This window comes from Amblyomma americanum, chromosome 2, assembly GCF_052857255.1.
Source record: "Amblyomma americanum isolate KBUSLIRL-KWMA chromosome 2, ASM5285725v1, whole genome shotgun sequence".
In the NCBI taxonomy this organism is placed as follows: domain Eukaryota; kingdom Metazoa; phylum Arthropoda; class Arachnida; order Ixodida; family Ixodidae; genus Amblyomma; species Amblyomma americanum.
In genome coordinates this window covers 58,317,991-58,390,079 of record NC_135498.1, presented here as the reverse complement: position 1 = coordinate 58,390,079, position 72,089 = coordinate 58,317,991, and the positions used below count along the sequence as shown (strand labels likewise).

General features: G+C 44.9%; 2 protein-coding genes across 2 annotated transcripts; one reads left to right on the top strand and one right to left on the bottom strand.

Annotated features, from left to right (window-relative positions):
• Positions 1-23,219: 23,219 nt before the first annotated feature.
• On the bottom strand, positions 23,220-25,336 carry LOC144121306 (uncharacterized). The gene has a single exon (XM_077654452.1). The coding sequence runs from the start codon at positions 25,139-25,141 to the stop codon at positions 23,342-23,344; it is 1,800 nt and encodes a 599-aa protein (XP_077510578.1). The 5' UTR covers positions 25,142-25,336; the 3' UTR covers positions 23,220-23,341.
• Positions 25,337-27,442: 2,106 nt separating this feature from the next.
• On the top strand, positions 27,443-40,329 carry LOC144121305 (uncharacterized). Its single transcript, XM_077654451.1, has 8 exons — positions 27,443-28,011; positions 28,352-28,566; positions 32,950-33,024; positions 33,104-33,253; positions 34,631-34,756; positions 37,219-37,448; positions 39,179-39,338; positions 39,826-40,329. The coding sequence occupies exons 2-8, from the start codon at positions 28,353-28,355 to the stop codon at positions 40,197-40,199; spliced, it is 1,329 nt and encodes a 442-aa protein (XP_077510577.1). The 5' UTR covers positions 27,443-28,011; position 28,352; the 3' UTR covers positions 40,200-40,329.
• The last annotated feature ends 31,760 nt before the right edge of the window (positions 40,330-72,089 follow it).

Genomic DNA, 72,089 nt, shown 5'->3' with positions numbered 1-72,089 from the left:
CCCTCTTCAAAACATGCCAAGTTCCAGCACTTACGAAGATTTGAACACTGGTCTCAATATCCTGTATATACTAACCTCAAAGCCTCCGGCTCCATATTTAAAAGCCGCCTACCTTTGGTAACTGCATGAGGTTACTATGCTTAGCTGTGGGAATACGCCCAATTGCCAAGAGTCAGCATTTCGTGCATTTTGTGATCGAAATCTACATCGAAACTGGGACAGCACACCTGCCCCTAAAACTCAGTATGCTAGAGTGGAGTCTGCTCCCTTTTTACTCCAATGCAAGCCAGTTCATGTTTAGACTCTTCAATGGTGTGGCCAACTGGCATATCATGAATCAGCCACGTGTTATTGGCTTTTCTTAATGCACTATATGGCATAATGTGATGAAGTGGTGAGGAGGAGAGGAGGAGGAAAGGCAGGGATGTTAACCAGACGAATAGCTGCTTTGCTACCCTGCACGGGGGGAAAGGGGTGAGGGGAGAAAAAGATGAAGGAGAAAAGACAGTTGCACGAAAATAAAGTCACTATGTAAAGTCAAAGCGCTCAGTAAAGTAAAGTGGTGAGGGAACCTGCTAAACAAGCCATAGAAAAAAAAAAGATATTTGCTCTTGCCTTTGTAAGCTTGCTGTTGTTTGTAACGGGCGCGAAAACATACCATTTTTTCACCCGCGGCTGGTAAGAGCACTCTGTCACTGCACACGAAGTCGCAGGATTTGATCTCGGCCTTGGCGGTTGCATCTAGGTAGGTTGGAAGTTGGACCTATTTTTTAAAGGTGGCGGAGAGTTTGAATGATGCTTCACTCCCGCCACCGGTTGGCCCGGTATTGCACTACCACCGGGATCGGCCTTGTCTTTAGCGCGTCTTGGCTATCCTGTCGACTTCTATCTGCACGTGGTAGCGATTGTGGCTCGGCTTGAGCCAGTGGGCAGGCCTGTCCACTTTCCTTCCTTTCTTCCTTGCAGCAACAGACAGACAGACAGACAGAGACAGACAGACAGACAGACAGACGACAGACAGACAGACGACAGACGACAGACGACAGACGACAGACGACAGACGACAGACGACAGACGACTGACGACTGACGACTGACGACTGACGGCAGGCAGGCAGGCAGGCGGGCAGAACTCATTATTAGTATTCAGCCCAAATATGTACTACAGAGCAAGGTAAAAACATGCAGAAGGACTCCTGAAACCTTCTTTCTTGAACAAAGTCCTTATAAATGTGCCGAAAGATTAAAACTGCGCAAAATACGAGGACAAAGGCAACCAAGAACGCACAAAACATCACGTGCGCAGTTTGTGGGTCTTTGTTGCGTTTGTCCTCGTCTTTGGCACAATTTTAACATTTCTAGAACCATGATCCAACTATCCCGCAAGAACGTCCTACTAATGAATGTGCAGTTTTTTAAAGTACTGAGTTTTACGTTTTTTGAACAAGAAGGAATAGGTTAGAAAACGACAGCAGTCGCATTGTGATACAGTCTGGGAAAGTGTCAGTTTTCGCCCCTGGACAGAAATTTGCTTCATTCACACGTTTTTGTGGAATGCATATGCCAACAATCCACAGGAAAAATTTCTCTCTCGTTGAACAATCATGCAGTTTATATGGGGTCCTCATATATTCCCGTTACGACTCAAAACATGGTAATTGAGGCGCACAAACAATTTTATGACTTTGGTTTCAACATCTTCAGTTAGAGACGGACAAAATCATTAACAATTGTCGGAAAGCGAACGGTCACGCAACGATCTGGAGGAAACTTTATAATGTGAAAAATCTGCATATGATGTATTAATGTACTGGAACCTTTATATTGCAAACGCTAAGTCACTGGCCTGATAAGATTCAGAATATGAAAGGAGGAACCAGAGAGCCGGCCGGGTAGAGGGAGCTATTACAGTCGGGCACTCACGTTTCTCTTGAACGCGTTCGCATGGAAAGTATTCTACAGATTTCAGTCTACCTATATTGCTACACATTCTCTTTCATTGAGAACAAAAAGAACTAGAATGTGATGGACCGCAAGGCGGCTTTTCCAGTTTTATATATTTGAGAAAATTAAAATGGCACCTAATTTGCTTAATGACTCGAAATACTTTGTTTCCAATTGTTGCTTCTGCTTGACTGCTAAATCTCGGCACTTGCGCTGTCGAGGAATTTAAGCAAAGTACGGAAATCGGGAGCACATAGAAACGAGAGAAGTAGACATTGTGACGATTCTGCCCGGCATATTTCTTTGTGATGCAGATCAGACGCTGGTATGTTTTTTTATTCTACTAAAAATACCTACTACTCGTTATTCGAAACGGAAACAAATTCCCTCTTCAAAACATGCCAAGTTCCAGCACTTAAGAAGATTTGAACACTGGTCTCAATATCCTGTATATACTAACCTCAAAGCCTCCGGCTCCATATTTAAAAGCCGCCTACCTTTGGTAACTGCATGAGGTTACTATGCTTAGCTGTGGGAATACACCCAATTGCCAAGAGTCAGCATTTCGTGCATTTTGTGATCGAAATCTACATCGAAACTGGGACAGCACACCTGCCCCTAAAACTCAGTACGCTAGAGTGGAGTCTGCTCCCTTTTTACTCCAATGCAAGCCATTTCATGTTTAGACTCTTCAATGGTGTGGCCAACTGGCATATCATGAATCAGCCACGTGTTATTGGCTTTTCTTAATGCACTATATGGCATAATGTGATGAAGTGGTGAGGAGGAGGAGGAAAGGGAGGGATGTTAACCAGACGAATAGCTGCTTTGCTACCCTGCACGGGGGGAAAGGGGTGAGGGGAGAAAAAATGAAGGAGAAAAGACAGTTGCACGAAAATAAAGTCACTATGTAAAGTCAAAGCGCTCAGTAAAGTAAAGTGGTGAGGAAACCTGCTAAACAAGCCATAGAAAAAAAAAAGATATTTGCTCTTGCCTTTGTAAGCTTGCTGTTGTTTGTAACGGGCGTGAAAACATACCATTTTTTCACCCGCGGCTGGTAAGAGCACTCTGTCACTGCACACGAAGTCGCAGGATTTGATCTCGGCCTTGGCGGTTGCATCTAGGTAGGTTGGAAGTTGGACCTATTTTTTAAAGGTGGCGGAGAGTTTGAATGATGCTTCACTCCCGCCACCGGTTGGCCCGGTACTGCACTACCACCGGGATCGGCCTTGTCTTTAGCGCGTCTTGGCTATCCTGTCGACTTCTATCTGCACGTGGTAGCGATTGTGGCTCGGCTTGAGCCAGTGGGCAGGCCTGTCCACTTTCCTTCCTTTCTTCCTTGCAGCAACAGACAGACAGACAGACAGACACAGACAGACAGACAGACAGACAGACAGACGACAGACAGACAGACAGACGACTGACGACAGACGACAGACGACAGACGACAGACAGACGACAGACAGACGACTGACGACAGGCGACAGACGACTGACGACTGACGACTGACTACTGACTACTGACGACAGACGACAGACGGTAGACGGCAGACGACAGACGACAGGCAGGCAGGCAGGCAGAACTAAATATTAGTATTCAGCCCAAATATGTACAACAGAGCAAGGTTAAAACAACCGGAAGGACCCCTGAAACCTTCTTTCTTGAAAAAAGTCCTTATGAATGTGCCGAAAGATTAAAACTGCGCAAAATACGAGGACATAGGCAACCAAGAACGCACAAAACATCACGTGCGCAGTTTGTGGATCTTTGTTGCGTTTGTCCTCGTCTTTGGCACAATTTTAACATTTCTAAAACCATGATCCAACTATCCCGCAAGAACGTCCTACTAATGAATGTGCAGTTTTTTAAAGTACTGAGTTTTACGTTTTTTGAACAAGAAGGAATAGGTTAGAAAACGACAGCAGTCTCATTGTTTTACAATCTGGGAAAGTCAGTTTTCGCCCCTGGACAGGAATTTGCCCCATTCACACGTTTTTGTGGAATGCATATGCCAACAGTCCACAGGAAAAATTTCTCTCTCGTTGAACAATCATGCAGTTTATATGGGGTCCTCATATATTCCCGTTATGACTCAAAACATGGTAATTGAGGCGCACAAACAATGTTAGGACTTTGGTTTCAACATCTTCAGTAAGAGACGGACAAAATCATTAACAATTTTCGGAAAGCGAACGGTCACGCAACAATCTGGAGGAAACTTTATAATGTGAAAAATCTGCACATGATGTATTAATGTACTGAACCTTTATATTAAAACGCTAAGTCACTGGCCTGATAAAATTCAGAATATGAAAGGAGGAGCCAGAGAGCCGGCCGGCTAGAGGGAGCTATTACAGTCGGGCACTCACGTTTCTCTTGAACGCGTTCTCATGGAAAGTATTCCACAGATTTCAGTGTACCTATATTGCTACACATTCTCTTTCATTGAGAACAAAAAGAACTGGAATGTGATGGACCGCAAGGCGGCTTTTCCAGTTTTATATATTTGAGAAAATTAAAATGGCACCTAATTTGCTTAATGACTCGAAATACTTTGTTTCCAATTGTTGCTTCTGCTTGACTGCTAAATCTCGGCACTTGCGCTGTCGAGGAATTTAAGCAAAGTAAGGAAATCGGGAGCACATAGAAACGAGAGAAGTAGACATTGTGACGATTCTGCCCGGCATATTTCTTTGTGAACAGATCAGACGCTGGTATGTTTTTTTATTCTACTAAAAATACCGACTACTCGTGATTCGAAACGGAAACAAATTCCCTCTTCAAAACATGCCAAGTTCCAGCACTTACGAAGATTTGAACACTGGTCTCAATATCCTGTATATACTAACCTCAAAGCCTCCGGCTCCATATTTAAAAGCCGCCTACCTTTGGTAACTGCATGAGGTTACTATGCTTAGCTGTGGGAATACGCCCAATTGCCAAGAGTCAGCATTTCGTGCATTTTGTGATCGAAATCTACATCGAAACTGGGACAGCACACCTGCCCCTAAAACTCAGTATGCTAGAGTGGAGTCTGCTCCCTTTTTACTCCAATGCAAGCCAGTTCATGTTTAGACTCTTCAATGGTGTGGCCAACTGGCATATCATGAATCAGCCACGTGTTATTGGCTTTTCTTAATGCACTCTATGGGATAATGTGATGAAGTGGTGAGGAGGAGAGGAGGAGGAAAGGCAGGGATGTTAACCAGACGAATAGCTGCTTTGCTACCCTGCACGGGGGGAAAGGGGTGAGGGGAGAAAAAGATGAAGGAGAAAAGACAGTTGCACGAAAATAAAGTCACTATGTAAAGTCAAAGCGCTCAGTAAAGTAAAGTGGTGAGGAAACCTGCTAAACAAGCCATAGAAAAAAAAAGATATTTGCTCTTGCCTTTGTAAGCTTGCTGTTGTTTGTAACGGGCGCGAAAACATACCATTTTTTCACCCGCGGCTGGTAAGAGCACTCTGTCACTGCACACGAAGTCGCAGGATTTGATCTCGGCCTTGGCGGTTGCATCTAGGTAGGTTGGAAGTTGGACCTATTTTTTAAAGGTGGCGGAGAGTTTGAATGATGCTTCACTCCCGCCACCGGTTGGCCCGGTATTGCACTACCACCGGGATCGGCCTTGTCTTTAGCGCGTCTTGGCTATCCTGTCGACTTCTATCTGCACGTGGTAGCGATTGTGGCTCGGCTTGAGCCAGTGGGCAGGCCTGTCCACTTTCCTTCCTTTCTTCCTTGCAGCAACAGACAGACAGACAGACAGACAGACAGAGACAGACAGACAGACAGACAGACAGACAGACAGACAGACAGACGACAGACAGACGACAGACAGACGACAGACAGACAGACGACAGACGACAGACGACAGACGACAGACGACAGACGACAGACGACAGACGACAGACGACAGACGACTGACGACTGACGACTGACGACTGACGACTGACGACAGACGACAGACGACAGACGACAGACGACAGACGACAGACGACAGACGACAGACGACAGACGACAGACGACAGACGACAGACGACAGACGACAGACGACAGACGACAGACGACAGACGACAGACGACAGACGACAGACGACAGACGACAGACGACAGACGACAGACGACAGACGACAGACGACAGACGACTGACGACTGACGACTGACGACTGACGACTGACGACTGACGACTGACGACTGACGACTGACGACTGACGACTGACGACTGACGACTGACGACTGACGACTGACGACTGACGACTGACGACTGACGACTGACGACTGACGACTGACGACTGACGACTGACGACTGACGACTGACGACTGACGACTGACGACTGACGACTGACGACTGACGACTGACGACTGACGACTGACGACTGACGACTGACGACTGACGACTGACGACTGACGACTGACGACTGACGACTGACGACTGACGACTGACGACAGACGACAGACGGCAGGCAGGCAGGCAGGCGGGCAGAACTCATTATTAGTATTCAGCCCAAATATGTACTACAGAGCAAGGTAAAAACATACAGAAGGACTCCTGAAACCTTCTTTCTTGAAAAAAGTCCTTATAAATGTGCCGAAAGAATAAAACTGCGCAAAATACGAGGACATAGGCAACCAAGAACGCACAAAACATCACGTGCGCAGTTTGTGGGTCTTTGTTACGTTTGTCCTCGTCTTTGGCACAATTTTAACATTTCTAGAACCATGATCCAACTATCCCGCAAGAACGTCCTACTAATGAATGTGCAGTTTTTTAAAGTACTGCGTTTTACGTTTTTTGAACAAGAAGGAATAGGTTAGAAAACGACAGCAGTCGCATTGTGATACAGTCTGGGAAAGTGTCAGTTTTCGCCCCTGGACAGAAATTTGCTTCATTCACACGTTTTTGTGGAATGCATATGCCAACAATCCACAGGAAAAATTTCTCTCTCGTTGAATAATCATGCAGTTTATATGGGGTCCTCATATATTCCCGTTACGACTCAAAACATGGTAATTGAGGCGCACAAACAATTTTATGACTTTGGTTTCAACATCTTCAGTTAGAGACGGACAAAATCATTAACAATTGTCGGAAAGCGAACGGTCACGCAACAATCTGGAGGAAACTTTATAATGTGAAAAATCTGCATATGATGTATTAATGTACTGGAACCTTTATATTGCAAACGCTAAGTCACTGGCCTGATAAGATTCAGAATATGAAAGGAGGAACCAGAGAGCCGGCCGGGTAGAGGGAGCTATTACAGTCGGGCACTCACGTTTCTCTTGAACGCGTTCGCATGGAAAGTATTCTACAGATTTCAGTCTACCTATATTGCTACACATTCTCTTTCATTGAGAACAAAAAGAACTGGAATGTGATGGACCGCAAGGCGGCTTTTCCAGTTTTATATATTTGAGAAAATTAAAATGGCACCTAATTTGCTTAATGACTCGAAATACTTTGTTTCCAATTGTTGCTTCTGCTTGACTGCTAAATCTCGGCACTTGCGCTGTCGAGGAATTTAAGCAAAGTACGGAAATCGGGAGCACATAGAAACGAGAGAAGTAGACATTGTTACGATTCTGCCCGGCATATTTCTTTGTGATGCAGATCAGACGCTGGTATGTTTTTTTATTCTACTAAAAATACCGACTACTCGTGATTCGAAACGGAAACAAATTCCCTCTTCAAAACATGCCAAGTTCCAGCACTTACGAAGATTTGAACACTGGTCTCAAAATCCTGTATATACTAACCTCAAAGCCTCCGGCTCCATATTTAAAAGCCGCCTACCTTTGGTAACTGCATGAGGTTACTATGCTTAGCTGTGGGAATACACCCAATTGCCAAGAGTCAGCATTTCGTGCATTTTGTGATCGAAATCTACATCGAAACTGGGACCGCACACCTGCCCCTAAAACTCAGTACGCTAGAGTGGAGTCTGCTCCCTTTTTACTCCAATGCAAGCCAGTTCATGTTTAGACTCTTCAATGGTGTGGCCAACTGGCATATCATAAATCAGCCACGTGTTATTGGCTTTTCTTAATGCACTATATGGCATAATGTGATGAAGTGGTGAGGAGGAGGAGGAAAGGCAGGGATGTTAACCAGACGAATAGCTGCTTTGCTACCCTGCACGGGGGGAAAGGGGTGAGGGGAGAAAAAGGTGAAGGAGAAAAGACAGTTGCACGAAAATAAAGTCACTATGTAAAGTCAAAGCGCTCAGTAAAGTAAAGTGGTGAGGAAACCTGCTAAACAAGCCATAGAAAAAAAAGATATTTGCTCTTGCCTTTGTAAGCTTGCTGTTGTTTGTAACGGGCGTGAAAACATAACCATTTTTTCACCCGCGGCTGGTAAGAGCACTCTGTCACTGCACACGAAGTCGCAGGATTTGATCTCGGCCTTGGCGGTTGCATCTAGGTAGGTTGGAAGTTGGACCTATTTTTTAAAGGTGGCGGAGAGTTTGAATGATGCTTCACTCCCGCCACCGGTTGGCCCGGTATTGCACTACCACCGGGATCGGCCTTGTCTTTAGCGCGTCTTGGCTATCCTGTCGACTTCTATCTGCACGTGGTAGCGATTGTGGCTCGGCTTGAGCCAGTGGGCAGGCCTGTCCACTTTCCTTCCTTTCTTCCTTGCAGCAACAGACAGACAGACAGACAGACAGACAGACAGACAGACAGACAGACAGACAGACAGACAGACAGACAGACAGACAGACAGACAGACAGACAGACAGACGACAGACGACAGACGACAGACGACAGACGACAGACGACAGACGACAGACGACAGACGACTGCCGACAGACGACTGCCGACAGACGACTGCCGACTGCCGACTGACGACTGCCGACTGACGACTGCCGACTGACGGCAGACGGTAGACGACAGACGACAGACGACAGGCAGGCAGGCAGGCAGAACTAAATATTAGTATTCAGCCCAAATATGTACAACAGAGCAAGGTTAAAACAACCGGAAGGACCCCTGAAACCTTCTTTCTTGAAAAAAGTCCTTATGAATGTGCCGAAAGATTAAAACTGCGCAAAATACGAGGACATAGGCAACCAAGAACGCACAAAACATCACGTGCGCAGTTTGTGGATCTTTGTTGCGTTTGTCCTCGTCTTTGGCACAATTTTAACATTTCTAAAACCATGATCCAACTATCCCGGAAGAACGTCCTACTAATGAATGTGCAGTTTTTTAAAGTACTGAGTTTTACGTTTTTTGAACAAGAAGGAATAGGTTAGAAAACGACAGCAGTCCCATTGTTTTACAATCTGGGAAAGTCAGTTTTCGCCCCTGGACAGGAATTTGCCCCATTCACACGTTTTTGTGGAATGCATATGCCAACAGTCCACAGGAAAAATTTCTCTCTCGTTGAACAATCATGCAGTTTATATGGGGTCCTCATATATTCCCGTTATGACTCAAAACATGGTAATTGAGGCGCACAAACAATGTTAGGACTTTGGTTTCAACATCTTCAGTAAGAGACGGACAAAATCATTAACAATTATCGGAAAGCGAACGGTCACGCAACAGTCGGGAGGAAACTTTATAATGTGAAAAATCTGCACATGATGTATTAATGTACTGGAACCTATATATTCCAAACGCTAAGTCACTGGCCTGATAAGATGCAGAATATGAAAGGAGGAACCAGAGAGCCGGCCGGGTAGAGGGAGCTATTACAGTCGGGCACTCACGTTTCTCTTGAACGCGTTCTCATGGAAAGTATTCCAAAGATTTCAGTCTACCTATATTGCTACACATTCTCTTTCATTGAGAACAAAAAGAACTGGAATGTGATGGACCGCAATGACTCGAAATACTTTGTTTCCAATTGTTGCTTCTGCTTGACTGCTAAATCTCGGCACTTGCGCTGTCGAGGAATTTAAGCAAAGTAAGGAAATCGGGAGCACATAGAAACGAGAGAAGTAGACATTGTGACGATTCTGCCCGGCATATTTCTTTGTGATGCAGATCAGATGCTGGTATGTTTTTTTATTCTACTAAAAATACCGACTACTCGTGATTCGAAACGGGAACAAATTCCCTCTTCAAAACATGCGAAGTTTCAGCACTTACGAAGATTTGAACACAGGTCTCAATATCCTGTATATACTAACCTCAAAGCCTCCGGCTCCATATTTAAAAGCCGAATACCTTTGGTAACTGCATGAGGTTACTATGCTTAGCTGTGGGAATACACCCAATTGCCAAGAGTCAGCATTTCGTGCATTTTGTGATCGAAATCTACATCGAAACTGGGACAGCACACCTGCCCGTAAAACTCAGTACGCTAGAGTGGAGTCTGCTCCCTTTTTACTCCAATGCAAGCCAGTTCATGTTTAGACTCTTCAATGGTGTGGCCAACTGGCATATCATGAATCAGCCACGTGTTATTGGCTTTTCTTAATGCACTATATGGCATAATGTGATGAAGTGGTGAGGATGAGAGGAGGAGGAAAGGCAGGGATGTTAACCAGACGAATAGCTGCTTTGCTACCCTGCACGGGGGGAAAGGGGTAAGGGGAGAAAAAGATGAAGGAGAAAAGACAGTTGCACGAAAATAAAGTCACTATGTAAAGTCAAAGCGCTCAGTAAAGTAAAGTGGTGAGGAAACCTGCTAAACAAGCCATAGAAAAAAAAAGATAATTGCTCTTGCCTTTGTAAGCTTGCTGTTGTTTGTAACGGGCGTGAAAACATACCATTTTTTCACCCCCGGCTGGTAAGAGCACTCTGTCACTGCACACGAAGTTGCAGGATTTGATCTCGGTCTTGGCGGTTGCATTTAGGTAGGTTGGAAGTTGGACTTATTTTTGGAAAGGTGGCGGAGAGTTTGAAGGATGCTTCACTCCCGCCACCGGTTGGCCCGGTATTGCACTACCTCCGGGATCGGCCTTGTCTTTAGCGCGTCTTTGCTATCCTGTCGACTTCTATCTGCACGTGGTAGCGATTGTGGCTCGGCTTGAGCCAGTGGGCAGGCCTGTCCACTTTCCTTTCTTTCTTCCTTGCAGCAACAGACAGACAGACAGACAGACAGACAGACAGACAGAGACAGACAGACAGACAGACAGACGACAGACGACAGACGACAGACGACAGACGACAGGCAGGCAGGCTGGCAGGCAGAACTAAATATTAGTATTCAGCCCAAATATGTACAACAGAGCAAGGTTAAAACAAACAGAAGGACCCCTGAAACCTTCTTTCTTTAAAAAAGGCCTTATGAATGTGCCGAAAGATTAAAACTGCGCAAAATACGAGGACATAGGCAACCAAGAACGCACAAAACATCACGTGCGCAGTTTGTGGGTCTTTGTTGCGTTTGTCCTCGTCTTTGGCACAATTTTAACATTTCTAGAACCATGATCCAACTATCCCGCAAGAACGTCCTACTAAGGAATGTGCAGTTTTTTAAAGTACTGAGTTTTACGTTTTTTGAACAAGAAGGAATAGGTTAGAAAACGACAGCAGTCCCATTGTGATACAGTCTGGGAAAGTGTCAGTTTTCGCCCCTGGACAGAAATTTGCCCCATTTCACATGTTTTTGTGGAATGCATATGCCAACAATCCACAGGAAAAATTTCTCTCTCGTTGAACAATCATGCAGTTTATATGGGGTCCTCATATATTCCCGTTATGACTCAAAACATGGTAATTGAGGCGCACAAACATCTTCAGTAAGAGACGGACAAAATCATTAACAATTGTCGGAAAGCGAACGGTCACGCAACAGTCTGGAGGAAACTTTATAATGTGAAAAATCTGCACATGATGTATTAATGTACTGGAACCTTTATATTCCAAACGCTAAGTCACTGGCCTGATAAGATTCAGAATATGAAAGGAGGAACCAGAGAGCCGGCCGGGTAGAGGGAGCTATTACAGTCGGGCACTCACGTTTCTCTTGAACGCGTTCTCATGGAGAGTATTCCACAGATTTCAGTCTACCTATATTGCTACACATTCTCTTTCATTGAGAACAAAAATAACTGGAATGTGATGGACCGCAATGACTCGAAATACTTTGTTTCCAATTGTTGCTTCTGCTTGACTGCTAAATCTCGGCACTTGCGCCGTCGAGGAATTTAAGCAAAGTAAGGAAATCGGGAGCACATAGAAACGAGAGAAGTAGACATTGTGACGATTCTGCCCGGCATATTTCTTTGTGATGCAGATCAGAAGCTGGTATGTTTTTTTATTCTACTAAAAATACAGACTACTCGTGATTCGAAACTGAAACAAATTCCCTCTTCAAAACATGCGAAGTTCCAGCACTTACGAAGATTTGGTCACAGGTCTCAATATCCTGTATATACTAACCTCAAAGCCTCCGGCTCCATATTTAAAAGCCGCCTACCTTTGGTAACTGCATGAGTTTACTACGCTTAGCTGTGGGAATACACCCAATTGCCAAGAGTCAGCATTTCGTGCATTTTGTGATCGAAATCAACATCGAATCTGGGACAGCACACCCGCCCCTAAAACTCAGTACGCTAGAGTGGAGTCTGCTCCCTTTTTACTCCAATGCAAGCCAGTTCATGTTCAGACTCTTCAATGGTGTGGCCAACTGGCATATCATGAATCAGCCACGTGTTATTGGCTTTTCTTAATGCACTATATGGCATAATGTGATGAAGTGGTGAGGAGGAGACGAGGAGGAAAGGCAGGGATGTTAACCAGACGAATAGCTGCTTTGCTACCCTGCTCGGGGGGAAAGGGGTGAGGGGAGAAAAAGATGAAGGAGAAAAGACAGTTGCACGAAAATAAAGTCACTATGTAAAGTCAAAGCGCTCAGTAAAGTAAACTGGTGAGGAAACCTGCTAAACAAGCCATAGAAAAAAAAGATATTTGCTCTTGCCTTCGTAACCTTGCTGTTGTTTGTAACGGGCGTGAAAACATACAATTTTTTCACCCGCGGCTGGTAAGAGCACTCTGTCACTGCACACGAAGTCGCAGGATTTGATCTTGGCCTTGGCGGTTGCATCTAGGTAGGTTGGAAGTTTGAAGGATGCTTCACTCCCGCCACCGGTTGGCGCGGAATTGCACTACCTCCGGCATCGGCCGTCTTTAGCGCGTCTTTGCTATCCGGTCGACTTCTATCAGCACGTGGTAGCGATTGTGGCTCGGCTTGAGCCAGAGGGCAGGCCTGTCCACTTTCCTTTCTTTCTTCCTTGCAGCAACAGACAGACAGACAGACAGACGACAGACAGACAGACGACAGACAGACAGACGACAGACAGACAGACGACAGACAGACGACTGACGACTGACGACTGACGACTGACGACTGACGACTGACGGCAGACGACAGACGACAGGCAGGCAGGCAGGCAGAAAACTAAATATTAGTATTCAGCCCAAATATGTACAACAGAGCAAGGTTAAAACAAAAAGGACCCATGAAACCTTCTTTCTTGAAAAAAGTCCTTATGAATGTGCCGAAAGATTAAAACTGCGCAAAATACGAGGACATAGGCAACCAAGAAAGCACAAAACATCACGTGCGCAGTTTGTGGGTCTTTGTTGCGTTTGTCCTCGTCTTTGGCACAATTTTAACATTTCTAGAACCATGATCCAACTATCCCGCAAGATCGTCCTACTAATGAATGTGCAGTTTTTTAAAGTACTGAGTTTTACGTTTTTTGAACAAGAAGGAATAGGTTAGAAAACGACAGCAGTCCCATTGTGACACAGTCTGGGAAAGTCAGTTTTCGCCCCAGGACAGAAATTTGCCCCATTCACACGTTTTTGTGGAATGCATATGCCAACAATCCACAGGAAAAATTTCTCTCTCGTTGAACAATCATGCAGTTTATATGGGGTCCTCATATATTCCCGTTATGACTCAAAACATGGTAATTGAGGCGCACAATGTTAGGACTTTTGTTTCAACATCTTCAGTAAGAGACGGACAAAATCATTAACAATTGTCGGAAAGCGAACGGTCACGCAACAATCTGGATGAAACTTTATAATGTGAAAATCTGCACATGATGTATTAATGTACTGGAACCTTTATATTGCAAACGCTAAGTCACTGGCCTGATAAGATTCACAATATGAAAGGAGGAACCAGAGAGCCGGCCGGGTAGAGGGAGCTATTACAGTCGGGCACTCACGTTTCTCTTGAATGCGTTCTCATGGAAAGTATTCCACAGATTTCAGTGTACCTATATTGTTACACATTCTCTTTCATTGAGAACAAAAAGAACTGGAATGTGATGGACCGCAATGACTCGAAATACTTTGTTTCCAATTGTTGCTTCTGCTTGACTGCTAAATCTCGGCACTTGCGCTGTCGAGGAATTTAAGCAAAGTAAGGAAATCGGGAGCACATAGAAACGAGAGAAGTAGACATTGTGACGATTCTGCCCGGCATATTTCTTTGTGATGCAGATCAGACGCTGGTATGTTTTTTTATTCTACTAAAAATACCGACTACTCGTGATTCGAAACGGAAACAAATTCCCTCTTCAAAACATGCCAAGTTCCAGCACTTACGAAGATTTGAACACTGGTCTCAATATCCTGTATATACTAACCTCAAAGCCTCCGGCTCCATATTTAAAAGCCGCCTACCTTTGGTAACTGCATGAGGTTACTATGCTTAGCTGCTGGAATACGTCCAATTGCCAAGAGTCAGCATTTCGTGCATTTTGTGATCGAAATCTACATCGAAACTGGGACAGCACACCTGCCCCTAAAACTCAGTACGCTAGAGTGGAGTCTGCTCCCTTTTTACTCCAATGCAAGCCAGTTCATGTTTAGACTCTTCAATGGTGTGGCCAACTGGCATATCATGAATCAGCCACGTGTTATTGGCTTTTCTTAATGCACTATATGGCATAATGTGATGAAGTGGTGAGGAGGAGGAGGAAAGGCAGGGATGTTAACCAGACGAATAGCTCCTTTGCTACCCTGCACGGGGGGAAAGGGGTGAGGGGAGAAAAAGATGAAGGAGAAAAGACAGTTGCACGAAAATAAAGTCACTATGTAAAGTCAAAGCGCTCAGTAAAGTAAAGTGGTGAGGAAACCTGCTAAACAAGCCATAGAAAAAAAAGATATTTGCTCTTGCCTTTGTAAGCTTGCTGTTGTTTGTAACGGGCGTGAAAACATAACCATTTTTTCACCCGCGGCTGGTAAGAGCACTCTGTCACTGCACACGAAGTCGCAGGATTTGATCTCGGCCTTGGCGGTTGCATCTAGGTAGGTTGGAAGTTGGACCTATTTTTTAAAGGTGGCGGAGAGTTTGAATGATGCTTCACTCCCGCCACCGGTTGGCCCGGTATTGCACTACCACCGGGATCGGCCTTGTCTTTAGCGCGTCTTGGCTATCCTGTCGACTTCTATCTGCACGTGGTAGCGATTGTGGCTCGGCTTGAGCCAGTGGGCAGGCCTGTCCACTTTCCTTCCTTTCTTCCTTGCAGCAACAGACAGACAGACAGACACAGACAGACAGACAGACAGACAGACAGACGACAGACAGACAGACAGACAGACGACAGACGACAGACGACAGACGACAGACGACAGACGACAGACGACAGACGACTGCCGACTGCCGACTGCCGACTGCCGACTGCCGACAGACGACAGACGACTGCCGACAGACGACTGACGACAGACGACAGACGGCAGACGGTAGACGACAGACGACAGACGACAGGCAGGCAGGCAGGCAGAACTAAATATTAGTATTCAGCCCAAATATGTACAACAGAGCAAGGTTAAAACAACCGGAAGGGCCCCTGAAACCTTCTTTCTTGAAAAAAGTCCTTATGAATGTGCCGAAAGATTAAAACTGCGCAAAATACGAGGACATAGGCAACCAAGAACGCACAAAACATCACGTGCGCAGTTTGTGGATCTTTGTTGCGTTTGTCCTCGTCTTTGGCACAATTTTAACATTTCTAAAACCATGATCCAACTATCCCGCAAGAACGTCCCACTAATGAATGTGCAGTTTTTTAAAGTACTGAGTTTTACGTTTTTTGAACAAGAAGGAATAGGTTAGAAAACGACAGCAGTCCCATTGTTTTACAATCTGGGAAAGTCAGTTTTCGCCCCTGGACAGGAATTTGCCCCATTCACACGTTTTTGTGGAATGCATATGCCAACAGTCCACAGGAAAAATTTCTCTCTCGTTGAACAATCATGCAGTTTATATGGGGTCCTCATATATTCCCGTTATGACTCAAAACATGGTAATTGAGGCGCACAAACAATGTTAGGACTTTGGTTTCAACATCTTCAGTAAGAGACGGACAAAATCATTAACAATTATCGGAAAGCGAACGGTCACGCAACAGTCGGGAGGAAACTTTATAATGTGAAAAATCTGCACATGATGTATTAATGTACTGGAACCTTTATATTCCAAACGCTAAGTCACTGGCCTGATAAGATGCAGAATATGAAAGGAGGAACCAGAGAGCCGGCCGGGTAGAGGGAGCTATTACAGTCGGGCACTCACGTTTCTCTTGAACGCGTTCTCATGGAAAGTATTCCAAAGATTTCAGTCTACCTATATTGCTACACATTCTCTTTCATTGAGAACAAAAAGAACTGGAATGTGATGGACCGCAATGACTCGAAATACTTTGTTTCCAATTGTTGCTTCTGCTTGACTGCTAAATCTCGGCACTTGCGCTGTCGAGGAATTTAAGCAAAGTAAGGAAATCGGGAGCACATAGAAACGAGAGAAGTAGACATTGTGACGATTCTGCCCGGCATATTTCTTTGTGATGCAGATCAGATGCTGGTATGTTTTTTTATTCTACTAAAAATACCGACTACTCGTGATTCGAAACGGGAACAAATTCCCTCTTCAAAACATGCGAAGTTTCAGCACTTACGAAGATTTGAACACAGGTCTCAATATCCTGTATATACTAACCTCAAAGCCTCCGGCTCCATATTTAAAAGCCGAATACCTTTGGTAACTGCATGAGGTTACTATGCTTAGCTGTGGGAATACACCCAATTGCCAAGAGTCAGCATTTCGTGCATTTTGTGATCGAAATCTACATCGAAACTGGGACAGCACACCTGCCCGTAAAACTCGGTACGCTAGAGTGGAGTCTGCTCCCTTTTTACTCCAATGCAAGCCAGTTCATGTTTAGACTCTTCAATGGTGTGGCCAACTGGCATATCATGAATCAGCCACGTGTTATTGGCTTTTCTTAATGCACTATATGGCATAATGTGATGAAGTGGTGAGGATGAGAGGAGGAGGAAAGGCAGGGATGTTAACCAGACGAATAGCTGCTTTGCTACCCTGCACGGGGGGAAAGGGGTGAGGGGAGAAAAAGATGAAGGAGAAAAGACAGTTGCACGAAAATAAAGTCACTATATAAAGTCAAAGCGCTCAGTAAAGTAAAGTGGTGAGGAAACCTGCTAAACAAGCCATAGAAAAAAAAAGATAATTGCTCTTGCCTTTGTAAGCTTGCTGTTGTTTGTAACGGGCGTGAAAACATACCATTTTTTCACCCCCGGCTGGTAAGAGCACTCTGTCACTGCACACGAAGTTGCAGGATTTGATCTCGGTCTTGGCGGTTGCTTCTAGGTAGGTTGGAAGTTGGACTTATTTTTGGAAAGGTGGCGGAGAGTTTGAAGGATGCTTCACTCCCGCCACCGGTTGGCCCGGTATTGCACTACCTCCGGGATCGGCCTTGTCTTTAGCGCGTCTTTGCTATCCTGTCGACTTCTATCTGCACGTGGTAGCGATTGTGGCTCGGCTTGAGCCAGTGGGCAGGCCTGTCCACTTTCCTTTCTTTCTTCCTTGCAGCAACAGACAGACAGACAGACAGACAGACAGACAGACAGACAGACAGACAGACAGACAGACAGACAGACAGACAGACAGACAGACAGACAGACAGACAGACGACAGACGACAGACGACAGACGACAGACGACAGACGACAGACGACAGACGACAGACGACAGACGACAGACGACAGACGACAGACGACAGACGACAGACGACAGGCAGGCAGGCTGGCAGGCAGAACTAAATATTAGTATTCAGCCCAAATATGTACAACAGAGCAAGGTAGCGCGGTGTTACTGCTTGTGTCACTGATGTGTGGTTAAGATGTTAAGTACACAATTATTTTGAATATTATTCTGGAGACATTGGAGGGTGTTTGGGAGGCATATCCGTCTGATTCGGCGCCTTTCCGCACTCTCCGGCGTCATATATTAGTGTAGGCACAGAATAATCAAGAAAATATATATTTGAGAAGTAGAACCGATTCCGTGTTGGAAAGAAGTAGTGTAGTGGGTAGTATGCTCGGCTGCTGAACTCAAGGATGTTGGTTCGAATCCCGCCGTGCACAAAAAGTTTTTTTTTTTTAGCGAGTTGTCATTTATTTATTGACTTCTATAGTGGGACAGATTTCGCGGCAGGACGGACAATGATGACCCATTAAAGGCTTTCTCCTTAAAATAGATCTCTCTTAAAAACACTATAGTTCACGCATCGAAGCAGCTCGCACTGTACCAGCGCACACGGGAAATTTACACGATCGACCTGTGATGAGACACCATGAAATTGGAAAGGAAAAGGACGAGACGGCTTCTTAAAACCGATGTCGTCCCGTTCATCGCTGTGCGCAACAATATATATATACATATGCATATTCATCTTTCACCTTTCTCTCGTTGAAACATTCCAAATTTGCTAGCGGATTATAAATAGCTGTTATCATTCACAATTCTGATGTATATATAGTTACTCAAAAAGTATAGCAAAGTAAAGCAATGCTATTATATTTCATTATCTAAGTAAACACATCAGTGGTTATTGCTGAGCCTTTCACTGACATTTGTTCAGCAAAGCAAATGCAATACCTTATGTTGTGGGTTACACAGCATAAAGCCATGGAGGTGCACGACTATATCAAATGTGTATGCCCAAGAGCAAAATTTAGCCACTCTGCCTACTATTGCGCCAGTGTCGACATACTTGCAAAGGCTTGCATGTGACTGTTCACACCAAACGAACTGTTGCTATTGCAATGAAATATATACAACATCAGCAGTATGGGAGAAAATTTAGGAGTATAGAGTTGAGAGCATTTCGTATTTTTCATATCTTTTATTGGCCTGTGCAATACAAAATTGTTACTTCACGCATTAGTATAGTCAGTTAGGTATAGTACCAGTTCACGCAATACAGCATGATGCTGATTGCATTGTCACTGACATTCACAGAACACTGCTGTCATAAATAAAATTATCCTGCAATCTAATTACTTATACAGTTTGGATATCTCATCACATGGCTTTATGCTTCACAGACCTCAGCCTTTGTGCTATAGGGTTGGAGGAGTTACATACTCCAAAGTACTAACATCTACGATATATCAGATTTAAAGTACTTTAATTACCTTTCTCCATTTCTGTACAATTTACTGCTTCTGCAATGGTCAGGAACAAATATGCTTGTAATAACCGCATAGTCCAAATACGACAGCACAATAATTAAATAAGGATATACACTATCTTATACACAGAACAGATATTGATTTCCTGAAGTGGCTGAAGGTGACAGACAGCTACGGAAACGAGCTATTGAAAACTGCAAATATAGAGAGTAGCAATTTGGACTAGCATAAGACCAGGCTATAGTTGCACGCAACTGATATGGTACGACCCTTTTTCTTCCACTAGGCATAATATGTATGGCAATGACAATAAATTTCTCTTGAGCTGCACAATTCTTCACTTAGGCCATGCACCACACTTCAAGGCTGTATTTAACTTTAGTGCTGTGCCAAATATTCACTGTTGTACTAATTCCTCAACTTTAAATGCAAGAGTGAAGTCACACTATTTCTAGATGCAAAATTATAGTACGAGAATGCCTTCACCACGATATTCTCTTTATTTTTCACTTTCAATACACATAAAAGATCCTTCATTCAAACATCCTTAATTAAATAGTCAACCCAAGCCTACTTCAGAATGTGCTAAACTTTACAGAGCGAGGTGACCCTATAGATATACATCATGGCAAAGGCCAGCTACTATTTGCACTTGCTCTTGGCAGGCTAGAATTGCATGTCCACAAACTTTTCTTCAGTCTTATTTTGGCTTGTCTTTTGTGCCCCTCTTCTCTTTACTAAATTCTCGTTCATGGAATGTTGCAATCATTGGAACATAATCAAATAATAAATGGATTGTTGTTGTAGTGGGATGCTGGTACTGTTTTTGTTTTTTTCAATGACCAGCGCCTAAATTAGATCGGGATGGTACGTGTTAGGCAGGTATGAAGGCTGCACATGTTTGAATAAAGAAACGTACCCCTGAAGTTTTCAGTTTTCTGGAAAAGAACTACAACAAATATGCAAAGCAAATCGAGGAGGACGAGGAGGAGGAAAGGAAGATAGGTTAACCAGGGGCCGGGGAAAGGGGTGAGGGGATAAAAAGATCAAGGAGAAAGCAAAACAATATGTATTATTAATGACATGAGCTAGTAGCATAACCTATCGTTTCCTGTTGCAATAGTTCAAGTAATCTCAATAACCTGAACGGGTGTCCATAGGACCGTCGATCATCTCACGACCAAGAAATTCTGGTGTAAAAGCAAGTTACACTACCACATTAACTCCAACAACACAAAGCCATTTCCTGCGTTCTCAAGATAAATGGTAGAAAATACACAATGAGCTCTCTAACTTTTTGCAGTGTGAAAAAAATGACGGTATAGGCATACCTGTATGCAGAAGGAAGTGCACTCTCAGTTTTTACTGCAGCAAAAATGCTATCAAAGAAGAAACCTAAAAGCCTGATCTTTCAACCCTAGGATTAATGAGCCCAGAAAAAATTTGATGAATGAAAAATTGCTATGCGAGTGCTCTCAGGAACAATAACTCATCTTTAAGCACAAACAAAGTTCATGAAAGAGCTAAGGCATTTCATGTCTCAAAAGTAGGCAGCACAAGCATAAAAGCCCCTTAATTCCCACTGCACTCTCAGATTCAGAAATTCCTTGACTGCTCATGCATTAAGCGAGTGAGATCAAAGTAACTTTTCTTCTATTCTTATGTATTTATCTTTTTTTGTAATGCTTGGCTGCAAAGGCAAGTGTTTCACATACTCGGTTCCTTCTTCACCAAGTTTCTCGTTGCAATAACCAGTTAACTGTGAGTAGGCTTTATGTGCAAGTTTTTTTTTTCATGTTTCGAAGAAGTGTGATTGTCTACCAACTTGCCTAGACTGCAACTCTAATCAAGCTATAAGTGTAAATGGAAATTATTCTCAGGCTTATAAGACTATTGCCAGGAGTTTGACAACTAACAAACCATTAATTGTCGACCAGCCACCATGCAGCCAGTTTACCACTGCATAAAATGCATGTAAAGGGCTGGACTGGAAACACACTTGGCCCCTTTTATGCCCACAAACGGTGGATCCAGTTCAGTCATTAAGGACAAAGAAGAATATGGCACCTCTGTGTGCCTCCTTTTGGCGAAATGAAAACAACACGTACGGCAGAAGCACCAGCTTTAAAGGGGCATGGAGGATATGACTTCAACCTATTGCTTTCTTATAATCGATTCCAAGGCTCTTGCTTTCTGTGTTGTTAGTTCTTGCAGATAAAATCATAATTTTAAATTTTTGTCCTCTCTCAATTCATAACAATAGGAAAAAAACTGCTAACTACCATTTATAATTGAATGGCGCATCACCACAGATCCAGTGAAAGAACCCGTCTTTTTAACTACACTTTTCTTGCAAAAATCTCTAATGATGACAGCAAATGTATCTAAATTTTTGCAACTTCCCTTTTAAAGCGTTATGATGTGTAAGTATCTTTTTTGTTTTCAGACAGCAGTAATCCATCAGATTTGTCCTTGGCATCCCTTAAAGTAGCAGCAGCTTCGAATTTTTTGCTACAAACCTGATGCTGTATGGTACTTTTATTCAGTATAAATAGCCCAAGCCTCATGTCATGAGCAGACATATATATGGTTACACAGCTAGATTATTCAATTTCTTTTTAAAGCAATATATAGTCATGTTAAATTAAAGTGCTGAAAATATGGTGTGTCTCGTGCTAATTAAGTGACGTAATTCAAAGACTGCATTGAAACAAGTGTTTGAAGGGAGCTCCTTCCTAGAAACAGATCTACTTTCTGGTGTGGCTCGTACCAAGTGTTGATGCACTTCATCCTCAGCATATTTACAACATGGGTGAAACTGCATTTACGAAAGTTAAGTGTGCAGTTTTATAGGCTCATCTTAGCAGCCCGAAATTAGGTGGCATGAGAAAAGAGCTGCAGGGGACACAAACAATTAAGGGCGCTTATCACAGCAGATGCCACTTCACTACATAGTGACAGAAATCCGTTTTTGCTGGTGGACACTAAGAAGTGGTGCACTGCTTAGAAGCAGGTCATTTCAAACTTATTATTCGATGCAACAACTTTCCGTGCCATGAAGTGACTTCCAGAGGTGAGTGAGCATCCCTTCTCTCCTATGATGTTTGAACTCTAGGTTTGTCAAGTTAAATTTCCATATTATCTTTTTTGTAATCATGTCAGTAATGCATCACTTACAAGCAGTTAAGCTGCATGCACTAGTCTTACCTAACATTTAACATAAATGCGTGTTAATTCAGCCTTGCATTCTCAATATCTTTCTTTGCCCACTACTCTGCAGTCTGTTATATACTAACAAGTTGAGAGTATACTTTTTTATTTATTTATTTATTATTTATTTATTCACGTTGCCTCACAGGCTCCAAGCATGGAGTATTGTGTGAGGGGGGGGGTTACATAAATAGGGGTAATAACAGGAGCATGAATGACACGATTATATAATGCTGATTGACTGTTACTACTCATTAAACAGGCAGGCGCTCACGGGAACAAGAGGGTTCTGGAGTTTCTGGAGGCGCAGCAACGATCCTGCCAGTAAATTTGGGTGGCCCTGAAGAGGGCCATTATAGCTTCAAAGTTGATGTTCCCCAAAAGATGAAATTCCAAGTGCTTCAATGCAGATCTAGTATGCAACGGTGGCTCAGTGGTTATGGTGCTTGGCTGCCGACTTGAAAGATTCAGATTCCATCCGGGCTGCAGCAGTCACATTTTGATGAGCATTGAATACTATAGAGGCCTTTGTACAGTGCGATGTCAGTGCATGTTAAAGAACTGCATGGCGGTCGAAATTTCTGGACCCCTCAACTATGGCGTCTGTCATAGCCTGAGTCGCTATGGGATGTTAAGCCCCATACAACCAAATGCAAACCATGCAAAGGATGGTGATGTAGAAGTTGCTGTCTTCAGCACCAATTAACACTTCAAGCAAGATGCTGCAATCTGCAGCTATCTTAATAGAGGCACATAATCCTTCAGGCACCACAGAAATGTAAAGCCTCACTGAAGGTGAAGCAAAGGGAAAACGACATGCCCCCTCTTGTACTGAAGCTTTATACATCGAACTTTATTCTTGATGTACGAAATGGGCCAGATTTTGGTTTCTTGACCAAGAGCACTGTAGCGACGCACGTCCATCCTTGAAGAGTCAATTGGGACTCTAAAAAACTCTCTGCCATTTGGCAAGATGCCAGCTTTGGCATTGCCCCCCAGGAGATCAACAATGACTACAGCGCAGTTATCCACCAGAAAGCAGTCACCGACTTTCACGTCACCACCCACTTGTCCTGTAGAGAGCGGTGTGCACGCCCTCACCTCTGACATTCGTCGGCTGAGTTGCGCCAGAGGCTTATTTGTCGTCCGCAGTCTCTTCTTTACCTTTCCTAGGTAACTTTCAAATGGAAATGCACTGAACTCATCGACAGTGCCATGCTCCAGGCATTGCTCTGCCAAGTGTGCAAGGGTGTGCACATTGTACACGAGTTGTTTTTGTCCGTACAGTCTGCCAAATTCTTGCACAAAGTACCGCAGCAGGTCGTGAGCAAACTGGTTGAGGTCTCTGTGATGCTGAGGAGAGGCAAGTACCCTAACAGATACATGCAAATATAAAAAATGCTTATAAAGCTCATCAGGCAGGATGGATTTCAGGAGAACAGGCCCCAGGTATAGTAAAAAAGTCCTGAACTCTGTGGCCTTCCATCTGTCGAGTTCTTCGGTGCCCCTTGGTTTCCTCTGAAAGTACTTTGGAAATGCAGTTGCTGCTTCTCGCAGCTTGTCGTTGAGTGCACTCCTGTCAGCCCGGCTCAGCCTGGCAGCGTGCCCCTTGCATATCCAATTCCTAAGGAGCCGCCGCATAACCCCCAAACAGACTAAATGCATATACTCTGTAGGAAAGCATTTCACCATATCTACGTTCAGAGATGTAAATGGTGAAACACCAGTGTGATGGCGCCGATCCTCTTGCGAACGAAAAGAGGAGTCTGTTCGCTGTGGTGCATGCAGGTCAGGGAAAGTCATCCTGTTTTCCAGATAGTGCCCTTTTTGGCTGCAACGTTCACAGGCATGATAGCCTGTGTGGCCAGTGATTGCCTTCACGAAACTCCTTGCTGGAGCGTCACAGATCACGGCTTTTAAGCACACATTGACGTGCACCCCTTTCACCATCAGTCCGTTGCAACTAAGGTTGCGCACTTCATCAATGAAAGGCCTGAGGTATTCCTGGAGGCACGGAGGTTTCCCTGCACCGCAGTACGCACTGACCATAAATGGTTCAGATTTCTTGATGTTAATTACTCTGCACAGAATTGGCCAGAGTGCAGTCTGGCTACTCCTATGCAGAGGCAGCCCATCAATATTTGCGTGCAGCTCGACATTCTCAGGCGCTGGTCCTTGGCCAACAGCATGCTGAATTCCCTCAGCAAGGCCAAAATGCACAAACGAGTCGCCGTGTTCTAAATTAGCTTTCCGCTCCGTCTGCATGATGGTCCTTGCATCTTTCGGGAGCTCTACAATCCCACGCCGACGGCAGAAGTCCAGCAAATCGTTGATGCAGGCGTGCGTCAAATTGTGCTTGCTAGCTATGCTAGCTAACTCCTGCGCTGTCGAGAGATGGCGATAACAAAGCTCAGGAGACTCCTCACGAGGCTGGCCCATTTCCACGTTCTCAGCAGTAAGGCTGTTCGTGGACGAGGTCTCATCGCTTGAGTCGCACGAGGTAGCGGTATGCTCGCTAGAAAGGCTTTCAGCGCAACTCTCGGACACATAAGCCTGCTCGTTGAGCTCGCTCTGAACAGATGGCATCGACGGGTCTGCAGGTAGCGACGAAGTAGCTCGTCCGCTGCCACTAGCGCAAGCGCCGCTTGCGTAGGCTTCGCTATTCGGCCGTTTGCTTGCTCCGGACGGTAGCGGGAGTGGAGGGGCGCTGACGACGTCCAAGGCCGCTTCGCCGCCCGTTCTCTTGCTTCCGGAGGATTTCAGATGCGTAGACGGGGGCCGTCGGATACCGAGCTCTCCTAAAAGTTCCCTGTACTCTTTTTCGATGATACGGTACCTCCGCCACTTGCTCATGACCTCCGTCTCCATGCTCATGACGGAGCGCTAAAGATCAGAGTGACGAACAATCAACAAACCTAACCGCTCAGAGCTACAGTTAAAAACGAAAAGAGGCCTAACAATGAAGATACTCGCAGCGCACAAAAGCACAAACATCACAAAAAGGCGTTAACACTGTGCATAAAAAAGACCTCCGGTTGCGAATTATTCGGTATTATATTAGGTCACTATATTTAGTAAATAAAAAAAATAGTTGAGTTGTTTTTATTTTTAATTCACGGAGAAAATAAGTGGCCGCAGCGGCACGTCTTAGTAGAATGCGTCTAAAATACGGTCGTGCCGCACCTCCATATTTACCACCACTCGCTAATAACTGTTCAGGTCATATAGCCTCCTTGACTCGCTCATCCATCCACTCCAGTGAGAGCTACACTCTACTGTAGTTGCCGGAGCAAATGTAGTCACTGTCTGTAATTTATATTTTTTTGTGATTTGTTTACAGCCTTTCTCGGCTTTGTGCCAGTGATCGATGCAGATCGAGGCTATTTTCTCTATTTAAGCGCTGATAGCTGGTAGAAAACTTGTCGTGAAATATTGTGTGGGCCTCGGGACAGACGGGGCATCAGCCCAACAGCCTTTACACAAAACTCAAGGCACAAAATGCGTGGTTCTAGCGTGGTCCTAAAGTGCGTGGGCTACCCCCACATTGACTGCTTTTCATATAATGTACTAGAATCCTTTACGTCAGGCTTTCAAATGAAGCACAGGTACTCCAAAACGGCAGCATGAGTACGGAGAAACGTACGCCGGCCTCATGTGACGCCGCTGATTATTCGTAATATAGTCCGAGGTGATGGCGGCCGTGCTAGACATCTTATCTTCCCGCATACACCTAACGGCTTGTGTGCGTCAAGTTGGCTCAGCATAGCACCTGCCTTGCGATTAATTGTGAATAAATTGGCTATACTGGAAGGCCGCTTTAATCGGTGCATTGAAAAGTAGAGAACGCTGCTACGCAGAAAGAATACATATGGAAATATACACCGATGATCAAAATTTGCCTTTTGTTGGATTTGTAATCGGTGAAATTAATTTGAGCGAATGAACAAGGGCTTCGGTGGAAGACCCCGGCCCCTGTCCGGCGAGCTTTAGCTCTACCGTACGGTAACTACGCCAATTCTTTTGCTCTGACAAACGTTTCCTGCTGGATAGGTGCCGCAGCGTTTCTTCTTTTTTTTCCTGCATTAAATGTGAGCTGAAGAGGCATTACTGCGAACCTAAAGCTTCTGAGTGACCGGCGCCGACCCGAACTCCATCGGTTTTGTCTATTGTCCATTCGGTGATTTCGTAGCAACAAAGTCAATTTATGCAATCGAATCTGACAATCGCGTGCTCAAACGAAAGTTGACGATCTGTCAGACAATACCCGGTTCTGCGTGATAAATGCAAAAAATGTTGGAAAGCCGATAGACGTTCCCGCTGATGAAGTTGAAGGTCACATGACCGCGCATGTCGAGATGATGAGCCGTACGTATGGGTTCAGAAACGTCTATCGTAACCTGGACATGGTCAGTGACTTTCAAATTCATCAGTATATCATGCCTCCAGACGGACTTTCCCATTGATGTCTGAGCTGGCACTCTCTTTGTTGTCACTGCCGTCATCAAACGCAGCCGTCAAACAAATGCTCAGCTAAGTCTTAGGGCTGAGACGGGACAAAAATTCTTGGCCGGTTTAAAATCCTAGCAGCCTCCATTCCCGGCCATACCAAACTTCACGTACATGGAGGAGCGCTTGCAAAGTCTTGTTATAGATCTACATTCTATTTCGCAGGTAGGTTTTATAGTGAACGAGACCTGGCTGAACATTTGTTCGGTGGCTGCGTTTGATGACGGTAGGGACAACAAAGATAATGCCAGCTCAGACATCAATGGGAACACATATATGCTAGGGCTCGACGAAAGTTCGTCTCCATGGTCAGGCATGATACTGATGAATTTGAAAGTCACTGACCATGTATGGGCCAAACTTTTCCCCTTCGAATCAGGTCACGATGCCTGAGATCCCTCTCTAGACTACTTCCGTCTATTGTGCTATATCTTGTCTAGCCGCAACCTCTGTACTAGAGTTTGTCTTGGAATTTATTGTAGTGTATTTATTTTATTGTGTTTAGTGAAAATGTCGTGAGCTGTACCTATATGCATTGCTGAATGCATATCATTACTGAGTGAGTTTATTGTGCGATGTTTTTTGCGTGTTGTTATTTTCCCGATACTGCTATGCTTTGAGAAAAAAATAAAACACGACGTTTATGATAAACACCACATTTGCTTAATCATGAACTCGCTTGCAGGCAAGCCTTGCGCTACTTCTAATAGTATTATGTAGATATACTTGCGAAAAATAGTTTAATATGGCTAAGGAGTTTTCCATGCAAAAACAAAGTTTTTTGGCTTTATTTGGGCTACTACGGAGGCCAGCTTGGCTACCTGTGCTTGGAGCTATCTGGCAACCCTTGCTGCCCGTCCGACCGCTCCGACGGATGCCATCTCTTTCTTTGTTCGGTCGTCGCTGTGTATACATCGTGTTTTCCCGTGATCTTCAAGCCCGCCACTTGCGTAAGTATTTACGCTTTTTTGTTAGTAGCTTCTTTTGTTTCCTCATGAGCCTACTGTCATGAGTAGCAATAAGGGGAGAGGCGTCATTTGTTGCCCTGTTCTGTAATTGTACTATTTTATAGTCATGTGGGAGGCTAGCTTGCCACATGGGTTCGGACCGACATGTGCACCTTCAATTGTATGCCTTTTTCATGCACTTATTTTCTTAACGCTGCGTTGTATTGCTTCTGAGATGTGTCGCGAGACCTTCGTGCGAGAGGAACATGAGAATAGGGCGAGAGAGCTTGTGAAAAATCAGTTTACGCACTAATCTTTGTTTGCATCGCTTTACTCCTTGCAGCATGCCACCAAAACCGTTTGCGGTCGTGAAGTTCCCGATGGAGGACGACAGCTTGGCTGTCGTCCCTGTCGGGTGGCTGTCCCACGACTGGCAGCATTGCCACTGGCCGAAAAGGCGAGCCGCGGAGGTAATCCGCCTCGCTCGAGAGGAGGCGGACCCATCCGCCCCAGGGTGCGAGTGGTTCCGCTGCCCAGTCGCTGTCGTCACAACATGCAGTAAGTGGTTTTATTGCCGGGATAACGCTATGTGTGCAATTGTGAATTGTGGTGTCTAGCATCCCGAAGCGACGCATGGGCTGTGACGGGCGCTGTATTGGAGGGTCCCGGATTTTTTAACCGGCTTTAACGTGCGCCAACACTTCACAGCACACGGGCGCCTTTTGCTAGCCTGTCAAGTGACTAATCTTTTCAAAACTCGGAGGCTAATGAATGATGCACACATGCATTTGTGAGCTGATATCATTGCTTCATCTGCATCAAAAGCGATTGCCAGTCCAAATTCGCATGTGATCTCAAACACTGCAATGCCTTGTTTTATGGTGATATCCAGTTTTCCAGGTCACTGGACTCTACAGGTTTGAAAACATTTAGGACTGACTGTGCTTTGTTCTTGTCCAAGTTTATCGCTCGTGATTGAAAAGATATCTCTATCACATGGGCATTTCAGTGACTTTCAAACCAATTGTCTACGACTCAGGAGATGAACACTAGTTGCTGCACAGTTAGCTGCAGCAGCAATTGAGTCAATATATGGCTTGCTCGTGACGTGACTTCTGCTCCTATCAAGCGCTGGCGGCCATGCCGCCAAACCACTCGATCCCAGACCGTCCGCCTTGCGTGGCCTGACTGCTCCTTAGATGCTTTGGATTATTTCCTTATCCTTTCAGGCGTGATGCTGCCTCCACAGGGGAATTGGCTATTCAATGCAGGCTAATACTTTGAACTTGCTGGATCGGTGCATGTGCGCTGCACAAAAAAGGTGGAAATGTGCGACAATATGCATGCATACATAGTGTGGCCGGGTTACGATGCAATGATAGATGATGATGTGGTCTGAAGTGACCCACAGGGATCGTGAACTATCTAGTTTACTCTTCCAGCTTTGTGACATTAGAAAGAATGGAAACCTCAAATCATTGGAGGTACAAAAATATTTCACGAGCTGCTGGTCGAGGATCCTGTCTGCAACGAGTCTACGATACCTAAAGCTCGGCCTCAGCATGCTGTCCTTTCTGCCGTTGTTGCTGGCTGTGGCCGTGGTGATGAACCACTTTGCCTAGTGCTGTAGCCAAGGTATATGCAGTGACGCAGGGCCCAGTCTGTGTTTGGGTTGTCAAACAAGTCAGATGGCTTCACTCGAAACAAAAACATTCACTTCTTCAGGGTGTAGTCCTTGCTCACCATAGCTTTGCAGACATTAAGTTCACGACCCAAACCTCTTATCTGTCACAAAGTGCACTCTGTACTCTTGTAAATTGAGACTCTTGGGGTCCAAATTGTCTTGCTTAGTCCGAGCCAGCCACAACCTGCAGCTCTTTGTGCTCTGGGATCTTGGAGTTCTTGTGCTAAGTTCATGTTAGTCTGCTTCTTCTTGTGCCTGTACCTGTCGCTATGATTGGAGCCACTGAGGATAATGCACAAAACCATAGTGAAGCTGCGGATGGACGGGAATCAACTCTGTGTGAGCAAACAGAGGCAGCGGTAAGCTAGAGGCAGTCTGGCAGTGGTTCAGCACAGCATGGCCGCCTGGCAACCGATGGGCACTGAATGCGACATGCGGGCCATGTATAATGTATTGAGACAGTGAAGCAGCACGAAACTTGGTGGTGATTTCGAAGGCCTTCAAGAGCGGCAGTGTGCGCTCTTGAATTTGGAAATCAGAGCCTTATAATTGGCGAATAATTGCTGATGTTTAAAAATATTCAGTTGAACCTTGCTGTAACGAAGGAAACCCCAAAATGTCTGTTTTAGCCGTTCCATTTTTATGGCAGTCATCGACCTTTGTTGCAAATGGATTTCATGCTAACAAGCTTATCTACTACAATGTTTTGCTAATGTGCATGAAATTTGACTCCACATTGCAGTGGCACTGTGAACTAGTCGAAGAAAGATAGGTGTACAGAATCGGGTGGTTTGCTTTGTCACTTGAAGGCTCCACTGGTACTTTCTTGCATCACTTTTGCTGTGACAATATATATTTGCAACGCTGTTCCACGAATTGCTTGAAAGTAATGAGATAGAAGAGCTGCTGATATCATTATGAAATTTTTCTGCTGCCAGCAAGCAGCACAGAGAAATCATACAAACAGGAGGATGTCTCTCTGCATTGCAACATTTGCTGCACCATGACAGTGCAGTTATCAGGAACCCAGTCTATATAATAATGTTCAATTATCGAGTGATTTCTTCTGTAGGGTTATATGCTAAACTGACGGGACCAAAATATGCTTCACTTCTAATTAACTGGAAATTCCAATTAAGCGGCTTAAAAATATCGGGAGTCAACTGTATAAATTATTTAGCGGTTTTAGGCGAATAATACGCAGTGATCTGTGTATACACTGATGTCTACCGCATCATTTGAAAGTGCGCACCAACAAGCTGTGGTGTCAGTCGATGCATGCGCATGTACCTGTTAGTTTTAAGTAAGCAAAAGCATTGGGCGCACAAGACAGGGGCAGCTTTGAAACCAAAATTACTGCACGTGGTTGGTGATCAGTCATTAAAAGCCTTACAAAAAATTAACACAGATTTTGTCTTTTATACACAGATAGCTTAGTGTGTCACCAGTGTGCGTTGCGGGAGCTTTCAACACACACAAGTGCCTGCCTCATGCCCTAATTTAAGTAGATCAACTGAATATGTCAGCCTTGCCAACGCTTGCCTGTTTCTTGCAGAGCCCACATGAGAACGGCTAGCTGTCTTCCCACAGGCCTAATCGCCTGCATGTAGTCATAATGACCAGGCAGTGGAAAGCTTCTGTGAAATGTAGAATTGGCAATGGGGAAAGTAAAAATGCAGTATTCTGTACTAATGGGAGGCTTCAGTGCCAATGTTGGCAAAAAGCAGGCTGGAGACCAGGCAGTAGATGAATATGGCATTGGCACTAGGAATAGCAGAAGGTAGGTATTGAGTTCGCTGAACGCAATAACTTGAGAATCATGAATACTTTCTTCAGAAAACGGAAGAGCCGAAAGTGGACATCGAAAAGCCCTAACGAGGAGACTAAAAATAAAATTGACTTCAAACTGTGTTCTAACCCTGGCATTGTGCAGCATGTGGAAGTAATCAGAAAGGTGTGATGCAGTGACCACAGATTGGTAAGGTCTCAAATTAGTCTGGACTTGAAGGGGGAACGGAAAAGACTAGTAAAGAAGTCCATCAACAAATTAGCGGTAAGAGGGGAGGTAGAATAATTCAGGATTTCGCTACAGAACACATATTCAGCTTTAACCGAGGAAGACAACCTCAGTGTAGACGCAGTGAACAATAAAATTTCAGAGATATTACCGAGTGCAGTGAAGAAGTAGTTCAGGGGGAGGAGTGCAGGGAAGAAGTTCTTTACCAGTAAACTATCCAAGCAGATGAAAGATTTGATTAAGACATGAGAAAGTGTGAAAGCCTCCAACCCAACAGACAAGATAGAACTGGCAGAGCTATCAAAGATGATCAACAGGCGTAAAGTATACGACATAAGGAAGTATAATATGGAGAAAATCGAGCATTCTTAAAGAACTGTGGCAGCCTGGAAGCAGTGACAAGAAGATTAGGCGTAGGCAGAGATCAGATATATAGGCGCTTAGGGACAATTAAGGGGGCAACGTCATTACTAATATGGACAAGTTTGTCAAAGTAGCAGAGCAGTTCTATACTGACCTATACATTATTCAGAGTAGTGAGGACAATGAGATTGGCAGTAGAGAAGAGCAATCAAACGTTCTGCCAGTAACGAAGACCGAGGTTAAGAAAGCTTTAGAAGCTATGAAAAAGGGGAAAGCAGCTGCGTAGGACGCGGTAACTACAGATTTGTTGAAGGATGGTGGGGCTATTGTGCTAGAAAAACTGGCCACCCTGTATAAGCAGTGCCTCTTGGCATCGACGGTACCGCAGTGAAACTGCCCACATTCAGGGCCACTGCACAGAATGCCTCCACGACAAAGTAGTCCGTTGTTAAAAGTTCTTTCAGCGCAAGCTAGAAGCTAATCACAGGAAAAACTTATAAGGTCTGTATTCTAGAATTTTGGTGCCTGGCTGGTTTCATAATTCAATATAGTTGCATTATCGTTTACCACCTTCCAGCCTAGCAGGAAATAAACCACATATGCAGCAAAGGCCACTGATGCTACCACAGAGGCTGTGTGCTTGGCCACCAAGGTCACATGATAATCTACATCCCTTCCCTACATTTCCTTTCATAGCCCACAGGCTGCTTCAAGATGCCTACTGTAAAGTGTTTGTGTTTGCAATAGCCAGGAATTATTGCATTAAAAGTAATATCCAGGAATTGTTGCATTAAATATTTGCCTTATTTTCATGTGAAGCAGCAATTTTAGTGTGGACTGCACTTGAGTTGGGTGTTTGATCTCTAACCTTTTGCAGGATCATACAAGAATGCAGAGAAAAAAGCTAAGAAATATGAGATGAGCTCTGCAGTGGAAAGCTCTGCAATTTCTGGTAAGTGGAAAATCCTAAATTTTTAAACATTAGTAAAATTAATGCATATTCAAAATATGCACGCATTTTTCTGTTTTAGGCAATGAAGGTCCGGATGGGCCTGACGTCCGGCTGCCATCGCCACCACCCCGGCTGCCATCGCCACCACCCCGGCTGCCATCGCCACCACCCCGGCTCCCGTCGCCACCACCCCAGCTGCCATCGCCACCCCGGCTGATATCACCACCCTGTAAGCCTTTATCTGTGTTTAGCCTTTAGATTTGCATTGTTTCAGTTATGGCTTAGTGAATTTATGGTAATATCACATAGGAGAAAGGGGGGACACCCACCCTCTAGCCGTGCCTGCTTTTTATTGATCGCAAAAAATGCATATGGGTGACTCATGAATTTGAGCTCAATTAAGACCCTGTTGCAAAACTGCATTAATTCTGCTTTCCTGCATAGCAAAAACCCCTTTACCACAGAGTCCATGCGAGTCCTTGAAAACCTTTCAAGAGGGAGAAGTTATTTTCAAGGGCTGAAGAACAATTTGAGGTGAAGGCAACGGAACAGATTCTTTCAGTTGTCAACACGTGTGCCCTATCCTTAGACGATGTCATGGCCAGTTGATACAGTGTTAGGTGGTAGCTTTAGAGATCACTTCTTGGTTTTTATCGTTGTTACAATGTTCTTTTTGGTGCCTTTAAAATCACCAGTCACACCTGTGTAGGCATGCGCTGTACCCTCAGAAGACCGAAGCATGCGGTGATTGATGTCAGACGTTCTTTCTGAGAAAAATGTACCCGGGCGTTGTTTACGGCGTCCCGTGTTCCGTATGTGACAGTGTCTACATTGGCGAGACTGGCAATTTTAAAAGGCACCTAAAAAAACATTGCAACGATAGGTTTGCCGAGAAGAGCAATTGTAGTGAGGTACTGTAAAAATTGAGTCATGAAGTTTAGCATTTCATTGTTTTCAAGCAAAGGATGGAAGGTAGAATATAGTTTTTGTACTGAAAATTTAAAAGTGCACAGAAGACAGGGACAAGAGGACTGGATGGGACAAACGCTGCTCACAACTGGGTTTATAAACATTTTTCATTAACAGCCCACCTGTGAAGTCATAGTCAGCATTGACTTGCACAATGTAACTGCCAAAGGCAGGAGAGAATTTTAAAATTGTAATTCATCAGAATGTAATCAATTGCCAGCAGAATAAGCAAGGCTAATCCCACCTGTAGCATACAACTCAACTCTGCGGTTCTCTCATTCAAGTTGTTCTTGTGCTTTCAAATTTGCAGCATGATACCAGCTGGGGCAGCATACAGCTTCGTTAAGGCTTTTTGTGTTTTTGAGGGTCCGCCAGAATAAAGGAGCAGTTTAAATTACTAAATCTGGTAGAATGAGATGACACCCTGAACAAGCATGGTCTTAATGAATGGGAGCTCATAAATGCTTAATGCTAATTCTGTACGAGGCAGTTACGGTGTATATATATGTATCCTTTCAGCAGAAGTGCTGATGTAGCATTTTGGCATTATCTGTGTAGCATTACCTGTGTTATACTGAGTAATTTTTCCGTTCTTCCTGCATCAACACTAATGCTTCATGTTCGTGTCCAACTTCAGCCCTGCTTAGCAGCCACTCAATGGAGGCGGCCACACCAGCTGGTGCAAATTGCACTGCGGGCTGCCCGGCTGGTTCGGCCTCCACTGCAGGTGACCTTGAGGATGTGGAGGAAGCAACTAGCGATCGTAAGGCTTTTCGCTTTCATTACTTGTATATGAAGAGCCTGAAAAGACGAGAATGCAGTGAGAGGATAGGATGAGAATCTATTTTTTTTAAGTATGAGCCTAAACAGGCCTTGGTAGAAGTTCTGTTTTGCCTTAAAGGAGACCTAGTTGGTGGATATTTCAAAACGTGTGCTTTGAAAATGACCACTGTTTGTATAAATATGCCTGCTGCAAGTAATTCTTAATAGAAGTACTGAACCTAAGCGGTGATAAAATTTGCTACTTGACACTTCCACAGCTCTATCTCATTCCTACTAACTAGTTGCAGTGTGTTTTCCCGGCGAGTAGCAGTTTGTTTCCTTTAATTTCTTTTTTTGGTTCTGGATTGTGGTTTTGGTTCTGTTATTGTTGTTTCCCTTGGCCTATGCCACTAGAAAGCCACAACCTTTTAAAGACGGACCAATAGAAATAAAACAAACATTACAGATTGTGGCTCAGGACTGCAAAGTGGTCACTGTACTCTATACAGTTTCTCTAGTTTTTGTGCATATATTTTTTATGTGCCCAGCCTGCTGTGCTTTCTCACTACCACTGGCAGCTGTTGTCACAATGGAAGAATACACTTATGGCTGTTTCCATCCTTGCCATGATGTGACGGCAATCAAAATGGCAACCAAGCTGAATAGAAAACTGGTGGTACATAGAAGGAACAGTATTCAGAGCAGCTATTTTTAACTAAGGCATTGTCAGTGCATGGTGCATTTCTGATATATAGATCTGCAAGGGATAGAGCAGCTGTGCCTTGTGGTGGAATCAATGGCAATTTAGTAGCTTAATGCAGAGCATGTTGACGCCCAGTGTTGGTTTACATTACCATCATCGATGCTGCAGTCCCACAGGGTGTTAATTGTTCTGACGTCCAGTGAAATCTTCCACAGCAGTTCATCATCCTGCAGAATCTCGCACTTCACAAACAACCTCACCATGACATCGTGTAGAACAGCCACAAATATGTTCCCTCGAGGCATCCACCACATTTGCATTACCCGTCCTGATATGTCAAACTTGCGGCCAGGTGCGCAGTTGTTCTCTGAAGGATGACAGCCATCTTGAACATATTCGTGAAGAAGCACCGAATGCTTAAGGGGCATTCACTCTTGGACACTCGGCGGAGAGAGCAAGCGAAATCCTCTGCCACCGAAAAAGCTGCATCGTTCACACTTCCCAACCACCTCGTCTGCGCTCATCGTCTGTGTGTCGTCTGCTCAAGGCGTACACAGATATGGCAAGAGGTTAATCCATGCTGTCTACGTACAATAACTGTATGCACGCTTACTTACGCTAAATGCAGCTATTTTGCCAGACGTTACGCCATTTCTAGCATTGTCGCTTTTAAATACATAAGATTAGCCTAGTGGCGCCATCTGGTGGTTACTCTCAAGCCTTTTTAAAAAAGGAAAGGATCGTCACCTAAAATAAAAAAAGAACACATTTATCACTCACACTTTTTTTATGGGTGAGATGAGACAAAGCGAAAGAGCGCTGGCGCTTTTATGGGCATTGAACGCGCTCAAACAGGCAGTAACAGCGACGAATTCAGTCCCAAACGAGGCGTCCCGCACCGAAGGGCGTCGCCATGTTTGTTGCCGAACTTCGTACTCTCCTTCCTATTGGCTGACGGGATTCGGCGGATTTTTTTCCGGTGGCAGAATTCGGTCCTGGACCGATCAGGCTTACCGCTTGGTATTTCGGCGCAATCTCTGCCGCGGCAGCGGATTCCGCTCGTTCTCTCTGCCGAATGTCCACCAAGTGTGAACGCGCCATTACTTGGCCCTGAGCACAATTGATGAAGCACCGCATTACAAACTGGTAAAATATGTAGCCAGGAGACATTACATGCATCAAACAGCCACAGAGAAACTGTGTGCGTGGCATCAGCTCTTTTGTCAGCTGCAGAAGAACCAACAACAGAGTGAGCTGGTGCATCAGTGAAGAACCAAAAACAGCGCTCGCCCATCTTCTAGTCTGTCTTTATGGCGCTGTTTTTAGGTTTTCATCAGGTACCGGCACTCCCTGCAAGCGTTGCTGTTCTGAGTGGCAGTTCCACTGCAATTGGAACAGTGCCCCTTTCATCAACTATCAACACTCCCAAGAGTGCTGAGCATACAGCTAAAAGTAGAAAGGAAAACGAAAAATCGTTCTCAAGAACCATGCAGAAAATTCTGGGCAGAGCTGTGGAGCAAACATAAAATTTCATTTACCGCATCATCCCTGATGCTAGTTTGTCTCCCCTTTATTTATGGTGCCATGCTCTGATTTTCGATTGCAAGCCAACACCCGCATTTCGGATTTTCAAATTTGAAAACAATAGGTCGACTTGCAAGCGTGTAAATGCAGTATATTGCTCATATTGCGTCCTTGAGGTGTAAATATATACATCTGCTGTGAAAGCCTGCCCTCACTGGAAACCTTGCTCGTTTCAGCGACAATGCTCAAGGTGCTGCGGCTGCTGCTAGAAATACGGCAGCAGCAGCGGGAAATCCTGCAGAGGGTGAGCCGGCTGGAGCAAGCTCGGCAAGAGCCGAGGACACGGTCGCCGTCTCCTCCTGTGAGCTCCCTCCCGCCACTGTGCCCTCAGCTGCCAGCCTTCAGTATTGAAGATTTTGAGGCGGCAGAAGCTGCTGTCAGAGATGACAGAGTAGCAGCTGCCCTGGTAATTTAATTTTTCATTCAATGTTTTATTACAGTAGTCTGTGGGGTGCTTAATGTATATAGTTGAGATATTTATTGAAAAATCTGAGCCCCAGAAGTAGATGCTTGCCATGCCTAAGCCATAATCATGCTGTTCTTGTATAAGTTTTCAGCTAATATAGTGGGAATGGATGAATTTTGAAAAGTCCGCACATAGTAGGGTTACTGTGACATTGTTAATAGTCTGTTTTATTACAACTGAAAATTCCGGAAACAGTCGCGCCCACTTATACCGAACATGACAGTTGCATAGATTACTTTATACTAAGTCTAATTCCTGTATTACAGTGAAAAATCCAAACTCTCGTACAGAATTAACATTTGTTTCTTTTTTATTCGAAATAAGTGCCTTAATTGTTTTTGCTTCTTCTACATTCGAAAGGAATGCATTGTTTCTGTTCCTTCTAAAATCGGATTGAACGTTTCTTCAAAATAGACCCTATTTAATGCACTTTATAAGCTCCCAAGCGCAGCCGTGTGCTCCTTATCAAGATCCTTGGCTATAAGCGGACTGCAGGCACTATGCAATTAATCCCCATTGCCGCTTTCACGGCAGCTAGTGGTAGGTCAGGCCTGTTGTCATTAGCTTCCTACTAGTTCAGTGCTTGTAGTTCACATGGCATATTCGTTTAAAAGCATCAACTATAGGGTTCATGACCTCTGCAACAAAGCACACAAGATGGTACAAAGGAAAGAAATTAACACGGACAGCACAGCTGTATCGGGGTATATAGCACAATTTCAGCTGATGGAAAAGGTGCGAAGGAAACAGGGCGAGAATTAACAAGAGTAATTAACATTTTGATTAGTAATTATATGCTGTCATTGACATATAGCACATTCTTGGCCACATGAGCAAGTTCTTCACTGATACTGATGGGGTACTAAGGCAAGGTTTACCTGCTTGGATATATGAGGGTGCAACTCTGATGATTCAGACGAAAATCTCTGTTACCTTGAAGTTTGAATTACAGAGTACTGTATCTGTGCTGCTAACAATGCTTTCAAGAGATATTTTAAGGCTGTCTTGATTTATTTAATCACAGGACTATGTTATGCTCTACTATACTATTTGTGGCACATTCCATCAAAGTATTGAGCCTCATGAAGCTAGTGTAGTGTAATGTTAAGTCTATTTTTTGGTATGTATTTTGTTCACAAAGTTTGGCTGAGTTAAGGTGGCACACAAATTATTTTAATTATTGGTTTGAGACGATTGACTGGGAGTGCTGTTTCGGAGCTAATTTTTTACATTATTCGTTGTTTTCCAATTAAGGAGACAGCTTTGATCAGTCTTTTGCCTGGCTATTGCTTTTTATGCCTTTCATTAATTGAAGTGCAGTACTCCACTCCAACCAGGACAGTTTCAAGAACCATAGATGCTAATTTTAGTTGCATATTTTCCCTGTAGTGATGCATAAGACATGAATCACCGTGGAGTATTCCCTTACGAGTGCTAAACAATTTAATATTGAACTTCTTGATGCTGTTACGGTGGTCAAAATGTAAGAAGTGTTTCACATGAGGTGTAAAAAAAACACTATAATTGCTGCTGTGTTGTAGCAGGTATACTACGATTACTTTCGAAGTCACACCGTTGTCTTTGCTATTGCGTTCTACAAGTTAAGTGGTTATAGAATGTGATTTTTCATGTGAAATAACCGTTGGGCAACTGCAAATTTTTCCTTTCAGAAGAAGCAGCTTCTCCGCCTAGGCGGAAACAATTTAAAGGAGGTGGCGGCGAATGTCATGGGTGCTGTGATGGGGGTGGCTGTGCAGAGACTATTCAGCCTGCGGGGGAGGAAAGGAAAACGGCCATTCGTTGGCACAAAGCTGTGCAGGGTGGCAACAGGTATACCTGATTTTGAATTGCTGTAGCTTTTAATTTAGAAATATTGAGATTCCTGCTTTTAAACATGTACAAGTTTTTCCAAGCTATTTTCTTGCTGTATCTTACTGTAATTTTTTATAACAGCTGGTGAATATTCTGTTGCTGTGTTTATGTGATTAGTTTGGGGGTCTTAGTCATAAAACTCCATAAAGAAGCAGCAGATGCCCTCAATCAAACCAATCATTTCCATTTGTCATATTGTAATCCGTTGTCATGAACTTCCCTGCAATGGCCACTTTGACGTTGACTGCAGTGCCTTCATGATAGCTCATTTTTTTTGCATTTCACTACTGTACAGTACTTGTGTTGTTTGTTGGGATACCTTGCGTGTCAGTAACGTGTGGTTTTTCTGTGTCAAATCATGAACTTGGATTTCCATATGCTTGCAGGAAGTGTATCGTTTTAAAAGTTGCATTTCTTGGTCTTAATGCACACTCACCTTGCACAGATGCCATCTGCGAGAGGCAGGGTGTCGACATCCTGGCAGCACAGGGTTTTATTGGCAGGTGGCTGCCCGGTGCGTGCGACCGAGGGGGCGGCCGAAAGAGGCGCTATGCCCAAACTTTAGAGCCTCCTGAGTCTCACGCTCAAGCGCCACCTGCTAACCCCTGTGCTGGGTCAGCACCCTGCCCAGGCGCGCCCTCACCCTCCTGCCCTGCAACCCCTCCAGGCATGGCCATCCTGTCCCCCTCAGGGGTCCACCCAAGCTCTGCCCCCCCCCCCCACAGCCTCCTCCTCACGCCCAGCCACCCTCCACCCAAGCTCTGCCCCTTCCCCTGCCCCCCCCACAGCCTCCTCGTCACGCCCAGCCACCCCACGTAGCACCCTTGCCACATGGGTTATTGCCCCACGGGCACATGAGAAATAAAAAAACATTTTTCTGAAATTCCTGTTTGCTTGATTCATTTGGTAGCTGCTGGACATTAAGTAAAAAATGTGCATGAAATATTGTTTGCAAATCAAAATACATATGCAATGAAAATACTGCATGCAGTTTTGAAATTTTAATGGGAGTTCGAACCAATTGCATATATATACAGCTAGAAGTCGCACGGTATTGAAAGCCACGGACGGGACCTCTAAATGCATGCGATAATTCTGCACTGGTCTCGGAGAATAATGGAAATGCCTAGAGGTAGCCAAGATATGCCGGTATCCGAAAGGCCACTATTCGGCCATATTGGGGCCACTATTCGGCCATATTGGAGCCACTATTCGGCCATATTGGAGCCACTATTCGGCCATATTGGAGCCACTATTCGGCCATACTGGAGCCATATTGGGCCCTATATTGGCAGTGATGTTTGGGCCATTCTTGGCATTCAGATTGGCTGAACATCGGCCCAATCTTGGCGGGAATGTTGGGCCATGCTTGGAAAGAGTTGCGATTTGCCTAAATGCCAATGAAGGGCCGATATTCGCGCCAATTTTCGCCAATGATATGCCAACGGTGGCCCGATATTGGCGTGCTGCTTGGGAAGTCCTTATGAATGTGCCGAAAGATTAAAACTGCGCAAAATACGAGGACATAGGCAACCAAGAACGCACAAAACATCACGTGCGCAGTTTGTGGATCTTTGTTGCGTTTGTCCTCGTCTTTGGCACAATTTTAACATTTCTAAAACCATGATCCAACTATCCCGCAAGAACGTCCTACAAATGAATGTGCAGTTTTTTAAAGTACTGAGTTTTACGTTTTTTGAACAAGAAGGAATAGGTTAGAAAACGACAGCAGTCCCATTGTTTTACAATCTGGGAAAGTCAGTTTTCGCCCCTGGACAGGAATTTGCCCCATTCACACGTTTTTGTGGAATGCATATGCCAACAGTCCACAGGAAAAATTTCTCTCTCGTTGAACAATCATGCAGTTTATATGGGGTCCTCATATATTCCCGTTATGACTCAAAACATGGTAATTGAGGCGCACAAACAATGTTAGGACTTTGGTTTCAACATCTTCAGTAAGAGACGGACAAAATCATTAACAATTGTCGGAAAGCGAACGGTCACGCAACAGTCGGGAGGAAACTTTATAATGTGAAAAATCTGCACATGATGTATTATTGTACTGGAACCTTTATATTCCAAACGCTAAGTCACTGGCCTGATAAGATGCAGAATATGAAAGGAGGAACCAGAGAGCCGGCCGGGTAGAGGGAGCTATTACAGTCGGGCACTCACGTTTCTCTTGAACGCGTTCTCATGGAAAGTATTCCATAGATTTCAGTCTACCTATATTGCTACACATTCTCTTTCATTGAGAACAAAAAGAACTGGAATGTGATGGACCGCAATGACTCGAAATACTTTGTTTCCAATTGTTGCTTCTGCTTGACTGCTAAATCTCGGCACTTGCGCTGTCGAGGAATTTAAGCAAAGTAAGGAAATCGGGAGCACATAGAAACGAGAGAAGTAGACATTGTGACGATTCTGCCCGGCATATTTCTTTGTGATGCAGATCAGATGCTGGTATGTTTTTTTATTCTACTAAAAATACCGACTACTCGTGATTCGAAACGGGAACAAATTCCCTCTTCAAAACATGCGAAGTTTAAGCACTTACGAAGATTTGAACACAGGTCTCAATATCCTGTATATACTAACCTCAAAGCCTCCGGCTCCATATTTAAAAGCCGCCTACCTTTGGTAACTGCATGAGGTTACTATGCTTAGCTGTGGGAATACACCCAATTGCCAAGAGTCAGCATTTCGTGCATTTTGTGATCGAAATCTACATCGAAACTGGGACAGCACACCTGCCCGTAAAACTCAGTACGCTAGAGTGGAGTCTGCTCCCTTTTTACTCCAATGCAAGCCAGTTCATGTTTAGACTCTTCAATGGTGTGGCCAACTGGCATATCATGAATCAGCCACGTGTTATTGGCTTTTCTTAATGCACTATATGGCATAATGTGATGAAGTGGTGAGGAGGAGAGGAGGAGGAAAGGCAGGGATGTTAACCAGACGAATAGCTGCTTTGCTACCCTGCACGGGGGGAAAGGGGTGAGGGGAGAAAAAGATGAAGGAGAAAAGACAGTTGCACGAAAATAAAGTCACTATGTAAAGTCAAAGCGCTCAGTAAAGTAAAGTGGTGAGGAAACCTGCTAAACAAGCCATAGAAAAAAAAAGATAATTGCTCTTGCCTTTGTAAGCTTGCTGTTGTTTGTAACGGGCGTGAAAACATACCATTTTTTCACCCCCGGCTGGTAAGAGCACTCTGTCACTGCACACGAAGTTGCAGGATTTGATCTCGGTCTTGGCGGTTGCATCTAGGTAGGTTGGAAGTTGGACTTATTTTTGGAAAGGTGGCGGAGAGTTTGAAGGATGCTTCACTCCCGCCACCGGTTGGCCCGGTATTGCACTACCTCCGGGATCGGCCTTGTCTTTAGCGCGTCTTTGCTATCCTGTCGACTTTTATCTGCACGTGGTAGCGATTGTGGCTCGGCTTGAGCCAGTGGGCAGGCCTGTCCACTTTCCTTTCTTTCTTCCTTGCAGCAACAGACAGACAGACAGACAGACAGACAGAGACAGACAGACAGACAGACAGACGACAGACGACAGACAACAGACGACAGACGACAGACGACAGGCAGGCAGGCAGGCAGGCAGGCAGAACTAAATATTAGTATTCAGCCCAAATATGTACAACAGAGCAAGGTTAAAACAAACAGAAGGACCCCTGAAACCTTCTTTCTTTAAAAAAGGCCTTATGAATGTGCCGAAAGATTAAAACTGCGCAAAATACGAGGACAAAGGCAACCAAGAACGCACAAAACATCACGTGCGCAGTTTGTGGGTCTTTGTTGCGTTTGTCCTCGTCTTTGGCACAATTTTAACATTTCTAGAACCATGATCCAACTATCCCGCAAGAACGTCCTACTAAGGAATGTGCAGTTTTTTAAAGTACTGAGTTTTACGTTTTTTGAACAACAAGGAATAGGTTAGAAAACGACAGCAGTCCCATTGTGATACAGTCTGGGAAAGTGTCAGTTTTCGCCCCTGGACAGAAATTTGCCCCATTTCACATGTTTTTGTGGAATGCATATGCCAACAATCCACAGGAAAAATTTCTCTCTCGTTGAACAATCATGCAGTTTATATGGGGTCCTCATATATTCCCGTTATGACTCAAAACATGGTAATTGAGGCGCACAAACATCTTCAGTAAGAGACGGACAAAATCATTACCAATTGTCGGAAAGCGAACGGTCACGCAACAGTCTGGAGGAAACTTTATAATGTGAAAAATCTGCACATGATGTATTAATGTACTAAAACCTTTATATTCCAAACGCTAAGTCACTGGCCTGATAAGATTCAGAATATGAAAGGAGGAACCAGAGAGCCGGCCGGGTAGAGGGAGCTATTACAGTCGGGCACTCACGTTTCTCTTGAACGCGTTCTCATGGAGAGTATTCCACAGATTTCAGTCTACCTATATTGCTACACATTCTCTTTCATTGAGAACAAAAAGAACTGGAATGTGATGGACCGCAATGACTCGAAATACTTTGTTTCCAATTGTTGCTTCTGCTTGACTGCTAAATCTCGGCACTTGCGCCGTCGAGGAATTTAAGCAAAGTAAGGAAATCGGGAGCACATAGCAACGAGAGAAGTAGACATTGTGACGATTCTGCCCGGCATATTTCTTTTAAGCAAAGTAAGGAAATCGGGAGCACATAGCAACGAGAGAAGTAGACATTGTGACGATTCTGCCCGGCATATTTCTTTGTGATGCAGATCAGAAGCTGGTATGTTTTTTTATTCTACTAAAAATACAGACTACTCGTGATTCGAAACTGAAACAAATTCCCTCTTCAAAACATGCGAAGTTCCAGCACTTACGAAGATTTGGTCACAGGTCTCAATATCCTGTATATACTAACCTCAAAGCCTCCGGCTCCATATTTAAAAGCCGCCTACCTTTGGTAACTGCATGAGTTTACTACGCTTAGCTGTGGGAATACACCCAATTGCCAAGAGTCAGCATTTCGTGCATTTTGTGATCGAAATCAACATCGAATCTGGGACAGCACACCCGCCCCTAAAACTCAGTACGCTAGAGTGGAGTCTGCTCCCTTTTTACTCCAATGCAAGCCAGTTCATGTTTAGACTCTTCAATGGTGTGGCCAACTGGCATATCATGAATCAGCCAGGTGTTATTGGCTTTTCTTAATGCACTATATGGCATAATGTGATGAAGTGGTGAGGAGGAGACGAGGAGGAAAGGCAGGGATGTTAACCAGACGAATAGCTGCTTTGCTACCCTGCACGGGGGGAAAGGGGTGAGGGGAGAAAAAGATGAAGGAGAAAAGACAGTTGCACGAAAATAAAGTCACTATGTAAAGTCAAAGCGCTCAGTAAAGTAAACTGGTGAGGAAACCTGCTAAACAAGCCATAGAAAAAAAAGACATTTGCTCTTGCCTTCGTAAGCTTGCTGTTGTTTGTAACGGGCGTGAAAACATACAATTTTTTCACCCGCGGCTGGTAAGAGCACTCTGTCACTGCACACGAAGTCGCAGGATTTGATCTTGGCCTTGGCGGTTGCATCTAGGTAGGTTGGAAGTTTGAAGGATGCTTCACTCCCGCCACCGGTTGGCGCGGTATTGCACTACCTCCGGGATCGGCCGTCTTTAGCGCGTCTTTGCTATCCTGTCGACTTCTATCTGCACGTGGTAGCGATTGTGGCTCGGCTTGAGCCAGTGGGCAGGCCTGTCCACTTTCCTTTCTTTCTTCCTTGCAGCAACAGACAGACAGACAGACGACAGACGACAGACGACAGACGACAGACGACAGACGACTGACGACTGACGACTGACGACTGACGACAGGCAGGCAGGCAGGCAGGCAGAAAACTAAATATTAGTATTCAGCCCAAATATGTACAACAGAGCAAGGTTAAAACAAGAAGAAGGACCCCTGAAACCTTCTTTCTTGAAAAAACTCCTTACGAATGTGCCGAAAGATTAAAACTGCGCAAAATACGAGGACATAGGCAACCAAGAAAGCACAAAACATCACGTGCGCAGTTTGTGGGTCTTTGTTGCGTTTGTCCTCGTCTTTGGCACAATTTTAACATTTCTAGAACCATGATCCAACTATCCCGCAAGAACGTCCTACTAATGAATGTTCAGTTTTTAAAGTACTGAGTTTTACGTTTTTTGAACAAGAAGGAATAGGTTAGAAAACGACAGCAGTCCCATTGTGACACAGTCTCGAAAAGTCAGTTTTCGCCCCAGGACAGAAATTTGCCCCATTCACACGTTTTTGTGGAATGCATATGCCAACAATCCACAGGAAAAATTTCTCTCTCGTTGAACAATCATGCAGTTTATATGGGGTCCTCATATATTCCCGTTATGACTCAAAACATGGTAATTGAGGCGCACAAACAATGTTAGGACTTTGGTTTCAACATCTTCAGTAAGAGACGGACAAAATCATTAACAATTGTCGGAAAGCGAACGGTCACGCAACAGTCTGGAGGAAACTTTTTAATGTGAAAAATCTGCACATGATGTATTATTGTACTGGAACCTTTATATTCCAAACGCTAAGTCACTGGCCTGATAAGATTCATATTATGAAAGGAGGAACCAGAGAGCCGCCCGGGTAGAGGGAGCTATTACAGTCGGGCACTCACGTTTCTCTTGAACGCGTTCTCATGGAGAGTATTCCACAGATTTCAGTCTACCTATATATGCTACACATTCTCTTTGATTGAGAACAAAAAGAACTGGAATGTGATGGACGGCAATGACTCGAAATACTTTGTTTCCAATTGTTGCTTCTGCTTGACTGCTAAATCTCGGCACTTGCGCTGTCGAGGAATTTAAGCAAAGTAAGGAAATCGGGAGCACATAGAAACGAGAGAAGTAGACATTGTGACGATTCTGCCCGGCATATTTCTTTGTGATGCAGATCATAGGCTGGTATGTTTTTTTATTCTACTAAAAATACAGACTACTCGTGATTCGAAACTGAAACAAATTCCCTCTTCAAAACATGCGAAGTTCCAGCACTTACGAAGATTTGAACACAGGTCTCAATATCCTGTATATACTAACCTCAAAGCCTCCGGCTACATATTTAAAAGCCGCCTACCTTTGGTAACTGCATGAGGTTACTATGCTTAGCTGTGGGAATACACCCAATTGCCAAGAGTCAGCATTTCGTGCATTTTGTGATCGAAATCTACATCGAAACTGGGATAGCACACCTGCCCCTAAAACTCAGTACGCTAGAGTGGAGTCTGCTCCCTTTTTACTCCAATGCAAGCCAGTTCATGTTTAGACTCTTCAATGGTGTGGCCAACTGGCATATCATGAATCAGCAACCTGTTATTGGCTTTTCTTAATGCACTATATGGCATAATGTGATGAAGTGGTGAGGAGGAGAGGAGGAAAGGCAGGGATGTTAACCAGACGAATAACTGCTTTGCTAGACTGCACGGGGGGAAAGAGGTGAGGGGAGAAAAAGATGAAGGAGAAAAGACAGTTGCACGAAAATAAAGTCACTATGTAAAGTCAAAGCGCTCAGTAAAGTAAAGTGAGGAAACCTGCTAAACAAGCCATAGAAAAAAAAGATATTTGCTCTTGCCTTTGTAAGCTTGCTGTTGTTTGTAACGGGCGTGAAAACATACCATTTTTTCACCCGCGGCTGGTAAGAGCACTCTATCACTGCACACGAAGTCGCAGGATTTGATCTCGGCCTTGGCGGTTGCATCTAGGTAGGTTGGAATTTGGACTTATCTTTGGAAAGGTGGCGGAGAGTTTGAAGGATGCTTCACTCCCGCCACTGGTTGGCCCGGTGGCGGGATCGGCCTTGTCTTTAGCGCGTCTTTGCTATCCTGTCGACTTCTATCTGCACGTGGTAGCGATTGTGGCTCGGCTTGAGCCACTGGGCAGGCCTGTCCACTTTCCTTTCTTTCTTCCTTGCAGCAACAGACAGACAGACAGACGACAGACGACAGACGACAGACGACATAGGACAAACGACTGCTGACAGACGACAGACGACAGACGACTGACGACTGACGACTGACGACTGACGACAGACGGCAGACGGCAGACGACAGACGAGAGACGACAGGCGACAGGCAGGCAGGCAGGCAGGCAGAACTAAATATTAGTATTCAGCCCAAATATGTACAACAGAGCAAGGTTAAAACAAACAGAAGGACCCCTGAAACCTTCTTTCTTGAAAAAAGTCCTTATTAATGTGCCGAAAGATTAAAACTGCGCAAAATACGAGGACATAGGCAACCAAGAACGCACAAAACTACACGTGCGCAGTTTGTGGGTCTTTGTTGCGTTTGTCCTCGTCTTTGGCACAATTTTAACATTTCTAGAACCATGATCCAACTATCCCGCAAGAACGTCCTACTAATGAATGTGCAGTTTTTTAAAGTACTGAGTTTTACGTTTTTTGAACAAGAAGGAATAGGTTAGAAAACGACAGCAGTCCCATTGTGATAGAGTCTGGGAAAGTGTCAGTTTTCGCCCCTGGACAGAAATTTGCCCCATTCACACGTTTTTGTGGAATGCATATGCCAACAATCCACAGGAAAAATTTCTCTCTCGTTGAACAATCATGCAGTTTATATGGGGTCCTCATATATTCCCGTTATGACTCAAAACATGGTAATTGAGGCGCACATGTTAGGACTTTGGTTTCAACATCTTCAGTAAGAGACGGAGAAAATCATTAACAATTGTCGGAAAGCGAAGGGTCACGCAACAATCTGGAGGAAACTTTATAATGTGAAAAATCTGCACATGATGTATTAATGTACTTGAACCTTTATATTCCAAACGCTGTCACTGGCCTGATAAGATTCAGAATATGAAAGGAGGAACCAGAGAGCCGGCCGGGTAGAGGGAGCTATTACAGTCGGGCACTCACGTTTCTCTTGAACGCGTTCTCATGGAAAGTATTCCACAGATTTCAGTCTACCAATATTGCTACACATTCTCTTTCATTGAGAACAAAAAGAACTGGAATGTGATGGACCGCAAGGCGGCTTTTCCAGTTTTATATATTTGAGAAAATTAAAATGGCACTTAATTTGCTTAATGACTCGAAATATTTTGTTTCCAATTGTTGCTTCTGCTTGACTGCTAAATCTCGGCACTTGCGCTGTCGAGGAATTTAAGCAAAGTAAGGAAATCGGGAGCACATAGAAACGAGAGTAGACATTGTGACGATTCTGCCCGGCATCTTTCTTTGTGATGCAGATCAGATGCTGGTATGTTTTTTTATTCTACTAAAAAATACAGACTACTCGTGATTCGAAACTGAAACAAATTCCCTCTTCAAAACATGCGAAGTTCCAGCACTTACGAAGATTTGAACACAGGTCTCAATATCCAGTATATACTAACCTCAAAGCCTCCGGCTCCATATTTAAAAGCCGCCTACCTTTGGTAACTGCATGAGGTTACTATGCTTAGCTGTGGGAATACACCCAATTGCCAAGAGTCAGCATTTCGTGCATTTTGTGATCGAAATCTACATCGAAACTGGGACAGCACACCTGCCCCTAAAACTCAGTACGCTAGAGTGGAGTCTGCTCCCTTTTTACTCCAATGCAAGCCAGTTCATGTTTAGACTCTTCAATGGTGTGGCCAACTGGCATATCATGAATCAGCCACGTGTTATTTGCTTTTCTTAATGCACTATATGGCATAATGTGATGAAGTGGTGAGGAGGAGAGGAGGAGGAAAGGCAGGGATGTTAACCAGAAGAATAGCTGCTTTGCTACCCTGCACGGGGGGAAAGGGGTGAGGGGAGAAAAAGATGAAGGAGAAAAGACAGTTGCACGAAAATAAAGTCACTATGTAAAGTCAAAGCGCTCAGTAAAGTAAAGTGGTGAGAAAACCTGCTAAACAAGCCATAGAAAAAAAAGATAATTGCTCTTGCCTTTGTAAGCTTGCAGTTGTTTGTAACGGGCGTGAAAATATACCATTTTTTCACCCCCGGCTGGTAAGAGCACTCTGTCACTGCACACGAAGTTGCAGGATTTGATCTCGGCCTTGGCGGTTGCATCTAGGTAGGTTGGAAGTTGGACTTATTTTTGGAAAGGTGGCGGAGAGTTTGAAGGATGCTTCACTCCTTCCACCGGTTGGCCCGGTATTGCACTACCTCCGGGATCGGCCTTGTCTTTAGCGCGTCTTTGCTATCCTGTCGACTTCTATCCGCACGTGGTAGCGATTGTGGCTCGGCTTGAGCCAGTGGGCAGGCCTGTCCACTTTCCTTTCTTTCTTCCTTGCAGCAACAGACAGACAGACAGACAGACAGACAGACAGACAGACAGACGACAGACGACAGACAACAGACGACAGACGACAGACGACTGCCGACAGACGACAGACGACTGACGACTGACGACAGACTACAGACGACAGACGACAGGCAGGCAGGCAGGCAGAACTAAATATTAGTATTCAGCCCAAATATGTACAACAGAGCAAGGTTAAAACAATCAGAAGGACCCCTGAAGCCTTCTTTCTTGAAAAAAGTCCTTATGAATGTGCCGAAAGATTAAAACTGCGCAAAATAAGAGGACATAGGCAACCAAGAACGCACAAAACATCACGTGCGCAGTTTGTGGGTCTTTGTTGCGTTTGTCCTCGTCTTTGGCACAATTTTAACATTACTAGAACCATGATCCAACTATCCCGCGAGAACGTCCCACTAATGAATGTGCAGTTTTTTAAAGTACTCAGTTTCACGTTTTTTGAACAAGAAGGAATAGGTTAGAAAACGACAGCAGTCCCATTGTGATACAGTCTGGGAAAGTGTCAGTTTTCGCCCCTGGACAGAAATTTGCCCCATTCACACGTTTCTGTGGAATGCATATGCCAACAATCCACAGGAAAAATTTCTCTCTCGTTGAACAATCATGCAGTTTATATGGGGTCTTCATATATTCCCGTTATGACTCAAAACATGGTAATTGAGGCGCACAAACAATGTTAGGACTTTGGTTTCAACATCTTCAGTAAGAGACGGACAAAATCATTAACAATTGTCGGAAAGCGAACGGTCACGCAACAGTCTGGAGGAAACTTTATAATGTGAAAAATCTGCACATGATGTATTAATGTACTGGAACCTTTATATTCCAAACGCTAAGTCACTGGCCTGATAAGATTAAGATTATGAAAGGAGGAACCAGAGAGCCGCCCGGGTAGAGGGAGCTATTACAGTCGGGCACTCACGTTTCTCTTGAACGCGTTCTCATGGAGAGTATTCCACAGATTTCAGTCTACCTATATTGCTACACATTCTCTTTCATTGAGAACAAAAAGAACTGGAATGTGATGGACCGCAATGACTCGAAATACTTTGTTTCCAATTGTTGCTTCTGCTTGACTGCTAAATCTCGGCACTTGCGCTGTCGAGGAATTTAAGCAAAGTAAGGAAATCGGGAGCACATAGAAACGAGAGAAGTAGACATTGTGACGATTCTGCCCGGCATATTTTTTTGTGATGCAGATCAGATGCTGGTATGTTTTTTTATTCTACTAAAAATACAGACTACTCGTGATTCGAAACTGAAACAAATTCCCTCTTCAAAACATGCGAAGTTCCAGCACTTACGAAGATTTGAACACAGGTCTCAATATCCTGTATATACTAACCTCAAAGCCTCCGGCTCCATATTTAAAAGCCGCCTACCTTTGGTAACTGCATGAGGTTACTATGCTTAGCTGTGGGAATACACCCAATTGCCAAGAGTCAGCATTTCGTGCATTTTGTGATCGAAATCTACATCGAAACTGGGATAGCACACCGGCCCCTAAAACTCAGTACGCTAGAGTGGAGTCTGCTCCCTTTTTACTCCAATGCAAGCCAGTTCATGTTTAGACTCTTCAATGGTGTGGCCAACTGGCATATCATGAATCAGCCACGTGTTATTGGCTTTTCTTAATGCACTATATGGCATAATGTGATGAAGTGGTGAGGAGGAGAGGAGGAGGAAAGGCAGGGATGTTAACCAGACGAATAGCTGCTTTGCTAGACTGCACGGGGGGAAAGGGGTGAGGGGAGAAAAAGATGAAGGAGAAAAGACAGTTGCACGAAAATAAAGTCACTATGTAAAGTCAAAGCGCTCAGTAAAGTAAAGTGGTGAAAAAACCTGCTAAACAAGCCATAGAAAAAAAAGATATTTGCTCTTGCCTTTGTAAGCTTGCTGTTGTTTGTAACGGGCGTGAAAACACACCATTTTTTCACCCGCAGCTGGTAAGAGCACTGTATCACTGCACACGAAGTCGCAGGATTTGATCTCGGCCTTGGCGGTTGCATCTAGGTAGGTTGGAAGTTGGACTTATCTTTGGAAAGGTGGCGGAGAGTTTGAAGGATGCTTCACTCCCGCCACTGGTTGGCCCGCTGGCGGGATCGGCCTTGTCTTTAGCGCGTCTTTGCTATCCTGTCGACTTCTATCTGCACGTGGTAGCGATTGTGGCTCGGCTTGAGCCAGTGGGCAGGCCTGTCCACTTTCCTTTCTTCCTTGCAGCAACAGACAGACAGACAGAGACAGACAGACAGACAGACGACAGACGACAGACGACAGACGACATAGGACAGACGACTGCTGACAGACGACAGACGACAGACGACAGACGACAGACGACAGTCGACTGACGACTGACGACTGACGACAGACGGCAGACGACAGACGAGAGACGACAGGCGACAGGCAGGCAGGCAGGCAGGCAGAACTAAATATTAGTATTCAGCCCAAATATGTACAACAGGGCAAGGTTAAAACAAACAGAAGGACCCCTGAAACCTTCTTTCTTGAAAAAAGTCCTTATGAATGTGCCGAAAGATTAAAACTGCGCAAAATACGAGGACATAGGCAACCAAGAACGCACAAAACTACACGTGCGCAGTTTGTGGGTCTTTGTTGCGTTTGTCCTCGTCTTTGGCACAATTTTAACATTTCTAGAACCATGATCCAACTATCCCGCAAGAACGTCCTACTAATGAATGTGCAGTTTTTTAAAGTACTGAGTTTTACGTTTTTTGAACAAGAAGGAATAGGTTAGAAAACGACAGCAGTCCCATTGTGATAGAGTCTGGGAAAGTGTCAGTTTTCGCCCCTGGACAGAAATTTGCCCCATTCACACGTTTTTGTGGAATGCATATGCCAACAATCCACAGGAAAAATTTCTCTCTCGTTGAACAATCATGCAGTTTATATGGGGTCCTCATATATTCCCGTTATGACTCAAAACATGGTAATTGAGGCGCACATGTTAGGACTTTGGTTGCAATATCTTCAGTAAGAGACGGAGAAAATCATTAACAATTGTCGGAAAGCGAACGGTCACGCAACAATCTGGAGGAAACTTTATAATGTGAAAAATCTGCACATGATGTAATAATGTACTTGAACCTTTATATTCCAAACGCTGTCACTGGCCTGATAAGATTCAGAATATGAAAGGAGGAACCAGAGAGCCGGCCGGGTAGAGGGAGCTATTACAGTCGGGCACACACGTTTCTCTTGAACGCGTTCTCATGGAAAGTATTCCACAGATTTCAGTCTACCAATATTGCTACACATTCTCTTTCATTGAGAACAAAAAGAACTGGAATGTGATGGACCGCAAGGCGGCTTTTCCAGTTTTATATATTTGAGAAAATTAAAATGGCACTTAATTTGCTTAATGACTCGAAATACTTTGTTTCCAATTGTTGCTTCTGCTTGACTGCTAAATCTCGGCACTTGCGCTGTCGAGGAATTTAAGCAAAGTAAGGAAATCGGGAGCACATAGAAACGAGAGAAGTAGACATTGTGACGATTCTGCCCGGCATCTTTCTTTGTGATGCAGATCAGATGCTGGTATGTTTTTTTATTCTACTAAAAATACAGACTACTCGTGATTCGAAACTGAAACAAATTCCCTCTTCAAAACATGCGAAGTTCCAGCACTTACGAAGATTTGAACACAGGTCTCAATATCCTGTATATACTAACCTCAAAGCCTCCGGCTCCATATTTAAAAGCCGCCTACCTTTGGTAACGGCATGAGGTTACTATGCTTAGCTGTGGGAATACACCCAATTGCCAAGAGTCAGCATTTCGTGCATTTGTGATCGAAATCTACATCGAAACTGGGATAGCACACCTGCCCCTAAAACTCAGTATGCTAGAGTGGAGTCTGCTCCCTTTTTACTCGAATGCAAGCCAGTTCATGTTTAGACTCTTCAATGGTGTGGCCAACTGGCATATCATGAATCAGCCACGTGTTATTGGCTTTTCTTAAAGCACTATATGGCATAATGTGATGAAGTGGTGAGGAGGAGAGGAGGAGGAAAGGCAGGGATGTTAACCAGACGAATAACTGCTTTGCTACCCTGCACGGGGGGAAAGGGGTGAGGGGAGAAAAAGATGAAGGAGAAAAGACAGTTGCACGAAAATAAAGTCACTATGTAAAGTCAAAGCGCTCAGTAAAGTAAAGTGGTGAGGAAACCTGCTAAACAAGCCATAGAAAAAAAAAGATATTTGCTCTTCCCTTTGTAAGCTTGCTGTTGTTTGTAACGGGCGTGAAAACATACCTTTTTTTTCACCCGCGGCTGGTAAGAGCACTCTATCACTGCACACGAAGTCGCAGGATTTGATCTCGGCCTTGGCGGTTGCATCTAGGTAGGTTGGAAGTTGGACTTATCTTTGGAAAGGTGGCGGAGAGTTTGAAGGATGCTTCACTCCCGCCACTGGTTGGCCCGCTGGCGGGATCGGCCTTGTCTTTAGCGCGTCTTTGCTATCCTGTCGACTTCTATCTGCACGTGGTAGCGATTGTGGCTCGGCTTGAGCCAGTGGGCAGGCCTGTCCACTTTCCTTTCTTTCTTGCAGCAACAGACAGACAGACAGAGACAGACAGACAGACGACAGACGACAGACGACAGAGGACAGACGACTGCTGACAGACGACAGACGACAGACGACTGACGACTGACGACAGACGACAAGCGGCAGACGGCAGACGACAGACGACCGGCGACAGGCAGGCAGGCAGGCAGGCAGGAAGAACTAAATATTAGTATTCAGCCCAAATATGTACAACAGAGCAAGGTTAAAACAAGCAGAAGGACCCCTGAAACCTTCTTTCTTGAAAAACGTCCTTATGAATGTGCCGAAAGATTAAAACTGCGCAAAATACGAGGACATAGGCAACCAAGAACGCACAAAACTACACGTGCGCAGTTTGTGGGTCTTTGTTGCGTTTGTCCTCGTCTTTGGCACAATTTTAACATTTCTAGAACCATGATCCAACTATCCCGCAAGAACGTCCTACTAATGAATGTGCAGTATTTTAAAGCACTGAGTTTTACGTTTTTTGAACAAGAAGGAATAGGTTAGAAAACGACAGCATTCCCATTGTGATACAGTCTGGGAAAGTGTCAGTTTTCGCCCCTGGACAAAAATTTGCCCCATTCACACGTTTTTGTGGAATGCATATGCCAACAATCCACAGGAAAAATTTCTCTCTCGTTGAACAATCATGCAGTTTATATGGGGTCCTCATATATTCCCGTTATGACTCAAAACATGGTAATTGAGGCGCACAATGTTAGGACTTTGGTTTCAACATCTTCAGTAAGAGACGGAGAAAATCATTAACAATTGACGGAAAGCGAACGGTCACGCAACAATCTGGAGGAAACTTTATAATGTGAAAAATCTGCACATGATGTATTAATGTACTGGAACCTTTTTATTCCAAACGCTATGTCACTGGCCTGATAAGATTCAGAATATGAAAGGAGGAACCAGAGAGCCGGCCGGGTAGAGGGAGCTATTACAGTCGGGCACTCACGTTTCTCTTGAACGCGTTGTCATGGAAAGTATTCCACAGATTTCAGTCTACCTATATTGCTACACATTCTCTTTCATTGAGAACAAAAAGAACTGGAATGTGATGGACCGCAAGGCGGCTTTTCCAGTTTTATATATTTGAGAAAATTAAAATGGCACTTAATTTGCTTAATGACTCGAAATACTTTGTTTCCAATTGTTGCTTCTGCTTGACTGCTAAATCTCGGCACTTGCGCTGTCGAGGAATTTAAGCAAAGTAAGGAAATCGGGAGCACATAGAAACGAGCGAAGTAGACATTGTGACGATTCTGCCCGGCATATTTTTTTGTGATGCAGATCAGATGCTGGTATGTTTTTTTTATTCTACTAAAAATACCGACTACTCGTGATTCGAAACGGAAACAAATTCCCTCTTCAAAACATGCGAAGTTCCAGCACTTACGAAGATTTGAACACAGGTCTCAATATCCTGTATATACTAAGCTCAAAGCCTCCGGCTCCATATTTAAAAGCCGCCTACCTTTGGTAACTGCATGAGGTTACTATGCTTAGCTGTGGGAATACACCCAATTGCCAAGAGTCAGCATTTCGTGCATTTTGTGATCGAAATCTACATCGAAACTGGGACAGCATACCTGCCCCTAAAACTCAGTACGCTAGGGTGGAGTCTGTTGCCTTTTTACTCAAATGCAAGCCAGTTCATGTTTAGACTCTTCAATGGTGTGACCAACTGGCATATCATGAATCAGCCACGTGTTATTGGCTTTTCTTAATGCACTATATGGCATAATGTGATGAAGTGGTGAGGAGGAGAGGAGGAGGAGGAAAGGCAGGGATGTTAACCAGACGAATAGCTGCTTTGCTACCCTGCACGGGGGGAAAGGGGTGAGGGGAGAAAAAGATGAAGGAGAAAAGACAGTTGCACGAAAATAAAGTCACTATGTAAAGTCAAAGCGCTCAGTAAAGTAAAGTGAGGAAACCTGCTAAACAAGCCATAGAAAAAAAAGATATTTGCTCTTGCCTTTGTAAGCTTGCTGTTGTTTGTAACGGGCGTGAAAACATACCATTTTTTCACCTGCGGCTGGTAAGAGCACTCTGTCACTGCACACGAAGTCGCAGGATTTGATCTCGGCCTTGGCGGTTGCATCTAGGTAGGTTGGAAGTTGGACTTATTTTTGAAAAGGTGGCGGTGAGTTTGAAGGATGCTTCACTCCTTCCACCGGTTGGCCAGGTATCGTCCGGGATCAGCCTTGTCTTTAGCGCGTCTTTGCTATCCTGTCGACTTCTATCTGCACGTGGTAGCGATTGTGGCTCGGCTTGAGCCAGTGGGCAGGCCTGTCCACTTTCCTTTCTTTCTTCCTCGCAGCAACAGACAGACAGACAGACAGACGTCAGACGACAGACGACAGACGACTGACGACTGACGACAGACGACTGACGACTGACGACTGACGACAGACGACTGACGACAGACGACAGACGACAGACGACAGGCAGGCAGGCCGGCAGAACTAAATATTAGTATTCAGCCCAAACATGTACAACAGAGCAAGGTTAAAACAAACAGAAGGACCCCTGAAACCTTCTTTCTTTAAAAAAAGCCTTATGAATGTGCCGAAAGATTAAAACTGCGCAAAATACGAGGACATAGGCAACCAAGAACGCACAAAACGTCACGTGCGCAGTTTGTGGGTCTTTGTTGCGTTTGTCCTCGTCTTTGGCACAATATAACATTTCTAGAACCATGATCCAACTATCCCGCAAGAACGTCCTACTAAGGAATGTGCAGTTTTTTAAAGTACTGAGTTTTACGTTTTTTGAACAAGAAGGAATAGGTTAGAAAACGACAGCAGTCCCATTGTGATACAGTCTGGGAAAGTGTCAGTTTTCGCCCCTGGACAGAAATTTGCCCCATTCACATGTTTTTGTGGAATGCATATGCCAACAATCCACAGGAAAAATTTCTCTCTCATTGAACAACCATGCAGTTTATATGGGGTCCTCATATATTCCCGTTATGACTCAAAACATGGTAATTGAGGCGCACAAACATCTTCAGTAAGAGACGGACAAAATCAATAACAATTGTCGGAAAGCGAACGGTCACGCAACAGTCTGGAGGAAACTTTATAATGTGAAAAATCTGCACATGATGTATTAATGTACTGGAACCTTTATATTCCAAACCCTAAGTCACTGGCCTGATAAGATTCAGAATATGAAAGGAGGAACCAGAGAGCCGGCCGGGTAGAGGGAGCTATTACAGTCGGGCACTCACGTTTCTCTTGAACGCGTTCTCATGGAGAGTATTCCACAGATTTCAGTCTACCTATATTGCTACATATTCTCTTTCATTCAGAACAAAAAGAACTGGAATGTGATGGACCGCAATGACTCGAAATACTTTGTTTCTAATTGTTGCTTCTGCTTGACTGCTAAATCTCGGCACTTGCGCCGTCGAGGAATTTAAGCAAAGTAAGGAAATCGGGAGCACATAGAAACGAGAGAAGTAGACATTGTGACGATTCTGCCCGGCATATTTCTTTGTGATGCAGATCAGTTGCTGGTATGTTTTTTTATTCTTCTAAAAATACAGACTACTCGTGATTCGAAACTGAAACAAATTCCCTCTTCAAAACAAGCGAAGTTCCAGCACTTACGAAGATTTGGTCACAGGTCTCAATATCCTGTATATACTAACCTCAAAGCCTCCGGCTCCATATTTAAAAGCCGCCTACCTTTGGTAACTGCATGAGTTTACTACGCTTAGCTGTGGGAATACACCCAATTGCCAAGAGTCAGCATTTCGTGCATTTTGTGATCGAAATCAACATCGAATCTGGGACAGCACACCTGCCCCTAAAACTCAGTACGCTAGAGTGGAGTCTGCTCCCTTTTTACTCCAATGCAAGCCAGTTCATGTTTAGACTCTTCAATGGTGTGGCCAACTGGCATATCATGAATCAGCCACGTGTTATTGGCTTTTCTTAATGCACTATATGGCATAATGTGATGAAGTGGTGAGGAGGAGACGAGGAGGAAAGGCAGGGATGTTAACCAGACGAATAGCTGCTTTGCTACACTGCACGGGGGGAAAGGGGTGAGGGGAGAAAAAGATGAAGGAGAAAAGACAGTTGCACGAAAATAAAGTCACTACGTAAAGTCAAAGCGCTCAGTAAAGTAAAGTGGTGAGGAAACCTGCTAAACAAGCCATAGAAAAAAAAGATATTTGCTCTTGCCTTTGTAAGCTTGCTGTTGTTTGTAACGGGCGTGAAAACATACAATTTTTTCACCCGCGGCTGGTAAGAGCACTCTGTCACTGCACACGAAGTCGCAGGATTTGATCTTGGCCTTGGCGGTTGCATCTAGGTAGGTTGGAAGTTTGAAGGATGCTTCACTCCCGCCACCGGTTGGCGCGGTATTGCACTACCTCCGGGATCGGCCGTCTTTAGCGCGTCTTTGCTATCCTGTCGACTTCTATCTGCACGTGGTAGCGATTGTGGCTCGGCTTGAGCCAGTGGGCAGGCCTGTCCATTTCCCTTTCTTTCTTCCTTGCAGCAACAGACACACAGACAGACAGACACACAGACAGACACACAGACAGACAGACAGACGACAGACGACAGACGACTGACGACTGACGACTGACGACAGACGACAGACGACAGGCAGGCAGGCAGGCAGAAAACTAAATATTAGTATTCAGCCCAAATGTGTACAACAGAGCAAGGATAAAACAAGAAGAAGGACCCCTGAAACCTTCTTTCTTGAAAAAAGTCCTTATGAATGTGCCGAAAGATTAAAACTGCGCAAAATACGAGGACATAGGCAACCAAGAAAGCACAAAACATCACGTGCGCAGTTTGTGGGTCTTTGTTGCGTTTGTCCTCGTCTTTGGCACAATTTTAACATTTCTAGAACCATGATCGAACTATCCCGCAAGAACGTCCTACTAATGAATGTGCAGTTTTTTAAAGTACTGAGTTTTACGTTTTTTGAACAAGAAGGAATAGGTTAGAAAACGACAGCAGTCCCATTGTGATACAGTCTGGGAAAGTCAGTTTTCGCCCCTGGACAGAAATTTGCCCATTCACACGTTTTTGTGGAATGCATATGCCAACAATCCACAGGAAAAATTTCTCTCTCGTTGAACAATCATGCAGTTTATATGGGGTCCTCATATATTCCCGTTATGACTCAAAACATGGTAATTGAGGCGCACAAACAATGTTAGGACTTTGGTTTCAACATCTTCAGTAAGAGACGGACAAAATCATTACCAATTGTCGGAAAGCGAACGGTCACGCAACAATCTGGAGGAAACTTTATAATGTGAAAAATCTGCACATGATGAATTAATGTACTGGAACCTTTTTATTCCAAACGCTATGTCACTGGCCTGATAAGATTCAGAATATGAAAGGAGGAACCAGAGAGCCGGCCGGGTAGAGGGAGCTATTACAGTCGGGCACTCACGTTTCCCTTGAACGCGTTCTCATGGAAAGTATTCCACAGATTTCAGTCTACCTATATTGCTACACATTCTCTTTTATTGAGAACAAAAAGAACTGGAATGTGATGGACCGCAAGGCGGCTTTTCCAGTTTTATATATTTGAGAAAATTAAAATGGCACCTAATTTGCATAATGACTCGAAATACTTTGTTTCCAATTGTTGCTTCTGCTTGACTGCTAAATCTCGGCACTTGCGCCGTCGAGGAATTTAAGCAAAGTAAGGAAATTGGGAGCACATAGAAACGAGAGAAGTAGACATTGTGACGATTCTGCCCGGCATATTTCTTTGTGATGCAGATCAGATGCTGGTATGTTTTTTTATTCTACTAAAAATACAGACTACTCGTGATTCGAAGCTGAAACAAATTCCCTCTTCAAAACGTGCGAAGTTCCAGCACTTACGAAGATTTGAACACAGGTCTCAATATCCTGTATATACTAACCTCAAAGCCTCCGGCTCCATATTTAAAAGCTGCCTACCTTTGGTAACTGCATGAGGTTACTATGCTTAGCTGTGGGAATACACCCAATTGCCAAGAGTCAGCATTTCGTGCATTTTGTGATCGAAATCAACATCGAATCTGGAACAGCACACCTGCCCCTAAAACTCAGTACGCTAGAGTGGAGTCTGCTCCCTTTTTACTCCAATGCAAGCCAGTTCATGTTTAGACTCTTCAATGGTGTGGCCAACTGGCATATCATGAATCAGCCACGTGTTATTGGCTTTTCTTAATGCACTATATGGCATAATGTGATGAAGTAGTGAGGAGGAGAGGAGGAGGAAAGGCAGGGATGTTAACCAGACGAATAGCTGCTTTGCTACCCTGCACGGGGGGAAAGGGGTGAGGGGAGAAAAAGATGAAGGAGAAAAGACAGTTGCACGAAAATAAAGTCACTATGTAAAGTCAAAGCGCTCAGTAAAGTAAAGTGTTGAGGAATCCTGCTAAACAAGCCATAGAAAAAAAAAGATATTTGCTCTTGCCTTTGTAAGCTTGCTGTTGTTTGTAACGGGCGTGGAAACACAATTTTTTCACCCGCGGCTGGTAAGAGCACTCTGTCACTGCACACGAAGTCGCAGGATTTGATATCGGCCTTGGCGGTTGCATCTAGGTTGGTTGGAAGTTGGACTTATTTTTGGAAAGGTGGCGGAGAGTTTGAAGGATGCTTCACTCCCACCACCGGTTGGCCCGGTATTGCACTACCTCCGGGATCGGCCTTGTCTTTAGCGCGTCTTTGCTATCCTGTCGACTTCTATCTGCACATGGTAGCGATTGTGGCTCCGCTTGAGCCAGTGGGCAGGCCTGTCCTCTTTCCTTTCTTTCATCCTTGCAGCAACAGACAGACAGTCAGACAGACAGACAGACGACAGACAGACAGACGACTGACGACAGACGACAGACGACAGACGACAGACGACTGCCGACAGACGACAGACGACAGACGACTGACGACTGACGACAGACGACAGACGGCAGACGACAGACGACAGGCAGGCAGGCAGGCAGGCAGGCAGAACTAAATATTAGTATTCAGCCCAAATATGTACAACAGAGCAAGGTTAAAACAAGCACAAGGACCCCTGAAACCTTCTTTCTTGAAAAAAGTCCTTATGAATGTGCCGAAAGATTAAAACTGCGCAAAATACGAGGACATAGGCAACCAAGAACGCACAAAACATCACGTGCGCAGTTTGTGGGTCTTTGTTGCCTTTGTCCTCGTCTTTGGCACATTTTTAACATTTCTAGAACCATGATCCAACTATCCCGCGAGAACGTCCCACTAATGAATGTGCAGTTTTTTAAAGTACTGAGTTTTACGTTTTTTGAACAAGAAGGAATAGGTTAGAAAACGACAGCAGTCCCATTGTGATAGAGTCTGGGAAAGTGTCAGTTTTCGCCCCTGGACAGCAATTTGCCCCATTCACACGTTTTTGTGGAATGCATATGCCAACAATCCACAGAAAAAATTTCTCTCTCGTTGAACAATCATGCAGTTTATATGGCGTCCTCATATATTCCCGTTATGACTCAAAACATGGTAATTGAGGCGCACAAACAATGTTAGGACTTTGGTTTCAACATCTTCAGTAAGAGACGGACAAAATCATTAACAATTGTCGGAAAGCGAACGGTCACGCAACAGTCTGGAGGAAACTTTATAATGTGAAAAATCTGCACATGATGTATTAATGTACTGGAACCTTTATATTCCAAACGCTAAGTCACTGGCCTGATAAGATTCAGAATATGAAAGGAGGAACCAGAGAGCCGGCCGGGTAGAGGGAGCTATTACAGTCGGGCACTCACGTTTCTCTTGAACGCGTTCTCATGGAAAGTATTCCATAGATTTCAGTCTACCTATATTGCTACGCATTCTCTTTCATTGAGAACAAAAAGAACTGGAATGTGATGGACCGCAATGACTCGAAATACTTTGTTTCCAATTGTTGCTTCTGCTTGACTGCTAAATCTCGGCACTTGCGCTGTCGAGGAATTTAAGCAAAGTAAGGAAATCGGGAGCACATAGAAACGAGATTAGACATTGTGACGATTCTGCCCGGCATATTTCTTTGTGATGCAGATCAGATGCTGGTATGTTTTTTTATTCTACTAAAAATACAGACTACTCGTGATTCGAAACTGAAACAAATTCCCTCTTCAAAACATGCGAAGTTCCAGCACTTACGAAGATTTGAACACAGGTCTCAATATCCTGTATATACTAACCTCAAAGCCTCCGGCTCCATATTTAAAAGCCGCCTACCTTTGGTAACTGCATGAGGTTACTATGCTTAGCTGTGGGAATACACCCAATTGCCAAGAGTCAGCATTTCGTGCATTTTGTGATCGAAATCTACATCGAAACTGGGATAGCACACCTGCCCCTAAAACTCAGTACGCTAGAGTGGAGTCTGCTACCTTTTTACTCCAATGCAAGCCAGTTCATGTTTAGACTCTTCAATGGTGTGGCCAACTGGCATATCATGAATCAGCCACGTGTTATTGGCTTTTCTTAATGCACTATATGGCATAATGTGATGAAGTGGTGAGGAGGAGAGGAGGAGGAAAGGCAGGGATGTTAACCAGACGAATAGCTGCTTTGCTAGACTGCACGGGGGGGAAAGGGGTGAGGGGAGAAAAAGATGAAGGAGAAAAGACAGTTGCACGAAAATAAAGTCACTATGTAAAGTCAAAGCGCTCAGTAAAGTAAAGGGGTGAGGAAACCTGCTAAACAAGCCATAGAAAAAATAAGATATTTGCTCTTGCCTTTGTAAGCTTGCTGTTGTTTGTAACGGGTGTGAAAACATACCATTTTTTCAGCCGCGGCTGGTAAGAGCACTCTATCACTGCACACGAAGTCGCAGGATTTGATCTCGGCCTTGGCGGTTGCATCTAGGTAGGTTGGAAGTTGTACTTATCTTTGGAAAGGTGGCGGAGAGTTTGAAGGATGCTTCACTCCCGCCACTGGTTGGCCCGCTGGCGGGATCGGCCTTGTCTTTAGCGCGTCTTTGCTATCCTGTCGACTTCTATCTGCACGTGGTAGCGATTGTGGCTCGGCTTGAGCCAGTGGGCAGGCCTGTCCACTTCCTTTCTTTCTTCCTTGCAGCAACAGACAGACAGACAGAGACAGACAGACAGACAGACAGACAGACGACAGACGACAGACAACAGACGACAGACGACAGACGACAGACGACAGACGACTGCCGACAGACGACAGACGACAGACGACAGACGACAAGCAGGCAGGCAGGCAGAACTAAATATTAGTATTCAGCCCAAATATGTACAACAGAGCAAGGTTAAAACAACAGAAGGACCCCTGAAACCTTCTTTCTTGAAAAAAGTCCTTATGAATGTGCCGAAAGTATAAAACTGCGCAAAATACGAGGACATAGGCAACCAAGAACGCACAAAACATCACGTGCGCAGTTTGTGGGTCGTTGTTGCCTTTGTCCTCGTGTTTGTCACAATTTTCACATTTCTAGAACCATGATCCAACTATCCCGCGAGAACGTCCCACTAATGAATGTGCAGTTTTTTAAAGTACTGAGTTTTACGTTTTTTGAACAAGAAGGAATAGGTTAGAAAACGACAGCAGTCCCATTGTGATACAATCTGGGAAAGTGTCAGTTTTCGCCCCTGCACAGAAATTTGCCCCATTCACACGTTTTTGTGGAATGCATATGCCAACAATCCACAGGAAAAATTTCTCTCTCGTTGAACAATCATGCAGTTTATATGGGGTCCTCATATATTCCCGTTATGACTCAAAACATTTTTGAAGTTATCCTGTTTTTGACTGATTTCTGTCACTACAAGTGGTTAGGTAGAAAAAAAATGGGCTCTCTAAAGCGCTTATGCTTGGATCATAAGTAAATTAAAACACTCCGCACTGAGGCGCATGACAGCTAGGTACCGTAAAACACTATAATACCTAGTATCAAAACGATCTTAAGCTTTCATTTCGCATGCCTGGTTTCATATGTTTCCGCTTACAATGTGTAAAGTCTCAGCAAATTAGATTGCGCCGGAAAGAGTTTAAGTCACCTCCACAAACGTCGACGCAGTACTTGAAGGGGCACCTGCATGGCTTGCCCGCCTGGCGGTTGCAGTTCACTCGCGCTAAAATTTAGCAAGTTTTTTATCGCAGCGAACTATTCCTCATTGTAAAGAAAAATAAAAGTGAACGAATTAAGACTTCAGTGCCACTGTATTTTTTTTAGGTTAGAGATGGGTTACGAGCGAGTCTAGGACAGGCAGAAACATAAGTACAGGCGATGCAGCGACCAGCGCTCATGGTTTCATGTCCAACGATTGAAGCTTGATCTGTGTGCCGGTTGTTAAAATTTTATTGCTCCAGCGCATCCTTCATGCCTAAGCACAGGCTTTTAACTTAACAATATTTCTTTTCTGAAGTGAGTTAATTCTTTGTTAAAAAAACGGCGAAGAGCGAGCGTGGGAACAATGTGGGTTTGCGGTGTAATTGAGTGTCTGGCCTTTGAATGCACAGCTGACAATTGCGTTCACGGAGCTTTTTCATACTTGTACCAACGAGTAGGTGGCAAAATTCATCCTGCTATTGCTGCTGACAGGGTTCCTTTGAAAGCAAAATTCCGCCGTTTCGTCTTCTGCATTAGTGTTCGTATCATTATTGTACAAAACATGTACGCGACCACGAATGCGATTGCGGGCGCGGTCAACTCTAAACATACACTCACGCAAGCAATCGTTCATGCATGCTGAATGTGATACGTGTGGGAAGAACACAACTCGCATGTGTCCATTAATCGTGCGGTTGCCTTCACGGGAGGAATAATTTTGGAGTTTAAAAGAATCTGCTGAAGCGCGGCGCCTGAGATGTCGTCTGCGCCTGTTAGAGTCATTTTGCGGGCGGAGCCTCGCGTCACATTGCAGATACCCGTCACGCTTCCGTGGGATCGTAGAAGATCCAAGCTCGGTTCGCTGAGAAGAAACGTTGCTCAAGAACTCAGCTGGCATGCCCCATGAAGTGCCCGTTTGTTGCAGCTGGCACACATTCGTGTAATTTCTGTAGGAAAGCGAAGATAGAACTGAATGCCGTTGTGTTTCTCATTATTTTTACATTCTCGGTGCGTGATGTATAATCTCGTTCTTAAAGAAAGTTTCCAAACTCTGCACAACGGCGTGTGCGTCAAAAAAGGACATAGCCGGAGACTCCATTTTTTGTCGTTAGGGTCGGAAACCTCAAATTTCAGCATAAAAATCGAATAAATATTAAGGACTAGGTGAATTCAAGATAACTTACGAATAACAAGCGAGAAACAAATATGCCACCCTCTCAAGGCAGATTCCTGAGATGTCATTAATATATGACATCGGCATGATTCCCGTAAGGTGAAACATAATCCCCTATGCTCTCTCCAGAGAAAGGTGGGGTTGGTCGGCGGTAGAATAAGAGACGCAGTGTACTTTGCGACCGCTGTTTGAGTAACTTGTGAACGTCCTCTATCTTCAGGGCTGGCAGTGATGGATACCCGCGAGTTTAGCTTGCAGGGCGCTGTACGATGCTGTGAAAACAAATACAATCTATCTACGCTAGAGAAAGGAACGAGAAAGACGAATTTTTGGCTGAGAGGCGACGACAATCACTCAAGCTGTCACGGGGACTAACAGCAGATTCCTTTGAGCTTGGGACACGGCGCCACAAAAGCGCGATAAGTAAACGGGTCTCCTGAGGGCCGCTACAATGAATGTTTTCTCTCTTTTGAGCTTACTTATTATGCTTAAGTGTAATCTAAGCAGTTCAGTGAGCTCTTTGCTCGAGCCGATTTCTGCAGCTTCGCCTCACCATCTGTCAACATTCGCCGGAGGAGAAAATAAAAATCAACGTCCGGAAATCCTTGAGTGCCAAAGGAGACCCTCAGTATGCAGCTAACTAGAAAGGAGAAAAACTTCCTGGAGCACAGAATGTTCTTCTGTAAATAGTCAGGGGATGGGAACTCTTTCAACAAACGAAAAATGTGCCATAGAATCTCTGTGTTGTACTCGTGCGGTGCCTAGGAAGGAAGATACAGAATGGCTGCTCACCTTCCCCTCTCATCTTTTCTTTATCCTTTTACCTTATACCGCCAAGTGTACTACCTTCGCTCTTGTACTGGCCAACTACGGGTGTAAAACGCCTGACGTCTGCATAAATATTTTCGCGCTAAGTAGATACTTAAGCCTTTGTTCGTGTTTCCTCTATGCCTAGAGTTGCGCCGAAAAACCTGCACTAGCTGCTCGATAGCGTTCTGCATGGTGTTACCTTTAGTCTCTGTGTCCGGTCGGAGGAAGAAAACTTGGAAAACTTTTTACAAAGACTATTTACATAATGTACAAGTAATGGCAACTGAGAGTGCCTCTCAGTAAAGGGAGCTTCTTAGCAGTCAGGAGTCTCTCCCAGCAAAGGGTATCTCTCAAGAAGGAGGCTCTCTTCTGGTACCAAACCAGCAGCTCCTTAAATACTCTTCGTATTCCCCAGATCCCTGGCTGGCGAATACAGTTCTAAGAATGATGTCCAATCACACGATGGCACTGATGGTACCACCCACAGCAGGGCGGTCCTGATGTTCTCTCGCAGCTCGGTCGAGGAAAAGGGAACAGGGCCCGGTCACGTTGTCGTCCACGCGGCCTCCATGTGGGCGCACACGTGTGTCCGGACCGCGCTCATGTGGACCCGAAAGGTGCCTGCGTGACACAGGAATGCAGGCTGTCTCCCAGCAGGGGTTGAAAGATCTTGTACTGATGACCGGAACGCGGAATCTCTGTCGAAGGCGCGGCACTCGGGCAATTGTTCAACCCCATCGTGACTGAAAAGGGCAACACTGATCCTGCACTTCATCGTCTGAAGACCGGAACGCACATGTGGGGAAGCAATTATCGTCGCTGCTTCCGGCTGGAATCGCGATGGTCCTCAGGAAATCCTCCCCATGTCCAAATTCGCCGAACTCAACAGCAAAAAGGAAGCGCGAGCACAACAGCACCGCCCGGAAGATGAACTGCTCACTCGTAGCTCGGCTGACTGGGCATGCCAGGAACCAGATGCTCTCTGGGAGTCTTCGGATTACCCTCAGTGCCGAAGCTCGCATCACTTCGCCTCGTCAGATGGCCGTTTTGGGAAATTCTCTGCGATGCTAGCCAAAAGGGATCACAGACGCCAAATCACACCTGACAAAAAGCAAGTGCCCTCAGAACCCACTCATCCCGCCAGACCAAAACTCAGGGACAAAACTGCACTTTGCAAAAAACTTCAACTAAAACTTGAAGAGATCAAATGTTTTGCTTGAATGAACACATGGTGTCTCCCGACGAGGAGTTTAGACCAGCCACATGTCCAAGGCGTGTGCTCCCGTTCGAGGCGCACTTGGAAGGGAAAAAAATTCGCTAAATGAAATCAGGTTGGTGCTTAGAGGGCACGCGGTACGCGAATAGGTGACTGGATTTGGCCGATGTGGCGTTCAATTTTGCCCGCCCCAATACCTCAGAGTCAAGGCACGTTACACCACTCGCTCTTACTTATCCTTGGCCGAAATAAGGAAAACGTACTCCTAGGTATGTTACCTGATTATGAACAAAATTACTGCAAAGAAAGAGGGAGATATACGCTCTCCATTAGGAAGAGAAGATGAAATAAATCTCCAAAACTAAACTTTTCGGGGGCATCCCCTTTTGGTAAAATATTTACCAGCTAAAAGGCTGGCTTAGCCCGTCGGCATTTGTGTGGAGCTTGCCTTTCTTGTAGCGAACCTCGAAGCTGTGGTGCTGGAGTGCCAGGCTCCACCTCAGTAGACGAGCGTTTTTGGGCGACATATTGTGCAGCCAAGCCAAAGGGCAATGGTCTGTTTCTACTGTGAAACGGGACCCCGGGGACGTAGCATGCCAGTTTGTCTATAGCCCACACGAGGCATGCGCATTTTTTCAGACGTGCTATAAGCCTCTTCCCGCGTGCTGAGCTTGCGGCTCATGTAAAGGACAGGCCGTGTGTGCCTGTCATCGCTTTCCTGCCAAAGAAAAGCGCCTAACCCGCCGTCGCTGGCATCACATTGTATGATAAAGGGTTTCGAGAAATCTGGCGCTGCCAGTATTGGGCGCTCCATTAGGGCCGTTTTCAGACTCTGAAATGCCTTCTCTTTCTTTTGGTCTCAAGAAAGATTGGTAGGCTCACTTTTACTCAGCGCGTCTGTCAGAGGGCTAAATCAGAGTAGCCCTTTACATAATGCTGATAATAGCCTGCTAGGCCAAGTAGCCCTTTACATAATGCTGATAATAGCCTGCTAGGCCAAGAAAAGCCCTGAGATTCGATTTTGTGGTTGGGCGACGGTACTCCACCACGGCAGCCACTTTAAGTTCTGCAGGTCTGCGTTGGCCTCGTCGAACCACGTGCCCAAGATAGTTCACTTCGGCGCACCCCAGGTGGCGATTTCCCGCCCTTACCGTTAACTAGCCTCAAGCAGTCGGCTCAACACAATACGCAGGTGTTCAGTGTGCTCCTCCCAGTTTTGTGAGAAAACGGACAGGTCGCCAAGGTAGGGGAGAGCGAAATCTGCAAGTCCCCGCAGCACTTGGTCCATTAACTTTGAAAAACAGTACGGGGCATTTATCAAGCCGAAGCTCAACATTACAGTGCGAAACGTGCCCGCGGGGGGCGCAAATGCTGCGCACCCGCTGTCGCGCTCAGTGAGTGGCACCTGCCAGTAACCACGAACTAAATCTAGTGTGGATATATATTCTGATTTAGCGACTTTTTCAACCCTCTCTTCGATGGTCGGAATGGGGTAGGTCTGGTCCACTGTGATTGAATTCAGTCTCCGGTAGTCCACGCAAGTTCTCGTATCCTTGCCTGGAACCTCCACAATAATGATTGGTGACGTATAGTTACTTTCGCAGGGCACTATGACGCCAAGTTCGCACATACGGTTGATCTCTGTCTGAATGATTTCCTTTTGTCTTGGAGAGACATGGTATGGTTTGCTCCTGATCGGCTGTTCGCTGGACAGCTGAATGTCGTGTTCGATGAGGGTTGTTTTCCTGGCTTTTTGAAAACACCGCCTCAAAGTCGCGGACGACGTTTTTCATGTCTCCTCGTTGACTTTCCGTCAAACGTGGCTCTCTGTCAATTGAATTTATCCCCTCATTCGCTGCTTGCTCGTCCTCATGTGGGACATAAGGTATGTCTGAGATCTCTTCCTCAGGCATGTTCAGCGCCATGTTAACCATGGCCTGACGCTGCACAAAATGCTTCATCAAATTACTGTGGATTATCCGATTGTGTTTGTTCTTAAATTTTACCTCATAGTTGTTTTCCGAGAGCTTGGACACCACCTTAGCTGGCCCTTCCCATTGCACCTCAAGCTTGTTCCTTTTTGACGGACGCAGCAACATCACCTCGTCACCAGGTTGAAAGGTGCGCTTGCGTGCCGATTTGTCGTAGTACACTTTAGACAGTGACTGCGCTGCACTGACATTTGCTTCCACGAGGTCTCTGGTTTTCGCAAGTCTTTCCAGTAGCTTTAGAACGTATTCCACTGCACAGGGACCCTCTCGTAACCCTCCCATGACTCCCTCAGCATGCGCAACGGGATCCTCAAGTCACGCCCGTAGACTAGTTCATCGGGGCTAAATACTGTGCTTTCGTGCGAGACGGATCTCATTGCAAATAGTGCTGGTGGAATGCAGCCTTCCTAATCTTCCTTATGCTCAAAACACAGAGACCTAAGTATCCGCTTTAGCACTGAGTGCATACGCTCGACTGGATTTGACTGAAAGTGGTGATTGGAACTGCGGATTATTTTAATTTCACACCTTTCAAAGAACGTTGTTGTAAAGCAGCTTGTGAACACGTTCCCATTATCGCTTTGTACCCCCGCAGGGAACCCCGCGCGAGAGAAAATTGAGAAAAGGGCGTCAACAACACCATGCGGAACTTAGCTCCTTCAAGGGGATGGCCTCGGGAAATTTGGTTGCCGCGCACAGTAAGGTCAGAATGTAGCGACAACCAGAATTGGACGCTGGCAGTGGGCGGACAGTATCTATTACAAGACGCCGAAAGGGCTCTATAATGATGAAAACTAGTGTCATGGGCGCTTTCCATTTATCCGTCGACTTACCGACCCGCTGGCAGGTGTCGCAAGATCTAACAAGCTGTTCCACATCTTTCCAGCAGTGAGGCCAGTAATATTCGAGGGCTGATCTAGCTTTTGTTTTCTTTATGCCCAGGTGGCCCACCCATGCATTTCCGTGTGCAAGCTCTAGAAGCTGCCGCCGGTGCTTCTCAGGCACCAGGAGTTGCTCATATGCGCTTCCCTTTGAGTCGCAGTATTTCCAATACTGAAGGCCTGATTTTTCATGAAAGCTGATGTTCTTTCTGGCGACTCCCTCTCTCATATTATTCTTTAGAGCTCTTAACGATAGGTCGCTTCTCTGCTATCCAATGAGGGCATTCCTATCAACCTTAGTCAACTCCTCCGAACAAGTCGAAGCAGGTGTTAATGTCGAATCCTTCGCGTTGGTTCCTGTTGCCCCATTCTCTACGGAATCGGCAGTTTCATGGATTTCATGAGCTACCGCTGGTTCGTGAACACCTTCATGATCATGCTCGTGCGGTTTAGACGGATCAATTTTCCTGCAAGAATCCCGCGGCTGGTCGAGAGAATGGTTCGGTACCGGCTCATTTATCGGAGCGCAGTCGAGTTTCTTTGCGAGCTCTCACGCTCGAGAACGTGTTAGCGCCATGAAAGGGAGACCTTTCTCTTTCAGCAGCTGCTCGGATTTGTTCGAAAACAGGTAGGGCAAGTGTGTTGGCAAGTTTGCGCTAACTGCCGCTTCTGTGTCTAGCCTGCCAAAAGTCTCCTCTAGAGTCACCTTCGCTATAGGTAAGCATGCACTTTGTTCTTCGGCGACCTGCTTAATCCGGGCGCATTCGCCGGAGTAGTCCATGGAGGAAACACAGGACGGGGGAGCAACATTCATGGTAGCCGCTGAATCCCGCAGTTCTCTGAATTTCTTGCCATATATCACCACGTCCCGCGTGTATGGCTCCAGCAATTTGTTTTCCTCCGACTCTCGCATGCACGCAAACGCCTTCTTTTGCTGTTTGCAGTATGAGATCTGACCCTCCTTGTTCCAATTATGGCAGACAAAGGGCTTTCGCGCTTCAAACGCGCGAGCACCACGTGTCTGCTGTTTCGGCGAATCGGCAGATTTGGGTGACCCAATCTTTTTTTCGCTACCTCCTCCTTTTGATTCCGCATCCTCTGTTCGGTGATCCCGGCGTGCGGGTGGCACCCTTCGGTCGGGGATTCTCTTTAAATAGGTTTCTCTCTTTCCTAACCTGTTATCGTACCCTGCCTTTCTTTGGAGGTTTCGGCGAACGTAATACTCGTCTGCGAGCTGTGCCCCTTTGTCTAGGTCTATATATGTTAGCCTATCTTGCAGCCATATCCTCAGATCTTCTGGAATTGCGCTATAGTACTGCTCTAGTGCGATGCACTCCAGTACTTTGTCATGACTTCCGTGCACCTCAGCGGTCTTAAGCCACTCGTTTAAGTTGACTTTAAGCCGGTACGCGAAGTCAGTATGCGACTCTCTGCCTGTCTTTGCCTGCCTGAATTGCTGCCTAAAGGCTTCAGCAGAAAGCCGATACTTTCTATGCAATGCGTTCTTTACCTTCTCGTAGTCATCACACTCTTCCCGTGAGAGGCGAGCCACCACTTCGTCCGCCTCGCACGGAAGGAGAGCAAGTAACGTCTCCGACCATGCGCTCTTGTCGATGTGCACCTTCCCGCATGCACGTTGGAAATTTAGCAGAAAGAGTGCAATATCGCCTTCCACGCGGTATGGTGAGACGAGA

Coding starts and splice junctions, on each gene's coding strand:
- LOC144121306 (XM_077654452.1), bottom strand. CDS start 25,141: ATGCCATCTGTTCAGAGCGAGCTCAACGAGCAGGCTTATGTGTCCGAG.
- LOC144121305 (XM_077654451.1), top strand. CDS start 28,353: ATGCCACCAAAACCGTTTGCGGTCGTGAAGTTCCCGATGGAGGACGAC. Junction 33,254..34,630: donor CCGGCTGATATCACCACCCT/GTAAGCCTTTAT, acceptor GTCCAACTTCAG/CCCTGCTTAGCAGCCACTCA. Junction 39,339..39,825: donor GCTGTGCAGGGTGGCAACAG/GTATACCTGATT, acceptor CACCTTGCACAG/ATGCCATCTGCGAGAGGCAG.